The sequence below is a fragment of the Scleropages formosus genome, chromosome 1, assembly GCF_900964775.1.
Source record: "Scleropages formosus chromosome 1, fSclFor1.1, whole genome shotgun sequence".
NCBI classification, from domain to species: domain Eukaryota; kingdom Metazoa; phylum Chordata; class Actinopteri; order Osteoglossiformes; family Osteoglossidae; genus Scleropages; species Scleropages formosus.
This window is the reverse complement of record NC_041806.1, coordinates 43,873,510-43,944,963: the sequence shown is the minus strand read 5'-3', so window position 1 is coordinate 43,944,963 and position 71,454 is coordinate 43,873,510. Positions and strand designations below refer to the sequence as shown.

General features: G+C 43.9%; 8 protein-coding genes across 8 annotated transcripts; all 8 read left to right on the top strand.

Moving 5' to 3' along the window:
• Positions 1-980: 980 nt before the first annotated feature.
• Positions 981-3,500, top strand: LOC114911936 (trace amine-associated receptor 1-like). The gene is made up of 2 exons (XM_029256480.1): positions 981-1,117; positions 2,432-3,500. The coding sequence occupies exon 2, from the start codon at positions 2,463-2,465 to the stop codon at positions 3,498-3,500; it is 1,038 nt and encodes a 345-aa protein (XP_029112313.1). The 5' UTR covers positions 981-1,117; positions 2,432-2,462.
• A 6,206-nt stretch (positions 3,501-9,706) lies between these two features.
• LOC114912028 (trace amine-associated receptor 1-like) lies at positions 9,707-12,316 on the top strand. Its single transcript, XM_029256607.1, has 2 exons — positions 9,707-9,743; positions 11,245-12,316. Exon 2 carries the CDS (start codon positions 11,276-11,278, stop codon positions 12,314-12,316), a length of 1,041 nt encoding a protein of 346 aa, XP_029112440.1. The 5' UTR covers positions 9,707-9,743; positions 11,245-11,275.
• Positions 12,317-18,148: 5,832 nt separating this feature from the next.
• On the top strand, positions 18,149-20,896 carry LOC114911888 (trace amine-associated receptor 1-like). Its single transcript, XM_029256328.1, has 2 exons — positions 18,149-18,225; positions 19,840-20,896. Exon 2 carries the CDS (start codon positions 19,859-19,861, stop codon positions 20,894-20,896), a length of 1,038 nt encoding a protein of 345 aa, XP_029112161.1. The 5' UTR covers positions 18,149-18,225; positions 19,840-19,858.
• Positions 20,897-27,135: 6,239 nt separating this feature from the next.
• LOC114911864 (trace amine-associated receptor 1-like) lies at positions 27,136-29,633 on the top strand. Its single transcript, XM_029256088.1, has 2 exons — positions 27,136-27,272; positions 28,565-29,633. The coding sequence occupies exon 2, from the start codon at positions 28,596-28,598 to the stop codon at positions 29,631-29,633; it is 1,038 nt and encodes a 345-aa protein (XP_029111921.1). The 5' UTR covers positions 27,136-27,272; positions 28,565-28,595.
• An 8,267-nt stretch (positions 29,634-37,900) lies between these two features.
• On the top strand, positions 37,901-38,941 carry LOC114911901 (trace amine-associated receptor 1-like). The gene has a single exon (XM_029256391.1). It carries the CDS (start codon positions 37,901-37,903, stop codon positions 38,939-38,941), a length of 1,041 nt encoding a protein of 346 aa, XP_029112224.1.
• Positions 38,942-51,631: 12,690 nt separating this feature from the next.
• Positions 51,632-54,491, top strand: LOC114911885 (trace amine-associated receptor 1-like). Its single transcript, XM_029256316.1, has 2 exons — positions 51,632-51,679; positions 53,419-54,491. Exon 2 carries the CDS (start codon positions 53,424-53,426, stop codon positions 54,489-54,491), a length of 1,068 nt encoding a protein of 355 aa, XP_029112149.1. The 5' UTR covers positions 51,632-51,679; positions 53,419-53,423.
• Positions 54,492-60,920: 6,429 nt separating this feature from the next.
• Positions 60,921-61,961, top strand: LOC114911946 (trace amine-associated receptor 1-like). Its single transcript, XM_029256561.1, has one exon. The coding sequence runs from the start codon at positions 60,921-60,923 to the stop codon at positions 61,959-61,961; it is 1,041 nt and encodes a 346-aa protein (XP_029112394.1).
• A 7,481-nt stretch (positions 61,962-69,442) lies between these two features.
• On the top strand, positions 69,443-70,477 carry LOC114911877 (trace amine-associated receptor 1-like). The gene has a single exon (XM_029256194.1). It carries the CDS (start codon positions 69,443-69,445, stop codon positions 70,475-70,477), a length of 1,035 nt encoding a protein of 344 aa, XP_029112027.1.
• Positions 70,478-71,454: the final 977 nt, after the last annotated feature.

The following is a 71,454-nucleotide window of genomic DNA, read 5'->3' as shown; positions in this document are numbered from 1 at the left end:
TTCTTATGGATCTGTTCTGATTGGAGTCATGTTGCACTGACTCTGCAACAAACAATTTTTTACATAAATCTGAAGAAAGTACAGTCTAAAAAACTGAAAAATGTTTATATCAAAAAATGTTTCAGAAGTTATTAAATAGTAAATTACTGCTTCGGGTTGATATTGTAACTTTTTGCCCTTGATCCGTATTTACTTGTATCTGTATGTATTTGGATTTTCTTGGTTTACCGATTCAGTCTGTGTTGTTTTGACCCAGTTCTGTTCTGTTGTTAATTAAAATTGTGCAAAAATTTCCATCCATCCATCCATAAATAACTTCTTGTCCCAAGCGGGGTTGTGGTGAGCCGGAGCCATACCCAGCACCACAGGGTGCAAGGCCGAAGGGACACAATGAGGACAGGACACCAATATGTCGTCAGGCACCCCAAGCAGGGCTCGAACCCAATACATGCCACACATGCCACAGATGCCACAAAGGCCATGCCATGCCACTCCACCATCCCCTGCTGGTGCAAAAATGTATTGTATAAATTAAATTTAACACAGGCTCCACATGTACTCCTGCATGATTCAGCACATTTTGCTTAGAAATGATACACTAGGGTGTAAGACATCCTCAGAAATATGAAACCTGCTCTTGTAAGCACAATGCTTTTATTATGATGACTGCCACTGTGTTGGAAGCTGCACATATTTTTGATGTCTGAACTTTCTCTCAGGACAAACTGTTAATATGTGAACACACTGTAAAACAGTAATGTTGCTGCCCTCTTGGATGACTTCATAAGGAACACACCATTTCTTCCACAATGATGGACCATGAACAATGCAGTCATCAAAGAAAGCATACACCCAGCTTCAGCTGTTGTGGCAACTAAGGATGTTAAGAGGAAGAAGGGCAAGAGGGAAATGTCTGCCACTTGAGTGTAATTAAACCTCAATCACTTCTTAGTGGACTAATGGCAGGTCTTGGGGCTTGCTGACCACTGGGAAATCAGTTGGAGTATAAGAAGGAACAATGCAAACTTTGGAGATCGAGGCAGCTGGAAACTGAGTATATAGCAGAACTGTCCTGACTACTGCTGGACATTAGCATCTGACAAGACATCACACCAAGGTAAGAGTTAATGGAGCTTGATCAACCACATTCAACGCAGTTCAATGATTTGTATGATTTGATTCACATGAGCTCTAAACTGTAAATGAAGTAAATGTACCCTGAAGGGATTTTAGCTGTAACGGAAAGCAAAATTAGTTCAGTACTTTAAACGAAAGATGAGGTATGAGCGAAATCCAGTTCAAAGTGCATTCAGTCGCTGTCAGTTTCTGAAACACACAGCAATGACCATATCTTAGGATCTAACAACAGATCTTCCCTGCAATGATGAAGATATTTAATCTATTTGCTATGATTTACAGGACATCAGACAAACATCTGAAATTTGCACTTGGCACAAATTTAGTTGTACTTGCTCGGTGTAAAATTATGTAAAAGCCAGTTTTAACTGATCTCTTGGAGAATCCTTTTAGAAATGTCTGAAAATAGTTAGATGACTATAGACATTATTATTATTAAAAGTATGTCGCACTCTTAGATGTGACAGTTTTTGTCAAATGTGTAATTTTACTTTTTCAACACTGAAAGTTCTTAATATTTCTTCTCAAATAAAACTTGTAAAAGTATGATAATTAAGGTTTTGTAAATATAAACCTTTCTGAAAAGACTTGAGAGTGAACTGCTTTGATAAAGACATTGAAATGATCTAGACTGTGATCTGACTAGTGGTGTTGTACAAGTGTAACACATAGCTACAGATGTGTGACACTTAAGTACTATTGAGTAGCGCTGCTGTCTCACAGCGCCTGGGTAGTGTGAGAGGACGTGGGTTTGATTCCTGCTCAGTCTGTGTGGAGTTGGCATGTTCTTCCCTCGTCTGTGTGGGTGTACTCCGGGTGCTCTGGTTTCGTCCCACAGTCCAAAGACATCCTGTTTAGGTTCCCCATAGTGTATGAGTGACAGAGAGAGTGCGTTCCACTGGTGTATGGATGAGTGACCCATAGTAAGTCGTGTAGCAGTGTAAGTCACCTTGGTGAATAAGGTGTTTGGGCTGGTAACACTACATAGAGTTCTTTGGAAGTTGCTTTGGAGAAAAGCGTCTGCTAAATAAAAAAATGTATATGTATGTACAGTTAGTTTGTTTCTTTCACCAGATCCAACGACATTCATCACACAAGTAGCAGCATAAAACTCTTCCAGAATATCACCAATTTTTAACGATATTCCAAGTTGTTTTTTTTTTTTGTGATAGATGGACATTTTTTTTTTGTGATAGATAGACATTTTCTTAGTCTTTCAAAACAAAATGTTGAGCATCTACTTGCATACTATAATTGATTTAATTTGTGAGATATCTCTTCCTTTTATTTTTAGGTGAAACGGATTTATCTAAAAGAAGCCATTGATGATGAACTACAGCCATCCCGGGACATCTCAAAACTTGCACTTCTGTTATGAATCCTCCAACAAGTCTTGTCCACAGCATATTTATTCCATGGCAGTACGAGTTCCTCTCTACATTTTTTTTGCAGCTGCCATTCTCTTCACAGTCTTTGGAAACCTTCTTGTCATCATCGCAATAGCTCATTTCAAACAGCTCCACACTCCGACTAACTTCCTCGTCCTCTCCCTGGCCATCGCTGACTTCCTTCTTGGAGCGATCATCATGCCACCTAGCATAGTTCGTTCGCTGGAGACCTGCTGGTATTTGGGCAATCTGTTCTGTAAATTCCACAATAGTACATCTGTCACTTTAAGCACAGCATCCATTGTAAACCTTTCCTTCATATCTATTGATCGATATTATGCTGTCTGTCAGCCCCTACAGTATCAGAGAAAAATCACAAACTGTGTCACTTTGGTCATGATCCTGATCGGCTGGAGCCTGTCTGTTCTTACTGGGTTTGGGATGATATTCCTAGAGCTGAATATCTGGGGCATTAAGGACTTTTATTATGAAAACGTTGAATGTGTTGGAGGCTGTTTTTTGTTTCAAAGTTTTGCATCAAGTTTTACATCTACCACTGTCTCATTTTACATCCCGGGATTCATTATGATTGGTATCTACCGGAAAATCTTCCTCATAGCAAAGAGACAGGCTCGGTCTATTCACACCTCAGGCTATCACAATGAAAACTCTGAAAGGAGCAAAACTCAGAGGAAGATGGAACGGAAGTCCACCAAGACCCTTGCAATTGTTATGGGTGTTTTTCTGTCATGCTCGTCCCCCATATTTCTATGCAACATCATTGATCCAGTCATCGGCTATTCCACTCCACCATTACTGCTTGAGACACTGGCTTGGATCGGCTTTTTAAATTCAGCATTTAATCCCCTGATTTATGCATTCTTCTACAGTTGGTTCAGGAAAGCCTTCATAACAATAATATTTTGCAAAATATATCATCCCAATTCTTCAGGAACAAATTTATTTACTAACTAGAACAAAGCCGTTGTTTTATAACCAATCAATAAATTGATGTAGCTGAGGTCTGTAAAAAAAAAAAAAAATCAATGCATAACAATTAAGTAGCTTTAAATGTCACTTTATCCTCAAGCTGCTATACTGAACAAAATCCTGTTTCAGGCGGCAAACTACACGAAACAGGAAAACTGCCTGGGAATGAAACAGTCTATGATAGACAAAAACTGTGCACATGTGTACATATAAAGAGTGAAAACAGCTGGAGTCAGACAGTGAGAACTGGACATAAAATTTCACTAAAAAACATTATAATAAGGCAAAAAATACTATTCATAGATAGTACGTCAGCCTGTGTCATAGTTACCAGAATTGTGATCGGCTGAACTGTGTCGATATTACTTGGATATTTCTGAATATGAACACTTTGGGCACTCAGCATATCTACAGTGAGTATTTCAGTTGTGAGGGCAATTGTCTTCTCTTTCAAATAAGGATAACCGCTTTCACTTAGTCTGTTCTTGCTTTCTTTTCCTCGGCCCTTCTTTTTAAAAGTGAAAAGAGAAACAGTTAAAAGGTTCATAAGCTGGTATTTGTTTTTTCTTAAGTGTACAAGTTTCATAATCAACTGAAAGTTTTTTGCAGATTTATTTCAGCCATGGAACAGAGGTGAGTTGTACCAAAATATGAACCAGTCATGTGTGAGAGCTTTGGAGTTGCCCAGATATAAGGATAGTTAGTCCTAATGCTGTCATGACTGTGAGAGTGACATGGATGGTAATTGTCCTGTTTTCTTCTGCAGACAACTGATAACATTCAGATTTTCCTTGGACCTGCTGAGAAGTACCTCTGTCTTTCTGAGAGAGCTTGGCATCTTGTTTTTAATGCTTTGGATCACGTGAAGAAATATTTTATTAAACACAGCCCATCTTATCTGCAGTGATGCTCTTTTCTGTTTTGGCTTGCTGTCACATTTTTGTTTGGAATAAATAATTTCTTTGTCATGTCTCTCTGTTGTACCACCTTCATTTACTCCACACAGTGTCGAAATACAGTTGAGTCCTTTGCCACTGTTTTCCCTCTGGCGTTTTATTGTTTTTGAGCATACGTGCAAAAAGAAAAGGACTTGATTATTAATTTTCTCTTTTTGTTTAATCATCCAAAGTGTAGAAATAAAAATCTCACAATACCAAATATGATGAATTCTTTTAAGTGCACAATGTTTCCACTCTAACAAGTAGCCTAATCTAGAACAGGAAACAGGGTGAAACATTACATATACATATATGTATCAGCTGTCTGTTGTCAGCGTATGCATTCACTTTCAGAATACAGATTGTCGGTTCTTGCAAAGCATTCCCTTCTCCTGCGTTATTTTTAATGATGTCATCAACATTTTTTTTTTTTTTTTAAATATATATTGCAAGTATTTATCTGACTTGTGTTCTGCTACTGTAACATAATAATTTCCCTTGTGGGATCAATAAAGTATATCTATCTATCTATCTATCTATCTATCTATCTATCTATCTATCAGCGATTAGTCAATGTCGACTCGACTTTCATCACATAACTCTCAACTTTAAAAAATCTGAAATTCGGCAACCCCTATTATGTATTCAGCAGAACTTCTGAGTTGATACATTCGTTGTTAACCACTTGTCATTGCACAGTCATGGTGGTCGATGGCCTATGCATCCCGTACTGGGTGTGTCCCCTCCCCCTCCAGCCTTGCACCCTGTGTTGCTGGGTTAGGCTCCGGCTCGCAGCGACCCGGCTCGGGACAAGCGGTTTCTGACAGCGTGTGTGTGTGTGTGTGTGTGTGTGTGTGTGTGTGTGTGTGTGTATTGCTATTACTTGTAAATATGAAAAACGGAACTGTTAACAGACCAATATTCAAAGAATAAATATATTAATAAATCCCTCTCTAGTTTCTCCCCATGTTTTAATCACACACATGCACTTTCTGAATCGCTTGTCCCATACGGGGTCACAGAGCATAAGGTGGCAACTCAGTGCATGGGGTGGGGGGTGCACCAGTCCCTCGCAAGCACCCCAACCCAGACTTGAACCCCCCACCCACCAAAGAGCAGTACCTGCTCCAACCCACTGCGCCACCACATCCCCTCATGTTTCAGTCATTTCATAGCAAACAACTTCCAAATTCTGTATTCCTGAATGCAAAGAAATGCCATATAAATAAAAATGAGGTTTTAAATAAATCTCTATTTAAAGCTGAATTCTGGTAACTTCAGTCGTTGTCATCTCACCGTATGATTATAATGAATTAAAAATTTGCTGTCAGACTTCATTATTCCATTTTTATCATCCAGTCATCCTATTTAGGTTCTATGTGTTCCAGCAGAACAAAGAGCTTGAGGTTGGGAACACAGTGGATGGGACAACAGTTTGTTGTAAGACTTGAATTTTCTTCTGGGAACTTAAAACATTACAATTACGATATTAAAATTACTGAAAATGTCAATTGCTCACTGTTTCAACATTGTCACCTTGTGACTGGTCATGAAAACTCAGGAAATCCAGACATAAAATGTGAACATTGTAGAAACATTCATTTTAATATCAAACCATATTAACTGCATCCCATTCTTACTCTTGTGAATTGGTTCTAGTTGGAGTCAGGCTGTAGTGACTCTGCAACAAACATGCTTTTTTTAAATACATCCGAAGAAAGTACAATCTAAATAAACTGAAAAATGTTTGTTTCTTTTCTTCAGAAATGTGTCACTTGAATGTTTATAACATGTTTCCTCACCCAGAACCATCTCCTCAATGGATATGAGTCTGGATTCAAAGTTGGTCAGTCCACAAAGAGGGCGCTCCTGACAGTGTCTGATGCTCTCCAGTCGGTCATTGCAGCCTCCTTCTCCTTGGTCCTCATCCTCCTTGACCTGTCTACAGCGTTTTGACCTGTCAATCACCAGATTCTTCACTTCTTTCTTAGTCAGCTTGAGATCAAAGGAACAGCACTAAGATGGTTTGAGTCCTACCTATCTGACAGATCCTATTAAGTGGTCTGGCGGGGCTCCTGTTCTCCGCTGCCCCTCTCAACCGCTGTCCCACAGGGCTTGGTACTGGGTCCTCTGCTCTTCTCAATCTACACCTCCTCCCTCAGCACTGTCATTGCCTCCCATGGATTCAAATACCACTGCTACACTGATGATACCCAGTTCTTCCTTTCTTTTTCACCTGGTGCATCAGACATTTCCGTGTGCATTGTTGCCTGACTGTCGGGCATCTCTGCATGGATGTATGATCAACACCTACAAGTCAACCTCTCCAAAACAAAGGTCCTACACCTCCCAGCTGATCTGTCTTCCTGCCATGATCTCCTGATCAAACTGAACAACTCACTCATTTTGCCTACCACCTCGGCTAAGAGTCTGGGAGTGATTGACTGAAGTTTTGTGTAAGCAGCACAGTGGCACAATCAGTAGTTCTGCTGTTTCATGGTGCAAGAGAATGTGAGTTCAATCTCTGCTTGGTCTGGGTGGAGTTTGCATGTTCTTCCCATGTCTGGGTGGGTTTTCTCTGGGTGCTCTAGATTCCTCCCACAGTCCAAAGACATGCTGCTCATGTTCCTCCATAGTGTGTGGGTGACAGTGAGAGTATGTTCCATTGATGTGTGGATTAGTGACCCAGTGTAAGTAGTGTATCCAGCAGTGTAAGTCACCTTGGTGAATAAGGTGTGTGGGCTGATAACACTACATATTACCCATTGGAAGTTGCCTTGGAGAAATGCATCTAGTAAATATCTATCTTTCTCTCAGCACACTGAAGCCACAACCTGGACCTGCAGATACATCCTGCATAACATCTGCAGGATCTGTCCTAACCTCACAAGAGACTCTGCCCAACTACTTGTCCAGGACATGGTGACATCCCATCTGGACTACTGCAACTATCTCTTGTGTGGCCTTCCTACTACTGCCATCAAACCTCTACAGCTGATACAGAATGCTGCTGCCCAAGTTGTATTTGACTTGCCAAAGTGTTCACATGTATCTCCTGTACTCATTTCTCTGCACTGGCTTCCCATAACTGCCCAGATCAAATTTAAGACCCTAGTTATGGCCTACAAATGCATCAATATAACTGCTTCCAGCTATCTACAAGACTTGATCATTCGCTACACGCCAACCAGACTGTTGTGCTCTACCACTTCTGTCCACTTAGTGGTCCCATGCACAAAAGGTAAAGCGTGGAGATTCTCAGTTCTGGCTCCGCTGTGGTGGAACAACCTACCTCTCTTGCTCAAAACTGCTGAATCTCTGTTTACATTTGAAAGGGGTCTGAAAACTCAACTCTTCCGAACTCGCTTCGTCCATGATCTTTTAAGTTCATGTAACGTATACTTGTTCATGATCATTCTCGGATCAATCCTCTACAGAGCCACTCCTGCAATGTAACTTAAACTTCTAGAAAGGTGATTAGGAATCGATGAAATTCTGGGAAAATTTTATGCAACTACTTGTGAGATGAATGTCGGGACATATAGTGAGAGAAAGAAATTGTACTTCTTTGAGATGTACGTCACTTTGGAGAAAAGTGCCTGCTAAAGGAATGCAATGTGTGTTGTTTTGCAAGTGTTGGGAGCCGTGAACATCAGGAGCGGAAATGAGGGATTGAGGAGAACAAGGGACTTGGAAGGACGGGTACGGTATCATGGGTTCACTCAAAAGCACTGGAGAGACGGGTTTCTGAAATGAGATTCCACAACCAGGGTTTGTAGGTGCAGCATCTTTATACCCTGCTACTCTGATTTCGGGCAGATGTGGACGTTCGGGACGAGGTCTCTGTTCTACCTCGGGCCCACGCGCCCATGAGCCGACGAACCGCTGTAGACGTGCAATGTGTTGATATGGGTTGCAAAGTGCTGCTCGTTTGTTATTACAGACCATTGTCTGTAACAACAATTTTTTTATATAATAGACTTTACGGGGGGTAGTTTGTTACTACGAGTTATACGCAACGTAATGCCTGTATTCTTGCCTGATTCATGAATTTTTGTTTGGAAATGACACAATACAGTGTAACACAACATGGGCAAAATGAAACCTGTGACCTGCGTAAGCAAAATGCTTTGATTAAGATGACTTCTGTTGTGTCAGAGGCTGTACATCAGCTCCTCAATTTGACATAAATGCCACCAGAAGTCTGTTTGTAAATTGATGTGTATGTAACTCTAAAGTCACATTTAACATTGAGACAAAATCAGTTATTTGAAGCAATTGTTTATATTGCTTAAAGATAAGGAACAATTAAGAAGCAATTATACTGCTTACTTCTGTTAGTAAGGATAATGACCTAGACACCCTTTTCCAAAAGGTTACATACAGTTCCCAGAAAGCTACTGCCAGATACCCTTTAATATATGTAGTTTATTCTTTGAAACAATGTCCTGAAAAGTTTAACACAGCATGTTTTTCCATAAATGAATGTCAGTGGAAGGCAGGCACCACTAAAGCACACACAGTTTCAGAACCGCTTGTCCCATAGGGGGTCGCGGAAAACAGGAGCCAACCCGGTAACACAGAGTGTAAGGCCAGAGAGATAAGGGACACACACAGGACGGGAGGGGACGCCAGTCCGTCGCAAGGCACCCCAACCGGGACTCGAACCCCAGACTCACCGGACAGCAGGACTGTGGTTCAACCCACTGTGCCACAACACCCTTGTACCACTAAAGCATTTTATGGAAAAACTTGAAAATGATGACACTGTAGATTAGTGTTGCACCTTCCATATTACAGTCTGAAACCTTCTATAAATGTGATGCAGGATCCAACACACAATACACTGTGAAAAGGTTGCTTCCTCATTTTTCTGATGTCTGAAGTTCCCTTTCAGTTCAAACCATTAAAACGTGAACACACTGTCAAAGGGTAATTTTCCTGCTCTCTTGAATGACCTCACAAGAAACGCACCATTGCTTCCTCTATAATGGACCATGATGACAATGCAGTCATCAGACAAAGCATACGCCCAGCTTCAACTGTTGTAGCAACTAAGGATGTTAAGAGGAAGAAGGACAAGAGGGAAATGTTTGCCACTTGAGTGTAATTAAACCTCGATCACTTCTTAGTGGACTAATGGCTGGTCTTGGGGCTTGCTGACCACTGGGAAATCAGTTGGAGTATAAAAAGGAACGATGCAAACATAGGAGACCAAGGCAGCTGGAAAATGAGCTTATAACAGAACTATCCTGACTACTGCTGGACATTAGCATTCAACAAGACCAAGGTAAGAGTTAATAGAACTTATTCAACCGTATTCAACTCAGTTCAATGATTTATATGATTTGATTCACCATGAGCTCTACACTGTAAATGAACTAAGTGCACCCTGAAGGAACTTTAGCTGAAACAAAAAGTGAAAAATAATGACAGACGAGGTATGAGTGAAATTCAGTTCAAAGTGCAATCAGTTGCTGTCAGTTTCTGAAACACCCAGGAATGACAATGTCTTAGGATAGAAGAAAATTTTACTGCTATGATCAACATCCATCCATCCATCCATCCATCTTCCTCCGCTTTTATCCGGGGCCGGGTCGCGGGGGCAGCAGTCCGAGCAGAGTCCTCCAGACTTCCCTCTCCCCGCACACCTCCTCCAGTTTATGATCAACATACTTATTTTTATTTGTTGTGATTTACAGGACTTCAGACACAGAGCTTATTTGCACTTTCAACAAATGATGGTGTACTTGTTTGGTATAATATTCAAAGGATAGTTTTAAATGATCTGTTAGAGAGTCCTCTCAGAAGTGTTTGAAATGTAATTATATAGTCATTGGCTGTATATTAAAAATAATTCACACTTAGATATGACAGTTCAATTTATTTTTATAGCACGCTCTTCTCATACAGTGACACAGAGCGCTTGAACACAGGCGAGAGTTTGACAGTCCTGGTCAAAGGTGTAATTTTACTTTTGGAACACTGAAAGTTCTTAATATTTCTTCTCAACTTAAACTTGTAAAAGTATGTTTATTAAGGTTTTGTAAATATTCACCTTTAGGAAAAGCCTTGCGTGAACTGCTTTGATAAAGACATTGAAATGATCTAGACTGTGATCTGACTAGTCGTGTCATACAAGTGTAACATAACCTTACTAAAGACTTTGTTTCAGTGATTATTGTGAAGAACTTCTCAGCTGGTGAACTGAACCAGATCACAGTCACTGTCTGTTTTCAGAGGTTGAGATTTGTCAAGTGAATCACTTTTTTAGAAATGTCATCCATGCTGCTATGTTATTGCACACTGCAAGGTCTGAAATACACACTGCTGTTCACCTGATTGCATTTGCAGCCCTGTAGATACATAGCTGGTGTCACTTCCATGGAGGTTGAGAGGACAATAATTTACATTAGGGAATATGGTGCAGTTTGTGCTCCCTTGCCCTCCTCATCAAACTTGATTAGTATGGCAAGGTGGAAATGTAGCAGTTTCCCACACTTCCTGTCTTACATGGTATATTGATTCTCACTTACAGAAATAATCAAACCCTAATACCGTTTAGCCTTTCTTTGTACATATATTACATATATTACCTCAGCTGATGCTTTTCTTCGAAGCAAATAACAACGTTAAGCCTATAACAACTATTTAACCATTTATACAGCTTGACATTTTTTTTTTTCACTTGGGCAATTTAGACTAAGTACCTTACTCTAAGGTAGTAGAGGTAGAGGTACTAGCTACAAATGGATTTAATTTCTAAGTAATCTCTTCCTTTGCCTTTCTAGGTGAAATGGTTTTATCTAAAAGAAGCCATTGATGATGAACTACAGCCATCCCGGGACATCTCAACACTTACACTTTTGTTATGAATCCTCCAACAAGTCTTGTCCACGGTATATTTATTCATTGGCAGTACGGGTTCCTCTCTACATTTTTTTTGCAGCTGCCATTCTTCTCACAGTCTTTGGAAATCTTCTCGTCATCATTGCAATAGTTCATTTCAAACAGCTCCACACTCCAACCAACTACCTCGTTCTCTCCCTGGCCATCACTGATTTCCTTCTTGGAGCAATCATCATGCCACCTAGCATGGTTCGTTCAATGGAGACCTGCTGGTATTTGGGAAATCTGTTCTGTAAATTCTACAATAGTACAGCTGTCACTTTAAGCACCGCATCCATTGTTAATCTTTCCTTCATATCTATTGATCGACATTATGCTGTCTGTCAGCCCCTACAGTATCAGACAAAAATCACAAACTGTGTCACTTTGGTCATGATCCTGATCGGCTGGAGCCTGTCTGTTCTTACTGGGTTTGGGATGATATTCCTAGAGCTGAATATCTGGGGCATTGAGGACTTTTATTATGAAAACATTGATTGTGTTGGAGGCTGCACTCTCTTCCAAAGTTTTGCATCAAGTTTTATATTTTCTGCTATCTCAATTTACATCCCGGGATTCATTATGATTGGTATCTACCGGAAAATCTTCCTCATAGCAAAGAAACAGGCTCGATCTATTCACATGTCAGGTTTTCAAAATGGCAACTTGGAAAGAATGAAAACGTATCAGACCAAAATCGAACGGAAGTCCACCAAGACCCTTGCAATTGTTATGGGTGTTTTTCTGTCATCCTGGACCCCGTTTTTCCTGTGCAACATTATTGATCCAGTCATCAACTATTCCCTTCCACCATTCCTGCTTTATGCACTGGCTTGGGTCGGCTTTTTAAATTCAGCATTTAATCCCCTGATTTATGCATTCTTCTACAGTTGGTTCAGGAAAGCCTTCACAATGATAATATTTTGCAAAATATATAATCCCAATTCTTCAAGAACAAATTTTTTTACAAACTAGAGCACAACTTTTCTTTTATAGGAATGAACTGATGTACTTGAGGTATGTAATAAAATCACTGAATGACAATTAAATAACTTTTAATGAGCAGTTTATCCTGAACATGCTACACTGAACAAAATACCGTTTCAGGCACCAAACAGCACAAAACAAGGAAACTGCCTGGGCATTAAACAGTGTACAGTACACAAAAAATGTGCACACGTACATATAAAGAGTGAAAACAGTTGGACATGGACAGTGAGAACTAGATATGAAATTCCACTAAAAGCATTATACTAATGCAAAAAATACAGTTCATAGATAGTACATACACCTGTGTCGTAGTTACCGTGATTGTGATCAGCTGCACTGTGTTGGTATTACATGGGTCTGTGATGGTATTTTTGAATATGAACATTTCTGGCACTGAGAATATTTACAGTAAGCAAATCAATTCTAAGGGCAATTGTCCGGGATATCCATTTTCGTTTAGTCTGTTCTTGCTTTCTTTACCCCGGCGCTTATTATTAAGAGTGAAAAGAGAAACAGTTAAACGGTTCATAAGCTGGTATTTGATTTACTTAAGTGTACACGTTTTTAATCAATTGAAAGTTTTTTGATGTTTTATTTCAGCCATGGACCACAGGTGAGTGGTACCAAACCAATGAGAACTAGTTGTGTGTGAGAGCTTTTGAGTTTCCCAGATATAAGGACAGTCCTAAAGCTGGCATGACTATGAGAGTGACATAGACGGTAATTGCCCTGTTTTCTTCTGCAGACAACTAATAACATTCAGATTTTCCTCGGGTCTGGTGAGGAGTACCTCTGTCTTTCTAAGAGAGCTTCACATCTTGTTTATAAAATTTAGGATCACTTGAAGAAATAGTTTCTGTTTTGGCTGGCTGTCACATTTTCGTTTGCAATAAATAAATTCTTTGTCATGTCTGTCTGTTTTACCACCTTCATTTACTCCAAACAGCGTCGAAATACAGTTGTGTCCATTGCCACTTTTTCCCTGTGTCCTCTGCTACATCACATACATTGTGCATTCAACAGAACTTCGGAGCTGATACATTTGTTGTTAACCATGTGTCACTGCAGGGTCATGGTGGACCATAGCCTACCCCAGAAGCATCGGGTGTCAGACAGGGCAGCCTGTCACAGGGCCACACGTTAGTGGCAATTCAGAGTCACAAGCTCACCTAAAAGATGTCTTTTTCCTGTGAGAGGAAACTTAGCTGAAGATGGAAGCTCCACACTGTCTGAGACGGATTCAAACCCATGGCTGAATGCAGAGTCCAGGCACTGTAAGACATCAGCACTGCATGCTGAGCCACTGTGTGACTGTGGTGAAACAGAGTTTTGATTTATACATACACGGGATCTTCATCTTAAAAATAGAAATAAGGCTGGTAGTCTGTTACACACACACACACACACACACACACACACACACACACACACACACACACACACACACACACTTTCTGAACCGCTTGTCCCATACAGGGTCGCGGGGAACAGGAGCCTACCTGGCAACACAGGGCGTAAGGCTGGAGGGAGAGGGGACACACCCAGGACGGGACGCCAGTCCGTCACAAGGCACCCCAAGCAGGACTCGAACCCCAGACCCACTGGAGAGCAGGACCCGGTCCAACCCACTGCGCCACCGCACCCCCCTTAGGCTGTTACAATCAATAATAACTTAATAATACAGCAGTCCCTTGATTTACACACAGAGTCTGAAACCACTTGTCCCAAGCAGGGTTATGGCAAACCAGAACCTAACCCAACAACACAGGGTGCGGGGCTGGAGGACACACCCAGGACAGGATCCCAGTCCATTGCAAAGCACCCCAAGCATGACTCAAACCCTAGACCCACCAGAGACCAGCACCCAGTCAAACCCGCTGCGCCACTGTGTCCCCCTCACTTGATTTCTTCACAGGTTAATTTCTGTGGAATTCTTAAGTTATACAGTCTTTTTCCATCTTGTGAAAGTAATATGTTTATGAAAAATGCATTGTGAAGTGATTTCCCATAACTGAAAAACATAATTATCTTTATTTGCAGCAGTAAACATTGTATGTGTTCTAGAGCCTCAAAACTGGTTTGACTGCCTTTTATACTGAAATATCGAAACAATGCCACACTCTTCAGTGTGTACGCCCCAGCTATCCAAACAAACCCTCCAGTAAAGGATAAGATTTACACTGATATGCGGAACCTCGTACAGAACGCCCCTGCAGACGATGAGGTCATCACCCTTGGCGACTTCAATGCCAGAGTAGGCAAAGACTTAGAAGCCTGGAAAGGAGTACTTGGCAAACATGGTGCTGGAAACTGCAATGACAACAGGTGTCTTCTGTTAAACTGCTGCATGTAGCAGCAACTCACTATTACCAACATCATTTGCCAGCAGAAAGACAGTCTGAAGACAACCTGGATGCACCATTGGTCCAAGCACTGGCACCTCAAAGGCTACATCTTGGTGAGCCAGAAAGACCTTCAAGACATCTTACTCACCCAAGTAATGTCCAGCACAGAGTGTCAGACATTGTCATGTGCGCTGCAAACGTTGTCTCCACTTTAAACCCAAGCCAAAGAGAGGAGGGGCTCCAAGGAAGAAGTTTCAAGTTGGCAACCTCCAGTCAGCTGAAGTGAAAGCTGACTTTCAGGCAAATCTTCAATCGAGAGTTGAGGGTCCTGGTTGCCCTGCAGACCCCTCTTCAGAAGCGCTTTGGGAACACCTACAAGCCACCATTCTGCAAACCTCTGAAGAAGTCGTAGGGTTTTCCACAAAGAAGAACAAAGACTGGCTTGATGACAACAGTCAGGAGGTCCAAGAATTGCTGGCGAAGAAGAGACGCGCCCACTAAGCACGCCTTGCTCAGCCATCCTGTCCTGATAAAAAAACAGCCTTCCGCTTTGCATGCAGCAACCTCCAGCGCAAGTGTCGCGAGATTCAGAACAAGTGGTGGACCGACCTGGTAGTGAGAACTCAGCTTTGCGCAGACATCAATGACTACAGAGGGTTTTATGAAGCCCTGAAGGCTATGTATGGCCCGTCACACCAGGTCCAGAGTCCCTTGTGCAATGGAGATGGCCAGATGCTCTTCACAGACAAGATGTCCACCCTGAACCAGTAGTTGGAACATTTCTAGACTCTCTTCGATGCCACCCGCATGGTCCAAGACTCAGCTATCCATCGCATCCCACAACAGCCAGAGAAAACAGAATTGGATGAGACCCCTACCCTAAAAGAGACTGTCAAGGCCATTAAGCAGCTGAAGAGTGGCAAGGCAGCAAGAGTCGATGGAACCCCACCTGAGATTTGGAAGCATGGGGGCCCAGCACTACAAAACAAACTCCACGAGCTCTTTGTCTGCTGCTGGAAACAAGGCAAACTACCTCAGGACCTCCGTGATGCAGTCATCATTCCCCATACAAGAAGAAGGGGGAAAAGTCAGACTGCTCCAATTATTGGGGAATAACTCTGCTTTCCGTCGCAGGGAAAATCCTCACAAGAGTACTCCTGAGCAGACTGGTACCCACCATTGCAGAAGAACTCCTCCCAAAGAGCCAGTGTGGCTTTAGTGTCAACAGGAGCACCACAGACATGGTATTTGTTCTCAGACAGCTCCAAGAGAAATGTAGGGAACAAAACTAGGGACTGTATGTGACGTCTGTCAATCTCACTAAAACGCTCGACACTTTAAGCAGAAAAGGCCTGTGGCAAATCATGGCATGACTACAATGTCCTCCAAAATTCCTCAACATGATTATCCAGCTACATGAAGACCAACGTGGCCAAGTAAGACACAGCAATGACCTCTCAGAGCCCTTCCCAATAGGCAACAGTGTAAAGCAAGGCTGCGTCCTCGCGCTGACTCTCTTCATTATCATCTTCAACAGGATGCTCCAAAGAGCCACAGTAAACCTTGATGATGAGGATGGTCTATATCCAATACCGCACCGATGGCAGCCTGTTCAACTTGAGGTGACTAAAGGCCCACACCAAGACAGTGGAGCATCTTATCCAAGAGCTACTCTTTGTCGACGATGCTGCCCTTGTTTCCCACACAGTGACAGCTCTGCAGCGTACAACTTTGCAGGAGGCAGGTTTCGCAAATGGGGTTCTGCAACCAGGGTGTGCAGGTGCAGCTTCTTCATAGTCAGTTACTCTGATTTCGAGTACATGTGGACGTTCGGGGCGAGGTCATGGACATGAGAGTCTGACTGAAACTAACAAAGTCTTTGTCCTACCTTTGGCCCATGTGCCCACGAGTCGACGAACTGCTGCAGACGCACAATGTTTTGATGCACGTTGCAAAGTAGCGCCCGCTTGTTATTACAAATTATTGTATGTAACTCAAATTTTTAATATAAGATGCTTTACAAGGGGGACACGGTGGGGCAGTGGGTTTGGCCAGGGCCTGTTGTGTGGTGGGTCTGGGGTTCGAGCTCTGCTTGGGGTGCCTTGCGGCGGACTGGCGTCCTGCCTGGGGTGCATCTCCTCCCCCCCAAAGCTTGCGCCTTGTGTTGCCGAGTTAGGCTCCGGTTTGCCCCACCCCCACTCGGGACAAACGGTTGTAGTTGCTGTTGTGTGTGTGTGTGTGTGTGTGTGTGTGTGTGTGTGTGTGTGTGTGTGTGTGTGTGTGTCCATATGGACTTTATGGAGGGTGGTTTGTAACGACAGATGGAACGCAAGTCAACTGTTTGTAACCTGGGGATTTCCTGATTCAAGAAATTTTTCTTGGAAATGACACAATGCAGCATAAGATAATATGGGCAAAATGAAAGCTGAGACCTGTGTAAGGAAAATGTTTTCCTTAAAATGATTTCCGTTGTGTTAGAGGCCGTACATCGACTCCTCAATTGATGACATAAATGCAACCAGAACTCTGTTTGTAAATTGATTTGTATCTAACTCCAAAGTCACCTTTACCATTAAGACAGTCAATTATTTGATGTAATTATTTATATCGTTTATAGTTAAGGAACAACATTGTAACAGCGCTGAGTGGAGCTTAAATAGCTCAGTGTAAATAGTAATTAGAGTTCATGTCTGTACATAGTTCAGTGTTCTGTTATGCTTGGTTGTTTTATTGTTTACGTGTGGTTTGTCACGAGGGGAATTCTGGGAAGTTCTTGGGGTGGCCCCTTAACCGTTGGACATGACGTGGGGCTGGGACTGACTTTGGGGGACTGTCAAGCTTGTGAGTAACTTGAACTGTCTGTAGCATCTCTGTAAAGACTTGAGGACATGCATGCAGTTAATAAAGAACCTGTTCCTTTTACCCTGAACCCGTTTCTTAAAATGTTAACACAGCATGTTTTTTCTATCGATGTCAATGGAAAGCAGGCCCCACTAAAGAATTTTACGTGAAAACACGAATATGATGACACCATAGATCAGTGTTGCACTTTCCAAGTGTTAGTCTGAAACTTTACGTAAATGTGATGCAGGATCCAACACAATACATTCCGAAAATTTCGCTTCTTCATTTTTCTGATGTCTGAAGTTCCCTTTCAGTTGAAACCGTTAAAATATGAAGACACTGTAAAACAGTAATGTCGCTGCTCTCTTGAATGACCTCATAAGAAACGCACCATTACTTCCTCTATTATGGACCACGAACAATGCAGTCATCAAAGAAAGCATACACCCAGCTTCAACTGTTGTAGCAACTAAGGATGTTAAGAGGAAGAAGGACAAGAGGGAAATGTCTGCCACTTGAGTGTAATTAAACCTTGATCGCTTCTTAGTGGACTAATGGCAGGTCTTGGGGCTTGCTGACCACTGGGAAATCGGTTGGAGTATAAAAAGGAGCGATGCAAACATAGGAGACCAAGGCAGCTGGAAAGTGAGCTTATAACAGATCTATCCTGATTACTGCTGGACATTAGCATCTGACAAGAGCAAGGTAAGAGCTAATAGAACCTGTTCAACCATATTCAACTCATTTCAGTGATTTGTATGATTTGATTCACCATGAGCTCTATACTGTAAATTAACTAAATGTACCCTGAAGGAACTTTAGCTGAAACAAAAGGTGAAATTAATATTTCAATATTTTAACAAAATACGAGGTATGAATGAAATTCAGTTCAAAGTGCTATGAATTGCTGTCAGCTTCTGAAACACATAGCAATAACAATGTCTTAGGATATAGCAAAATTTTTCTGCTATGATCAAGATATTTATATTTAAGTTTTGTGATTTACAGGATGTTTGACAGAGATCTTACTTGTACTTTCAACAAATGTTTGATAGTTTGACAGTTTTTCTCAAAGGTGTAATTTTACTTTTGGAACACTGAAAGTTCTTAATATTTCTTCTCAACTTAAACTTGTAAAAGTATGATTATTCAGGTTTTGTAAATTTTCGCCTTCAGAAAAAGCCTTGAGTGAAGTGCTTTGATAAACACATTGAAATGATATAGACTGTGATCTGACTAGTGTAACATAACCTTACCAAAGACTGTGTCTCATTGATTATTGTGAAGAACTTCTCAGCTGGTGAACTGAACCAGATCAGTGTCACTGTCTGTTTCCAAAGCTTGAAATTTGTCAAGTGACTCACTTATTTAGAAATGTCATCCATACTGCTTTGTTATTGCACACTGTGAGGTCTGAAACACACACTGCTGTCCACCTGCAGCCCTGTAGATGGGTAGCTGATGTTGCTCCCATCGAGGTTGAGAGTACAACAATTTACATTAGGGAATATGGTACAGTGGGTGCGGTGGCGCAGTGGGTTGGCCCACAGTCCTGCTGTCCAGTGGATCTGGGGTTTGAGTCCTGCTTGAGGTACTGTATGACGGACTGGTGTCCTGTCCTGGGTGTGTCCTCTCCCCCTCCGGCCCTATGCCCTGTGTTGTCGGGTAGGCTCTGGTTCCCTGGAACCCTGTATGGGACAAGTGGTTCTGAGAATGTGTGTGTGAATATGGTGCAGTTTGTGCTCCCTTGCCCTCCTCACCAAACTTGTTAGATATGGCAAGGTGGAAGTGTAGCAGTTTCCCACACTTCCTGTCTGACATTGTATATTAATTCTTGCTTTTAGAAATAACACATCACACACACATCATCTGAAACTGCATGTCCCATACAGGGTCACAGGGAGCTGGCACCTAACCGGGCAACACCGCAAGGCTGGAGGGGGAGGGGACACACCCAGGACAGGACACCAGTCCATTGCAAGGCACTCCAAGCAGGACTCGAACCCCAGACCCACTGGAGAGCAGGACTCGGTCAAACCCACTGCACCACCGTGCACCCTGCTTTTAGAAATGATCAAACCTTAATGTCGTTCAGTCTTTCTTTGTACATATATTACATTTAGTAAATCAGCTGAGGTTTATCTCCAATGCAACTAACAATATTAAGCTTCAAACAACTATTTAACCTTATATACAACTGGACATTTCTTTTGCTTGAGAAGTTTAGGGTAAGTACCTTGCTCTACGGGAGTACAGATGGAGGTACTAGCTACAAATTGATTTAATTTGTAAGTAACCTCTTCCTTTTTCTTTTTTTAGGAGAAAAAACCAGCCACTTATGATGAACTACAGCCATCCTAGGGCGTCTCAAAACTTAGACTTTTGTTATGAATCCTCTAAGAAGTCTTGTCCACAGCATATTTATTCAATAGCATTACGGGTTCCTCTCTACATTTTTTTTGCAGCTGCCATTCTCCTCACAGTCTTTGGAAACCTTCTCGTCATCATTGCAATAGCTCATTTCAAACAGCTCCACACTCCAACTAACTACCTCGTCCTCTCCCTGGCCATCGCTGACTTCCTTCTTGGAACGATCACCATGCCACCTAGTATGGTTCAGACACTGGAGACCTGCTGGTATTTGGGAAATCTGTTCTGTAAATTCCACAATAGTACAGCTGTCACTCTATGTACAGCATCCATTGTAAACCTTTCCTTCATATCTATTGATCGATATTATGCTGTCTGTCAGCCCCTACAGTATCAGAGAAAAATCACAAACTGTGTCACTTTGGTCATGATCCTGATTGGCTGGAGCCTGTCTGTTGTTACTGGGTTTGGGATGGTATTCCTAGAGCTGAATATCTTGGGCATTGAGGACTTTTATTATGAAAACATTGAATGTGTTGGAGGCTGTTTTTTGTTCCAAAGTTTTGCATCAAGTTTTACATCTTCCACTGTCTCATTTTACATCCCGGGATTCATTATCATTGGTATCTACCGGAAAATCTTCCTCATAGCAAAGAGACAGGCTCGATCTATTCACGCCTCAGGGTGTCACAAGGCCAACTCTGAAAGGCGCAAAACTCAGAGCAAGATGGAGCAGAAGTCCACCAAGACCCTCGCAATTGTTATGGGTGTTTTTCTGTCATGCTGGTCCCCCTTATTTCTATGCAACATCATTGATCCAGTCATCGGCTATTCCACTCCACCATTCCTGCTTGATACACTGGCTTGGATTGGCTATTTAAATTCAGCATTTAATCCCCTGATTTATGCGTTCCTCTACAGCTGGTTCAGGAAAGCCTTCATAACGATAGTATTTTGCAAAATATATCATCCCAATTCTTCAAGAACAAATTTATTTACAAACTAGAAGAAGGAATTTGTTTTATACAATCAATGAATTGATGTACCTGAGGTCTGTAAAAAAAAAAAAAAAAAAAAAAAAAATCAATGCATGACAATTAACTAACTTTAAATGAGCAGTTTATCCTCAAGATGCTATACTGAACCAATTCCTGTTTCCGGTGGCAAACAGCACGACATAGGAAAACTGACTGGCTTTGAAACAATCTACAGTACACAAAAAATGTCCATGTACATACAAAGAGTGAAAACAGCTGAAGACGGACAGTGAGAACTAGACATAAAATTTCACTAAAAAGCATCAAAGTAAGGCAAAAATACAGTTCATAAATAGTACATTCACCTGTGTCAAAGTTACCATGATTGTGATCTGCTGGTCTGTCTTGTTATTACATGGGTATATGATGGTATTTCTGAATCTGGACATTTCTGGCACTGAGCTGGTATACGGTGTGCAATTGAGTTGTGAGGGCAATTGTCTTCTCTTTCAAAGCAGGATATCTGTTTTGACTTAGTCTGTTCTTGCCTTCTCTACCCCGACCCTTATTATTATCCTCTACCTTAAAATCCTTCGTATTGCGAGGAGACGAGCCACTTCTGTTCGAAGCAGAGTCTGTGCAAATGTGAAGTTGAAGAGGAGAACCCTTTTGATCAAGACAGAACCCAAAGCCACAAGGAATCATTGTTAACGCTTACTTCTTCTGTTGGACCCCGCTTTTTGATGTCACTTTATTAACCCATTAACCGTCTTTCCTCTCCTTTCGTTCCCGAGGTTACTTCATGGTTCGCCTCCTTGAACTCTGGGATAAATCCAATTATTTATTCTTTCTCTTTCAGCTGGTTTAGACAGTCTCTCAGAACTACTTCTGGAAAAAAAATAAAGTAAGACTGATTTTGTTTTTTAAACTGTTTCAAATAGATTTTTACATTCACTTTAAACTGTAAGTAGGAATTTTCATATGTTTTGTTCAGTGAAAAGAGAAACACTTAAAAGGTTCATAAGCTGGTATTTGTTTTACTTAAGCGTACACATTTTATAATCGATTGAAAGTTTTTTGCAGATTTATTTCAGTCATGGACCAGAGGTGAGTAGTACTAAACCAACAAGAACCAGTCATGTGTGAGAGCTTGAGTTGCTCAGATATAAGGAGAGCCCTAAAACTGTCATGACTGTGAGAGTGACATGGCATTCAAGATATACAGGACATCATGTTATACTCCATGCGAACATTGCAACGGCTGTACACGAAGACCCAGTCCACCCAACAACATGAAGCCACAGAGAACACCATCTAGCCTAGCCAATATACATCTCCATGACCCGAGACCAAGAAGATTAACTACCTTCTCCATCCCACCAACAAATCAAAGCAACAGGGTACCAACATGAGTATTTCATTGAGGTTCTCAAGTGGGCACCTCCCTTCGTCGGTGTTTCATTGAATTAGGTCCACGACACCTCCAGAAGGCTCAACAGTGCCAAGAAGGCCACACCTTCTTAATCACTGCCAGCTGCTTCCCATTACTAGCCACCTGCCACTAATTTTCCACCATTATACATCTCCCTCCAACCTACAACCCCACCTACGCTGCTCTCTTTTCAACCATAATTACTGACTTGCCTTTTCTGCTGCCTCACACAGCTCCTTCACCACCACCATTAACGAACGGCCTCTAATATCAAATTCCCCCAACAATGATGTAACTGGTTTAGCCACAAACCCTCTAACACCAACCTCCTATCATCGTGGAGCTCTTGGCGGTCGAGGCGGACTCAAGTGCGAGTGGACTGCCAAGGGAACATGGCCGGTTGGTACCCTAGGAGGGAATGTAAAGCTGATGGATACTCCGAGGCATCCCCAAAACGCCTTCCAAACTCGAGAGGTAAACTGGGGACCCCTGTTAGATATAATGTCCTCGTGAAGCCCAAAGCACTGGAACACCTAATGAAATAATACTTCTACGGTTTGAAGTGCGGTTCGGAGTTTTGACGTGGGGATTAACCGACAGGCTTTGGAGAACCGATCAATTAGGGAAAAAATCACCGTCTTACCCTCTGAGGGGCGAAGGTCCACCAGGAAGTCCACCGCAACATGTGACCAAGGACGTGAGGGCACTGCCAGCGGCTCCAACAGTCCGACAAGCCTCTGTGTCGGGGTTTTGGCCTAGGCACAGGTGATGCAGGCCTCCACGTATTTTTGGACATCCTTGCGCATCGAAGACCACCAGAACTGGCCCTGGAGTACGGAGGGAGTATTGCACGCCCCAGGATGGCCAGCCTCCGGGGCGTCATGAGCCCACCGCAGGATCGCTGGCCGAAGCCAGGTCGACACATATTCTTTCCCAGGTGGCCGGTTTGAGGGCCCAGGTTCAGTGGCCTGAGCCTCCTGGAGTTCCTGAAAAAAACCCCACCTCACCGGAGCCACGATGCATTGCTGGGGTAGTATGGTTTCGGAGTACACAGGAGCTAGCTTGGGGTCAGGGATGCGAGACAGAGCATTCGCCTTACCGTTTTTCGAGCCGGGCCTGTGGGACACAGTGAAGTGAAAGCGGGTAAAGAATAGGGCCCTCCTGGCTTGACGCAGGTTCAGTCACCGCGCGGTCCACAGATACTCAAGATTCCTATGGTCAGTGAGGCCCAAAAAGGGGTGCATCACCCCCTCAAGCCAGTGGCGCCACACCTTGAGCGCCAGCTTGATGGCTAGGAGCTCCCGGTTTCCCATGTTGTAATTTTGTTCGGCAAGGCTCAGCATACTACAAAAGAAGGCACAGGGGTGAAGTTTGGCTGGGTCCCCCTGGCGTTGGAACAGGATGGCTCCTACTCCTACAATCGAGGTGTCGACCTCCACCATGAATGATAGCGAGGGGTCTGGGCACCAAAGAATGGGCGTCGAATTGAACCGCGCCTTGAGCTCCTCAAATGCTCGCTGGGCCTCCGTGGCCCATCCCAAGCGTTGTCCTTTGCCCGCCGTGAGCACCATCAGGGGGGTGGTGACAGAACTGTAACCCAGAATGAACCGCCTATAAAAATTTCCTAAACGCAAAAACCTTTGCACCTCCTTCACCGTCCTTGGTCGCGGCCACTCCATAACTGCCCAGACTTTATCCGGGTCCATCTCCATGCCTTGCCTGCTCAGAATGAAGGACTCTGAAGTCTGACGAAAAAGACATTTTTCCCCTTAATGTACCCCTGTAACGCCTCACATGCTGTTATGAGTTAGAGGAAGACACCAGGATATTGTCTAGATACAAATGAAATCCATTCATTAATCATATCCCCTAGCACATGGCTGACGAAAGCCTGAAAGACCGACAGCGCATTGGGAAGACCAAAGGGCATTACGAGATACTCGTAGTGTCTCTGAGTGGTGCTGAAGGCGGTCTTCCACTCATCTCGTTCCCGTATACAGATGAGATTTTATGCACTTTGGAGATCCAATTTTGTGAACCACGAGGAACCATGAACCTGTTCAAGTGCTGCTATGATCAGGGGGAAAGAGTGTGGGTAATAGACTGTAATCGCATTCAACCCCCAGTACTCTATACAGGGATATAACCCTCTCGTCCTTTTTTGCCACAAAAAAAAGAAAAAAAATCCAGCAGAAGCAGATGATGTGGAGGGCTAGATAATGCCAGCACTGAGAGCTTCCTTGATGTATGCCTCCATAGCTTTTTGCTCCAGCTAGTATAAGGGGTATACACAACCAGGTGGCGGCGTTGTGCCCAGCAGGAGGTCTATAGAGCAGTCCCAGCTACGATGTGGAGGAAGTTCCGCTGCGCAGGACTTACCGAAGGCTTCGCTCAGATCATGATACTCAGGGGGAATAGTCACGGGGTTCTTCACCTCCGGACTTTCTATCGAGGTTGGGTGGCAAGGTAATGTCAGACCGGCTGTAGCACACTGGGGTCCCCAGGCCACCAAGTCCCCAGTGCTCCACCAAAAAACGGGGTCATGTCATGCGAGCCAAGGGAAACCCAAAATAACCAGTGTCGGGGGATTAGATGATAAAAAAAAATCATCTCTTTCAGATGGTAAACCCCCACAGTCACCTTTAACAGCTCTGTACGGGAGCTCACCACCTCCGAACTGATAGGTTGTTCATTCAATGCACTGACCTGTAACGTTGTGTCACACTCCTGAACCGGGACCCCGTGGAGTCGCACAAACCTGCGCCCATAAAACTCTCTGCGGCACCTGAATTCACCATTGCAACCATGTGTACTCGCCCCTCCTCCCAAGCAAGTCTCACTGGCAAATCAAGCTGATAGCTGGACCGACGGGCACCACTCACCTAGGAGTCCAGAAGGGAGTCTCGGCCACGCTGTTGTGGACCGTCCGTATGAAAAAGACCCGGTTCCCTGCCGTGGACACACGGTCTCTCCATGTCGGGGCGTCTGCCTTCTGTGACTGAGAACTGGCTTTGAGCGATCTGTTCTGCCTCCGGACAGCCGTAGGCGAATTCTGGACCAGGAGGAGCCGGCCAAAGTCGGGGGAGGTGTTCCGGGGCTAGGTTATCGCTCCTGAAGGTGTTCTCCACGAATTGGTCCAGAGTCCAGTCCTCCCCACAAAACGCTAGTTCCGCTTGAATCCATGGCTGGAGGCCTGCCTGCAAACTCGCCAAGAGCCCCCGTAGCGTCTCTTCTATCTCGTGTAGAGATTGCTCCTGCCAACCCAGCATAACCCCTTTGGCAGAGACGACTCGGCGAAGGTGATCCAGTACTGCTGAATCCGGTATATAGGCAGAACCTTCTATCATGGTGGAACTCATGACAGTTGAGGCAGACTCGAGTGCGAGTGCTTTTCTTTGTGGGGAATACAGGAAGAATGGTCAGGGACAGGTAGGGGTCAGGCGATTCCTATTCATCATTAACAGGGATAGATAAGAGAAAGAGTCAAAACACAAGCAAGAAGTCAGGGAGCCGGGGTGGGATCTCAAACAGGGAACTAGGAGTAAGGAAAAAGGGAAAAAAAGGAGCAGGTTGAGAGCAGGGCACACAGCACAGGGTAGCAGTTGCTCATCGAAGTTCCGCAGTTTGCTTTGGCTCAGCTGGGTCCTTTTATGCTTGCTTTATATATCCTTTGAGAAATAGTTTGTTAAACATAGCCCATCTTATCTGCAGTGATGCTCTTTTCTGTTTTGGCCGGCTGTCTTTTTTGTTTGGAATAAATAAATTCTTTGTCATGTCTGTCTATTGTACCACCTTCATTTACTCCAAGCAGTGTCAAAATACGGTTGTGTCCTTTGCCACTGTTTTCCCTGTGTCTTCTGCTACATCACATACATTATGTATTTAACAGAATTTCTGAGCTAATACATTTGTTGTTAACCACTTGTCATTGCAGGGTCATGGTGGTCCATAGCCTATCCCAGAAGCATCAGTTGTCAGACAGGGCAGTCAGTCACAAGGCCACACACTTTACTGGCAATTCAGAGTCACAAGCTCACCTAAAAGTTGTCTTTTTCCTGTGAGAGGAAACTGAAGATAGAGAGAACATGGAAGCTCCACACTGTCTGAGAATGATTCAAACCCATGGCTGAATGCAGAGTCCAGGCACTGTGAGACACCAGCACTGCATGTTGTGCCACTATGTGGCCCTGGTGAAACGGAGTTTTGATTTATACACACAGGGTCCTCGCCTTAGAAACATACATAAGACTGGTAGTCTGTTACAATCAATAATAACTTAATAATACAGGAGTCTATTGATTTTTTCACAGTACATGCCACGCATGCCACAAAGGCTATGCCATGCCACTCCACCATCCCCTGCTGGTGCAAAAATGTATTGTATAAATTAAATTTAACACAGGCTCCACATGTACTCCTGCATGATTCAGCACATTTTGCTTAGAAATGATACACTAGGGTGTAAGACATCCTCAGAAATATGAAACCTGCTCTTGTAAGCACAATGCTTTTATTATGATGACTGCCACTGCGTTGGAAGCTGCACATATTTTTGATGCCTGAACTTTCTCTCAGGACAAACTGTTAATATGTGAACACACTGTAAAACAGTAATGTTGCTGCTCTCTTGGATGACTTCATAAGGAACACACCATTTCTTCCACAATGATGGACCATGAACAATGCAGTCATCAAAGAAAGCATACACCCAGCTTCAGCTGTTGTGGCAACTAAGGATGTTAAGAGGAAGAAGGGCAAGAGGGAAATGTCTGCCACTTGAGTGTAATTAAACCTCAATCACTTCTTAGTGGACTAATGGCAGGTCTTGGGGCTTGCTGACCACTGGGAAATCAGTTGGAGTATAAGAAGGAACAATGCAAACTTTGGAGATCGAGGCAGCTGGAAACTGAGTATATAGCAGAACTGTCCTGACTACTGCTGGACATTAGCATCTGACAAGACATCACACCAAGGTAAGAGTTAATGGAGCTTGATCAACCACATTCAACGCAGTTCAATGATTTGTATGATTTGATTCACATGAGCTCTAAACTGTAAATGAAGTAAATGTACCCTGAAGGGATTTTAGCTGTAACGGAAAGCAAAATTAGTTCAGTACTTTAAACGAAAGATGAGGTATGAGCGAAATCCAGTTCAAAGTGCATTCAGTCGCTGTCAGTTTCTGAAACACACAGCAATGACCATATCTTAGGATCTAACAACAGATCTTCCCTGCAATGATGAAGATATTTAATCTATTTGCTATGATTTACAGGACATCAGACAAACATCTGAAATTTGCACTTGGCACAAATTTAGTTGTACTTGCTCGGTGTAAAATTATGTAAAAGCCAGTTTTAACTGATCTCTTGGAGAATCCTTTTAGAAATGTCTGAAAATAGTTAGATGAGTATAGACATTATTATTATTAAAAGTATGTCGCACTCTTAGATGTGACAGTTTTTGTCAAATGTGTAATTTTACTTTTTCAACACTGAAAGTTCTTAATATTTCTTCTCAAATAAAACTTGTAAAAGTATGATAATTAAGGTTTTGCAAATATAAACCTTTCTGAAAAGACTTGAGTGAACTGCTTTGATAAAGACATTGAAATGATCTAGACTGTGATCTGACTAGTGGTGTTGTACAAGTGTAACACATAGCTACAGATGTGTGACACTTAAGTACTATTGAGTAGCGCTGCTGTCTCACAGCGCCTGGGTAGTGTGAGAGGACGTGGGTTTGATTCCTGCTCAGTCTGTGTGGAGTTGGCATGTTCTTCCCTCGTCTGTGTGGGTGTACTCCGGGTGCTCTGGTTTCGTCCCACAGTCCAAAGACATCCTGTTTAGGTTCCCCATAGTGTATGAGTGACAGAGAGAGTGCGTTCCACTGGTGTATGGATGAGTGACCCATAGTAAGTCGTGTAGCAGTGTAAGTCACCTTGGTGAATAAGGTGTTTGGGCTGGTAACACTACATAGAGTTCTTTGGAAGTCGCTTTGGAGAAAAGCGTCTGCTAAATGAAAAAATGTAAATGTATGTACAGTTAGTTTGTTTCTTTCACCAGATCCAACGACATTCATCACACAAGTAGCTGCATAAAACTCTTCCAGAATATCACCGATTTTTAACGATATTCCTAGTGGATTTTTTTTTTTGTGATAGATGTAAACATTTTCTTAGTCTTTCAAAACAAAATGTTGAGCATGTACTTGCATACTATAATTGATTTAATTTGTGAGATATCTCTTCCTTTGTTTTTTAAAGGTGAAACGGATTTATCTAAAAGAAGCCATTGATGATGAACTACAGCCATCCCGGGACATCTCAAAACTTGCACTTCTGTTATGAATCCTCCAACAAGTCTTGTCCACAGCATATTTATTCCATGGCAGTACGAGTTCCTCTCTACATTTTTTTTGCAGCTGCCATTCTCCTCACGGTCTTTGGAAACCTTCTCGTCATCATCGCAATAGCTCATTTCAAACAGCTCCACACTCCGACTAACTTCCTCGTCCTCTCCCTGGCCATCGCTGACTTCCTTCTTGGAGCCATCATCATGCCACCTAGCATAGTTCGTTCGCTGGAGACCTGCTGGTATTTGGGCAATCTGTTCTGTAAATTCCACAATAGTACATCTGTCACTTTAAGCACTGCATCCATTGTAAACCTTTCCTTCATATCTATTGATCGATATTATGCTGTCTGTCAGCCCCTACAGTATCAGACAAGAATCACAAACTGTGTCACTTTGGTCATGATCCTGATCTGCTGGAGCCTGTCTGTTCTTACTGGGTTTGGGATGATATTCCTAGAGCTGAATATCTGGGGCATTAAGGACTTTTATTATGAAAACGTTGAATGTGTTGGAGGCTGTATTTTGTTCCAAAGTTTTGCATCAAGTTTTACATCTTCCACTGTCTCATTTTACATCCCGGGATTCATTATGATTGGTATCTACCGGAAAATCTTCCTCATAGCAAAGAGACAGGCTCGATCTATTCACACCTCAGGCTATCACAATGAAAACTCTGAAAGGAGCAAAACTCAGAGCAAGATGGAACGGAAGTCTACCAAGACCCTTGCAATTGTTATGGGTGTTTTTCTGTCATGCTGGTCCCCCTTATTTCTATGCAACATCATTGATCCAGTCATCGGCTATTCTACTCCACCATTCCTGCTTGAAGCAATGGTTTGGATCGGCTTTTTAAATTCAGCATTTAATCCCCTGATTTATGCATTCTTCTACAGTTGGTTCAGGAAAGCCTTCATAACAATAATATTTTGCAAAATATATAATCCCAATTCTTCAGGAACAAATTTATTTACTAACTAGAACAAAGCCTTTGTTTAATAACCAATCAATAAATTGATGTAGCTGAGGTCTGTAAAAAAAAAAAATCAATAAATGACAATTAAGTGACTTTAAATGTCACTTTATCCTCAAGATGCTATACTGAACAAAATCCTGTTTCAGGCGGCAAACTACACGAAACAGGAAAACTGCCTGGGAATGAAACAGTCTATGATAGACAAAAACTGTGCACATGTGTACATATAAAGAGTGAAAACAGCTGGAGTCAGACAGTGAGAACTGGACATAAAATTTCACTAAAAAACATTATAATAAGGCAAAAAGTGCTTTTCATAGATAGTACGTCAGCCTGTGTCATAGTTACCAGAATTGTGATCGGCTGAACTGTGTCGATATTACTTGGATATTTCTGAATATGAACACTTTGGGCACTCAGCATATCTACAGTGAGTATTTCAGTTGTGAGGGCAATTGTCTTCTCTTTCAAATAAGGATAACCGCTTTCACTTAGTCTGTTCTTGCTTTCTTTTCCTCGGCCCTTCTTTTTAAAAGTGAAAAGAGAAACAGTTAAAAGGTTTATAAGCTGCTACTTGTTTTTCCTTAAGTGTACAGGTTTTACAATCAACTGAAAGTTTTTTGCAGATTTATTTCAGCCATGGAACAGAGGTGAGTTGTACCAAAATATGAACCAGTCATGTGTGAGAGCTTTGGAGTTGCCCAGATATAAGGATAGTTAGTCCTAATGCTGTCATGACTGTGAGAGTGACATGGATGGTAATTGTCATGTTTTCTTCTGCAGACAACTGATAACATTCAGATTTTCCTTGGACCTGCTGAGAAGTACCTCTGTCTTTCTGAGAGAGCTTGGCATCTTGTTTTTAATGCTTTGGATCACTTGAAGAAATATTTTATTAAACACAGTCCATCTTATCTGCAGTGATGCTCTTTTCTGTTTTGGCTTGCTGTCACATTTTTGTTTGGAATAAATAATTTCTTTGTCATGTCTCTCTGTTGTACCACCTTCATTTACTCCACACAGTGTCGAAATACAGTTGAGTCCTTTGCCACTGTTTTCCCTCTGGCGTTTTATTGTTTTTGAGCATACGTGCAAGAAGAAAAGGACTTGATTATTAAATTTCTCTTTTTCTTTAATCATACAAAGTGTAGAAATAAAAATCTCACAATACCAAATATGATGAATTCTTTTAAGTGCACAATGTTTCCACTCTAACAGGTAGCCTCATCTAGAACAGGAAACAGGGTGAAACATTACATATACATATATGTATCAGCTGTCTGTTGTCAGCGTATGCATTCACTTTCAGAATGCAGATTGTCGGTTCTTGCAAAGCATTCCCTTCTCCTGCGTTATTTTTAATGATGTCATCAACATTTTTTTTTTTTTTTTTAAATATATATTGCAAGTATTTATCTGACTTGTGTTCTGCTACTGTAACATAATAATTTCCCTTGTGGGATCAATAAAGTATATCTATCTATCTATCTATCTATCTATCTTTCTATCTATCTATCTATCTATCAGCGATTAGTCAATGTCGACTCGACTTTCATCACATAACTCTCAACTTTAAAAAATCTGAAATTCGGCAACCCCTATTATGTATTCAGCAGAACTTCTGAGTTGATACATTCGTTGTTAACCACTTGTCATTGCACAGTCATGGTGGTCGATGGCCCATGCATCCCGTACTGGGTGTGTCCCCTCCCCCTCCAGCCTTGCACCCTGTGTTGCTGGGTTAGGCTCCGGCTCGCAGCGACCCGGCTCGAGACAAGCGGTTTCTGACAATGTGTGTCCGTGTGCGTGTGTCCGTGTGCGTGTGTCCGTGTGTGTGTGTGTGTGTGTGTGTGTGTGTGTGTGTATTGCTATTACTTGTAAATATGAAAAACGGAACTGTTAACAAACCAATATTCAAAGAATAAATATATTAATAAATCCCTCTCTAGTTTCTCCCCATGTTTTAATCACACACACGCACACACTTTCTGAACCACTTGTCCCATACGGGGTTGCAGGGAACCAGAGCCTAACCTGACAACTCAGTGCGTGGGGGTGCACCAGTCCGTCACAAGCACCCCAACCCAGACTTGAACCCCACACCCACCGCAGAGAAGGACCTGCTCCAACCCACCGCGCCACTACAGCCCCTCGTGCTTTAGTTATTTCATAGCAACCAACTTCCAAATTCTGTATTCCTGAATGCAAAGAAATGCCATATAAATAAAGGTGAGGTTTTAAATAAATCTCTATTTAAAGCTGAATTCTGGTAACTTCAATCGTTGTCATCTCACAGTATGATTATAATGAATTAAAAATTTGCTGTCAGACTTCATTATTCCATTTTTATCATCCAGTCATCCGATTTAGGTTCTATGTGTTCCAGCAGAACAAAGAGCTTGAGGTTGGGAACACAGTGGATGGGACAACAGTCTGTTGTAAGACTTGAATTTTCTTCTGGGAACTTAAAACATTACAATTAAGATATTAAAATTACTGAAAATGTCAACTGCTGACTGTTTCAACATTGTCACCTTGTGACTGGTCATGAAAACTCAGGAAATCCAGACATAAAATGTGAACATTGTAGAAACACACACACACATTTTCTGAACCGCTTGTCCCATACGGGGTCACGGGGAACCGGAGCCTGACCCGGCAACTCAGGGCGTAAGGCTGGAGGGGGAGGGGACACACCCAGGACGGGACGCCAGTCCGTCGCAAGGCACCCCAAGCGGGACTCGAACCCCAGACCCACCGGAGAGCAGGACTGTGGTCCAACCCACTGCGCCACCGCACCCCCTCACATTGTAGAAACATTAATTTTAATATTAAACCATATTAACTGCATCCCATTCTTACTCTTGTGAATTGGTTCTAGTTGGAGTCAGGCTGTAGTGACTCTGCAACAAACATGCTTTTTTTAAATACATCCGAAGAAAGTACAATCTAAATAAACTGAAAAATGTTTGTTTCTTTTCTTCAGAAATTTGTCACTTGAATGTTTATAACATGTTTCCTCACCCAGAACCATCTCCTCAATGGATATCAGTCTGGATTCAAAGTTGGTCAGTCCACGAAGAGGGCACTCCTGGCAGTGTCTGATGCTCTCCAGTCGGTCATTGCGGCCTCCTTCTCCTTGGTCCTCATCCTCCTTGACCTGTCTACAGCATTTTGACCTGTCAATCACCAGATTCTTCACTTCTTTCTTAGTCAGCTTGAGATCAAAGGAACCGCACTAAGATGGTTTGAGTCCTACCTATCTGACAGATCCTATTAAGTGGTCTGGCGGGGCTCCTGTTCTCCGCTGCCCCTCTCAACCGCTGTCCCACAGGGCTTGGTACTGGGTCCTCTGCTCTTCTCAATCTACACCTCCTCCCTCAGCACTGTCATTGCCTCCCATGGATTCAAATACCACTGCTACACTGATGATACCCAGTTCTTCCTTTCTTTTTCACGTGGTGCATCAGACATTTTCGTGTGCATTGTTGCCTGACTGTCGGGCATCTCTGCATGGATGTATGATCAATACCTACAAGTCAACCTCTCCAAAACAAAGGTCCTACACCTCCCAGCTGATCTGTCTTCCTGCCATGATCTCCCGATCAAACTGAACAACTCACTCATTTTGCCTACCACCTCGGCTAAGAGTCTGGGAGTGATTGACTGAAGTTTTGTGTAAGCAGCACAGTGGCACAATCAGTAGTTCTGCTGTTTCATGGTGCAAGAGAATGTGAGTTCAATCTCTGCTTGGTCTGGGTGGAGTTTGCATGTTCTTCCCATGTCTGGGTGGGTTTTCTCTGGGTGCTCTAGATTCCTCCCACAGTCCAAAGACATGCTGCTCATGTTCCTCCATAGTGTGTGAGTGACAGTGAGAGTATGTTCCATTGATGTGTGGATTAGTGACCCAGTGTAAGTAGTGTATCCAGCAGTGTAAGTCACCTTGGTGAATAAGGTGTGTGGGCTGATAACACTACATATTACCCATTGGAAGTTGCCTTGGAGAAATGCATCTAGTAAATATCTATCTTTCTCTCAGCACACTGAAGCCACAACCTGGACCTGCAGATACATCCTGCATAACATCTGCAGGATCTGTCCTAACCTCACAAGAGACTCTGCCCAACTACTTGTCCAGGACATGGTGACATCCCATCTGGACTACTGCAACTATCTCTTGTCTGGCCTTCCTGCTACTGCCATCAAACCTCTACAGCTGATACAGAATGCTGCTGCCCGAGTTGTATTTGACTTGCCAAAGTGTTCACATGTATCTCCTGTACTCATTTCTCTGCACTGGCTTCCCATAACTGCCCAGATCAAATTTAAGACCCTAGTTATGACCTACAAATGCATCAATAAAACTGTTTCCAGCTATCTACAAGACTTGATCATTCGCTACACGCCAACCAGACTGTTATGCTCTACCACCTCTGTCCACTTAGTGGTCCCATGCACAAAAGGTAAAGCGTGGAGATTCTCGGTTCTGGCTCCGCTGTGGTGGAACAACCTACCTCTCTTGTTCAGAACTGCTGAATCTCTGTTTACATTTGAAAGGGGTCTGAAAACTCATCTCTTCCGAACTCGCTTCGTCCATGATCTTTTAAGTTCATGTAACGTATACTTGTTCATGATCATTCTCGGATCAATCCTCTACAGAGCCACTCCTGCAATGTAACTTAAACGTCTAGAAAGGTGATTAGGAATCGATGAAATTCTGGGAAAATTTTACACAGCTACTTGTGTGATGAACGTCGGTGCATATGGTGAAGGAAACAAATTGTACTTCTTTGAGATTTACGTCACTTTGGAGAAAAGTGCCTGCTAAAGGAATGCAATGTGTGTTGTTTCGCAAGTGTTGGGAGCCGTGGACATCAGGAGGGGAAATGAGGGATTGAGGAGAACAAGGGACTTGGAAGGACGGGTACGGTATCATGGGTTCACTCAAAAGCACTGGAGAGACGGGTTTCTCAAATGAGATTCCACAACCAGGGTTTGTAGGTGCAGCATCTTTATACCCTGCTGCTCTGATTTCGGGCAGATGTGGACGTTCGGGATGAGGTCTCTGTTCTACCTCGGGCCCACGCGCCCATGAGCCGACGAACCGCTGTAGACGTGCAATGTGTTGATATGTGTTGCAAAGTACTGCTCGTTTGTTATTACAGACCATTGTCTGTAACAACAATTTTTTTTTATATAATAGACTTTACAGGGGGTAGTTCGTTACTACGGGTTATACGCAACGTAATGCCTGTATTCTTGCCTGATTCATGGATTTTTGTTTGGAAATGACACAATACAGTGTAACACAACATGGGCAAAATGAAACCTGTGACCTGCGTAAGCAAAATGCTTTGATTAAGATGACCTCTGCTGTGTCAGAGGGTGTACATCAGCTCCTCAATTTGACATGAATGCCACCAGAAGTCTGTTTGTAAATTGATTTGTATGTAACTCTGAAGTCACATTTAACATTGAGACAAAATCAGTTATTTGAAGCAATTGTTTATATTGCTTAAAGATAAGGAACAATTAAGAAGCAATTTTACTGCTTACTGCTTTTAGTAAGGATAATGACCTAGACACCCTTTTCCAAAAGGTTACATACAGTTCCCAGAAAGCTACTGCCAGATACCCTTTAATATATGTAGTTTATTCTTTAAAACTGCCACGCCCACACCTCCGGGCCGACACGGAACACCTGGGACGCAACGCAGACTACAGCATAAAAGGCTGCGTCAGACCAGCAACTGATGCGGAACCTTGATCTGCCTCCTCGTTAGCGACCTTCTCTAGACATTTCCTGTTCCCGAACGCCTTCCCCGAACCCGTCCCTTCTTCCCCCGATCTCCTGCCTCTTTCTGGTCAACGACCTCTTGCCTGTGTACTGACCTCGCCTTTTGGATCCTCCCTGTTACGACGTTCGCACCTCGAAGACCCTTTGCCCGCTCTCTGACCTCCTCTCTTGGATTTCCCCGAAGACACCACGATTACTGCTCTGCACTTGGGTCCGCCGCTTCCTTCAAGACCCGACCATGACAAAAACACTGTCCTTAAAAGTTTAACACAGCATGTTTTTCCATAAATCAATGTCAGTGAAAGGCAGGCACCACTAAAGCATTTTATGGAAAAACTTGAAAATGATGACACTGTAGATTAGTGTTGCACCTTCCATATTACAGTCTGAAACCTTCTATAAATGTGATGCAGGATCCAACACACAATAGACTCTGAAAAGGTTGCTTCCTCATTTTTCTGATGTCTGAAGTTCCCTTTCAGTTCAAACCACACACACACACACACACACACATTTTCAGAACCGCTTGTTCCATACAGGGTCACGGGGAACCGGAGCCTACCCGGTAACACAGGGCGTAAGGCCAGAAGGGGAGGGGACACACCCAGGACGGGACGCCAGTCCGTCACAGGGCACCCCAAGCGGGACTCGAACCCCAGACCCACCGGAGAGCAGGACTGTGGTCCAACCCACTGCGCCACCGCACCCCCACTCAGTTCAAACCATTAAAATGTAAACACACTGTCAAAGGGTAATTTTCCTGCTCTCTTGAATGACCTCATAAGAAACGCACCATTGCTTCCTCTATAATGGACCATGAACAATGCAGTCATCAGACAAAACATACACCCAGCTTCAACTGTTGTAGCAACTAAGGATGTTAAGAGGAAGAAGGGCAAGAGGGAAATGTCTGCCACTTGAGTGTAATTAAACCTCGATCACTTCTTAGTGGACTAATGGCAGGTCTTGGGGCTTGCTGACCACTGGGAAATCAGTTGGAGTATAAAAAGGAACGATGCAAACTTAGGAGACCAAGGCAGCTGGAAAGTGAGCTTATAACAGAACTATCCTGACTACTGCTGGACATTAGCATTCGACAAGACCAAGGTAAGAGTTAATAGAACTTATACAACGGTATTCAACTCAGTTCAATGATTTATATGATTTGATTCACCATGAGCTCTACACTGTAAATGAACTAAGTGCACCCTGAAGGAACTTCAGCTGAAACAAAAAGCAAAAAATAATGACAGACGAGGTATGAGTGAAATTCAGTTCAAAGTGCAATCAGTTGCTGTCAGTTTCTGAAACACCCAGGAATGACAATGTCTTAGGATAGAAGAAAATTTTACTGCTATGATCAACATCCATCCATCCATCCATCTTCCTCCGCTTTTATCCGGGGCCGGGTCGCGGGGGCAGCAGTCCGAGCAGAGTCCTCCAGACTTCCCTCTCCCCGCACACCTCCTCCAGTTTATGATCAACATACTTATTTTTATTTGTTGTGGTTTACAGGACTTCAGACACAGAGCTTATTTGCACTTTCAACAAATGATGGTGTACTTGTTTGGTATAATATTCAAAGGATAGTTTTAAATGATCTGTTAGAGAGTCCTCTCAGAAGTGTTTGAAATTTAATTATATAGTCATTGGCTGTATATTAAAAATAATTCACACTTAGATATGACAGTTCAATTTATTTTTATAGCACGCTCTTCTCATACAGTGACACAGAGCGCTTGAACACAGGCGAGAGTTTGACAGTTCTGGTCAAAGGTGTAATTTTACTTTTGGAACACTGAAAGTTCTTAATATTTCTTCTCAACTTAAACTTGCAAAAGTATGATTATTAAGGCTTTGTAAATTTTCACCTTTAGAAAAAGCCTTGAGTGAACTGCTTTGATAAAGACACTGAAATGATCTAGACTGTGATCTGACTAGTGGTGTTGTACAAGTGTAACATAACCTTACCAAAGACTTTGTTTCAGTGATTATTGTGAAGAACTTCTCGGCCCGTGTTTAAACCAACTCACTCCGGATTACCAGCCTTTTGCCTGTTTTTGTCTCGACTTTGATTCCTGTCTCATCCTCTCAATAACATTCGCCGATCGTCTGACCTTTGCCTGTCCCTTGACCATTCTCTTGCCTGCTTCCTGTTTTCCAAATAAAAGGAAAACTCAATCTGCGCTTGAGTCCGTCACCTTCCTGAGTCCCGTCGCCATGACAGTACATATATTACATTTATTATTAACTCAGGTGATACTTTTCTCCAAAGCAACTAACAAGGTTAAGCCTATAACAACTATTTATCCATTTATACAGCTCAACATCTTTTTTTACTTGGGCAATTTAGACTAAGTACCTTGCTCTAAGGTAGTAGAGGTGGAGGTACTAGCTACAAATGCATTTAATTTGTAAGTAATCTCTTCCTTTGCCTTTTTTAGGTGAAATGGTTTTATCTAAAAGAAGCCATTGATGATGAACTACAGCCATCCCGGGACATCTCAACACTTGCACTTCTGTTATGAATCCTCCAACAAGTCTTGTCCACAGTATATTTATTCATTGGCAGTACGGGTTCCCCTGTACATTTTGTTTGCAGCTGCCATTCTCCTCACAGTCTTTGGAAATCTTCTCGTCATCATTGCAATAGCTCATTTCAAACAGCTCCACACTCCAACTAACTACCTCGTCCTCTCCCTGGCCATCGCTGACTTCCTTCTTGGAGCAATCATCATGCCACCTAACATGGTTCGTTCACTGGAGACCTGCTGGTATTTGGGAAATCTGTTCTGTAAATTCCACAATAGTACAGCTGTCACTTTATGCACAGCATCCATTGTTAATCTTTCCTTCATATCTATTGATCGATATTATGCTGTCTGTCAGCCCCTACAGTATCAGACAAAAATCACAAACTGTGTCGCAATGGTCATGGTCCTGATCTGCTGGAGCCTGTCTGTTCTTACTGGGTTTGGGATGATATTCCTAGAGCTGAATATCTGGGGCATTGAGGACTTTTATTATGAAAACATTGATTGTGTTGGAGGCTGCACTCTGTTCCAAAGTTTTGCATCAAGTTTTATATCTTCTACTATCTCATTTTACATCCCTGGATTCATTATGATTGGTATCTACAGGAAAATCTTCCTCATAGCAAAGAGACAGGCTCGATCTATTCACAACTCAGCTTTTCAAAATGGCAACTTGGAAAGAATGAAAACGTATCAGACCAAAATGGAACGGAAGTCCACCAAGACCCTTGCAATTGTTATGGGTGTTTTTCTGTCATGCTGGACCCCATTTTTCCTGTGCAACATTATTGATCCAATCATCAACTATTCCCTTCCACCATTCCTGCTTGACGCACTGGCTTGGGTCGGCATTTTAAATTCAGTGTTTAATCCCCTGATTTATGCATTTTTCTACAGTTGGTTCAGGAAAGCCTTCATAATGATAATATTTTGCAAAATATATAATCCCAATTCTTCAAGAACAAATTTATTTGCAAACTAGAACAAAGTCTTTCTTTTTAACCAGTCAATAAATTGATGTTCTTGAGGTCTGTAAAAAAAATCAATGCATGACAACTGACAATGTAACTTTAAATGTCACTTTATCCTCAAGATGCTACACTGAACAAAATCCTGTCTCAGGCAGCAAACTACAGGAAAACTGCCTGGGAATGAAACAGTCTACGATACACAAAACATGTGCACATGTGTACATATAAAGAGTGACAACAGTTGCAGTCAGACAAGGAGAACTGGACATAAAATTTCACTAAAAAACATTATAATAAAGCAAAAAATACTGTTCATAGATAGTACATCCACCTGTCTTGTAGTTACCAGAATTGTGATCAGCTGGACTGTTTCGATATTACTTGGGTATCTGATGGTATTTCTGAATCTGAACACTTCGGGAACTGAGAAAATCTACAGTAAATATTTCAGTTGTCAGTGCAATTGTCTTCTCTTTCAAATAAGGATAACCAGTTTCACTTAGTCTGTTCTTGCTTTCTTTTCCTCGGCCATACCTATTAAAAGTGAAATTATAAACAGTTAAAAAGTTCATAAGCTGGTACTTGTTTTTTCTTAACTGTACAAGTTTCATGATCAACTGAGAGTTTTTTGCAGATTTATTTTAGACATGGAATAGAGGTGAGTAGTACCTGTAGCCCTGTAGCGCTACTAGATTGCGTGTTTAATTTTGAAGGTTTAAATAAAGCTTCATTAATCGGAGTCCTAGTTTGGTTGAAGCCCTACCACCATTTTTTGGGACAGGTGCAACCTACCCGTTGTGTTAGTTCTGCCTGCACTGTGAGTTGATTGGGGGGTTCAGTTTGGTGCCGAACCAATGAGAGAACAGGGGGGATGGAACGAATGGGAAAAGTTTCGAGACTTTTCTAGAAGGGTCGAGAAAGGGGGGAGCGTGCGAGACGGGTGTGTTCGAAAGAGCGCTCCAGAGTGTCAGGAGGGGATATTTTTTTGGTTGCTGGACGAGTAACCAGAGAGAAAATATCGCTTCTCTGCAGTTGGATTGTGTTGGCGAGTTTAGTTTCTGTGGGGTCCTCATGGTCCGACGAGACAGTTAAGACGACAAGCTTTCAGGCTCAGCCCGTCTCGTCGAACTGCTACGCCGGTGTGACGGAGGAGGACTGAGGAGAACCCGATAGCGCTTCGTGCTACCGGTAACGCGCGAAGTTCCTCGGGCATCGCTGGAGTTTTCACCTGCCCCGAACGCGAGTGGACGGGGATAAGGTAAACTGCGGGTTTTTTTTCCCTTTGCTCGCAAGAGTGAAGCGACCCATAATTTGGGTCTCAACGCACACGAGTTGCGTCCAGGCCTGCAACGAGGGGTTTTTACGTGTGTTAAATACTCCGGAGTATTTAAAAGTGTGTAGCACCAAGTTTATTCGTGCTTGTAAGATATTGAGTGTACGTGCGTTTTCTGTTCGGTTGTTTTATGTTTGTATTTGTTTTGAGGGGATTTCCAATTTGGGGTTAATAACAGTTTGAATATTTCTATGCCATGGGGGTTTGGAGAATTTATTAAATTTGTTGTTGAAATACCTGAGTTTGGGTTTTTCTATTGGAATAGAACCCAGGGCACCACCCTCATAATTAGGCGAAATGGAGGGTGGCGCTACATACCAAAATATGAACCAGTCATGTGTGAGAGCTTTGGAGTTGCCCAGATATAAGGATAGTCCTAATGCTGTCATGACTGTGAGAGTGACATGGATGGTAATTGTCATGTTTTCTTCTGCAGACAACTGATAACATTCAGATTTTCCTTGGACCTGCTGAGAAGTACCTCTGTCTTTCTGAGAGAGCTTGGCATCTTGTTTTTAATGCTTTGGATCACTTGAAGAAATATTTTATTAAACACAGCTTATCTTATCTGCGGTGATGCTCTTTTCTGTTTTGGCTTGCTGTCACATTTTTGTTTGGAATAAATAATTTCTTTGTCATGTCTCTCTGTTGTACCACCTTCATTTACTTCACACAGTGTCGAAATACAGTTGAGTCCTTTGCCACTGTTTTCCCTCTGTCCTCTGCTACATCACATACTTTACGTATTAGGGGTTGCACAGACTAGCCGACTAGTCAATTTGTACACTTTACTGCTCTGCGATGACGCTTTAATCTTGACATTGACTAGTTGCTGATCATGTGATTATGGCACTAACAACATGGATCCCTCCAAGAAGACAACAGGTGAGGAGCTTGGTGGGTCATTGCAGCAAACCAACAGCAGTGGTTCATCAAGTGTATGGAAATACTTTACTAAAGATGAAGCCGGTGCTACTGTCACTTGCAAAATATGCAAGTCCATCCTGAAGTACAACAAAAGGAGAAGTGCAATGCATGTTCATCTGAAAAGGCATTATGCTAAGACTAGCAGAGGAACGATCCAAATCCTCTCGACAGCAGTCAGCGACTTCACCAAATGCCCTGCTGTAACAAAGACAGCTGCAAGGTACCAATCTGCTGTTGAATTTCGTTGTCAAAGATACTAGACCTTTTGCTGCATTACGTAGATCGTGCATGAGTTTTGTTTTCCTCCCCAAGTTGGTCCATGTATGATGCCTTCATTCATTTTTTGCTTTAATACTGAAGACAGAAAAATGAAAAAAAATGGCGTTTTATTGTTTTTGAGCATACATGCAAAAAGAAAAGGACTTGATTATTAATTTTCTCTTTTTGTTTAATCATACAAAGTGTAGAAATAAAAATCTCACAATACCAAATATGATGAATTCTTCTAAGTGCACAATATTTCCACTCTAACAAGTAGCCTAATCTAGAGCAGGCAGCAGGGTGGCACAGCAAGTAGTGCTGCTGCCTCACAGCACCTGGGTGGTGCGAGAGCATGTGGATTTGATCCCTGCCTGTCTGCATGTTCTCCTCATGTCTACGTTTGTTTCCTCTTACTATCCAAAGATATACTGTTCAGGTGGATTCGTGACTCTAAGTCACCCATTTTGTGTGTGTGTGTGTGTGTGTGTGTGTGTGACAGAGAGAGTGTGTTCTACTGATGTATGGATGAGTGACCCATTGTAAGTAGTGTATCTAGCAGTGTAAGTCACGTTGGCGAATAAGGTGTGTGGGCTCATAACAGTACATAGTATTTGGTGGAAGTCAGTTTGGAGAAAAGCATTTGCTAAATAAATAAATGTAAAAGAGGAACTTCATGGTGCCTTTAACACCTGCACTTAATTTTTAATAAGATTCTTAAGAAGAGAAATATTGTTGATTTTCTCAGTGGACATGTTATCCTCCCTTACTATCACTCTCTTGCTACTTTAGAAAAGCACCCAGTGATCCATATGAACTTATGAATAACTCTGAGCGAAGCCAGCATGTTCGATTGTCATGGCGGCAGACGGACTGGAGAGAGACAGGTAGGTCGAGGACCCAATCGCGGGTTGGTTTTATTCTTGCAACCGGGTTTGAAGGACAAGACAAGATCAAGGTCAGGAACAGGCGAAGGTCTTCCTGGACGTGAACGTCACAATGCAGGCAATCCAAACTTGGTAGTCTTAGAGAACAGGCAAGGGTCAAAACAGGAGAACCGGCAAGGCACAAAGAGCAAAGACGCTGAGACTACAAAGGCAATTGCAAGAATCCGCATTGTGTCGCTGTCGTGGAGATCCTTATATCCTGGGTCTCATTGTTTAGACACAGGTGTTGCCAAGCTGCTCGTTCCCGGGGGCATGACAGTACCCCCCCCCTTACGGACGGCTTCTGCCGCCTGGTGAGACCGTGGTGCTGGGCGACCTGGGTGGTCGTGGTAGAAAGCTGCTATCAGGTTGGGTCTAAGATGTCTCTCATCGGTACCCAGCTGCGCTCCTCCGGACTGTACCTCTCCCAGTCAACTAAATATTGCAAGCAGCTGCGACACCGATGGGAATCCAGAAGCTCTTTAACCAGGTATGCCAGAGCCCCCTCGACCTGTACCGGCGGAGGCAGCTGCGCAGCCTGTGGGACCTGGAGGTGCGACACTTTGTATGGTTTGAGAAGGGAGACATGGAACGTTGAATCGACTGGAGGGACGGAGGCAGATGCAAGCGAAGGTCACCGCGGTAATCTGGCAAATGATCTGATAACGGCCTAAAAAGCGGGGGCTTAATTTGCGGGATGGGAGATGCACCTTCAGGTTCTTCGTGGACAGCCAGACCCACTGGCCGGGGCGAAAGGAGACGGCGCAGCAGTGGCGGTCGGCCTGGTGTTTGTATTGACGCACGCTGTGACGTAGTCCGGCTGTGACTGTTCTCCAGGTCTCCTCGCTGTTCTGGTACCAATCGTTGACAGCCGGGATCTCTGTGCGCTCTAAGTGCCAGGGGAAGAAGGGGGGCTGATACCCTAGGACACACTAAAAAGGCATGAGCCCGGTGGAGGAGTGACACATGGAGTTGTGGGTGTGTTCTGCCCGAGGTAGGTATCGGGACCACTGATGCTGTCTCTGGCTGCAGAAGGATTGCAGGAACCGTCCTAGGTCTTGGTGAAGTCGCTCGACCTGCCCGTTAGCTTGCGGATGATACCCTGACATTAAGCTTACCACAGCTCCCAGCTTCTGCCAGAAGGCCTTCCAGAGCTGTGAGGTGAACTGGGGGCTGCGATCAGAGACAATGTCCTCAGGAAAGCCATACAGGTGAAAGACATGGTGGAACAAGGCCTTGGCGTTTTCCAATGCAGATAGGCGTTGCGGCAGAGGTGTCAAGCGACAGGACTTCAAGAATTGGTCAAGGACTGTTTGAATGATGGTATTACCTTCTGACAGCAAGAGATCCAGCAAAAAGTCTATAGATACGTGGGACCAGGGCCGTACTGGGACTGGGAAAGGTCCAAGTAGACCTGCTGGCTTCTGGGTCGGGGTACGGGCTTGGGCACATGTCTCACAGACCTCGACGTACTCCTGGACATCATCCCTCATGGAAGACCACTAGTAGCGGCCTTCGAGGAGGCAGAGGGTCCGCCGATGGCCTGGGTGCCCTGCCGCTGGGGAGTCATGTGCCCACTGTAGGAGGGAAGGTTGGAGTCAGACGGGAACATATTCTTTACCTTCTGGTCGCTCTGGTGGTCCGGGTTCCTTTTCTTGAGCAGCCCAGAGGGCTTAATGCAAGCGCCATTTGACTGGAGCCACTATCCATTGTTCCGGCAGGATTTGGGCAGGCTTGGCTGGGTCCGGGTCCCTGCCATGCACCCGCGACAGAGGGTCGGCCTTGGTGTTCTTCGACCCCGGCCAGTAGGTCACCATGAATCTGAAGCAGGTAAAGAACAAAGCCCAGCACGCCTGCCACGGGCTCAGACGCCGCGCTTTCTGTAGATACTCAAGATTACGGTGATCAGTCAAAACCAGGAATGGGTGCACCACCACTCTTGCAGGGCCAGCTTGACTGCTAAGAGCTTGCGATTGCCAATGTCGTAATTTCTCTCAGCTGGTGTCAGCTTACATGAGAAGTATGAGCATGGGTAGAGTTTAGGAGGGGTGCCCTGTCTTTGGGACAGGACTACCCCGACTCTGACCTCTGAGGTGTCCACTTCCTCCACAAATGGGAGTGTGGGATCAGGGTGCTTCAGGACTGGGGCTGTGGTGAACCTCTCCTTTAGGTTCTGGAAGGCTATCTGGGCCTCTGCGGTCCACTCGAGTTTCCTCCCCTCACCCTACAAGAGGGCAGTAAGGGGGGCAGCCGGGGAGGTGGACGGTTGAATAATTCCGGAGGCTAAGGCCTCCTTGACGTACTCCTGGAGTGCCTGCTGCTCAGGTTGAGAGAGGGGATAGATCCTACCCTGGGGCGGCGACGTGCCCGGCAGTAGATCTATGGCACAGTCCCAAGGCCTGTGGGGCAGCAGGTTGGCCACCTTACTCTTGCTAAACACCTCAGCAAGCTCTTGGTTCTCTTTGGGGATGACAAAGCCCTGCAGCGTGTCTGGGCTCTCCACCGAGGTGGCCCGACAGGGTAAGGCCAAAGAAGTGGTAGCGTACTGCGACTCCCATGCCACTAACTCCCCCTTGCTCCATGAAAAAACAGGGTCGCGCATAGTCAGCCAGGTAAACCCTAATATCACCGGTGTCTCTGGGAACCTGATGAGATAGAACACGAGGTCCTCTGTGTGGCACACCCCGACCCGGACCCACAATGGCACTGACTGTTTCTTCACTATCCCCGTGCCCAGCAGCTGCCAGTCCAGGGCCTTAATCTGATGCGTGACCTCACAGTCCCGCATCGGGATTTCATGGTGCTGGGCAAAGGTCACGTCCATGAAGCAACTAGCGGCCCCTGAGTCAATCAGTGCGCTCGTCTGAACCCGGGAGGCCCCCCAGCATGCCTCAAGTGGAACCGTCAACTGTGACTCGATACGGAGGGCAGCACTCACCTCGGTTCCGCATCGGGGCTTGCTAGCGGGTGGGTTTGCAGTGCCGTCCACTCAGTAATGCCCCCTTCCCAGTTGCAGGGGCAACCCTGGACAGGGTAGATGCTCCCGGGCGAGGGTGTCGATGACAATCGTGGTCTGAATGAAACGGTCCAGGGTCCAGTCCTCCCTCCAGTATGCCAATTCAGCTTGGATCCGGAGATGTAGTCCGCAGCAGAAAGAGGACAATAGGGCTGTCTGGCTCCAGCAGCTCTTCTCAGCCAGGATCCAGAATTCAAGAGAGTATGTGGCCACGGACTGATTCCCCTGCTGGATCCCCATCAAGCGGTCACTGGCCATGCGCACCGACAGCGGGTGATCAAACACTGCCTGAAACTGCTTAAGGAAACACTCATAGGTGGTTGTTTCCCTTTTGTGCCAGACAGCCGTAGCCTAGTCTAATGTGGGTCCGGTTAGGAAGGCGATTAAGTAGGTTATTTTTCTGGCATCAGAGCAATACATGTCGGGCTGACTAGCAAACACCAGTTCACACTGTAAGATAAAGCCCCAGCATTTCTCGGGTGAGCTGTCATACCTTTCCGGCGGGGCCAGCCGGGGGTCTGTCGCTGCCAGACACGGGGCGCCGTCTGATTACGTAGGAGGTGTGGCGGAAGCGGCCCGCAGTGCACTCCTGACGACCGGTTCGGGCATTGTGGCAGGACTGAGGACCGGCGATTTATGCGCCAGATTAGATTACGGATCTTTTTCAGGATCTCCCGCAGGATCTGCTCGTGTGAGCCCAACAGGGCTCCCTGCGCAGATACCGCCTCCTGCAAATGCTCCAACACCACTGGGTCCATGGTGCGGGCAGATTCTTCTGTCATGGAGGCAGACGGACCGAAGACAGACACAGGTGTTGCTGATTTGCTCATTCCCAGGGGTGTGACATCGATGAAGCCACTGATGAATTATGCGCGGTTTCAATTAGTTTACATGTGGGTTGTTCAAGAATACCATAAAAACAAAATCAAAAAATAAGACGGAAAGAAACTATAAACGAGGCATATTTTAAATATTTTACACACACACACACACACATATTTTCAGAGCCGCTTGTTCCACATGGGGTCGCGGGGACCACATTTTGAGGAAAAAATGGTTTTTAAACATAGTTAATTCATGGTTTGTTTTTAATTTTTTAAACAAAAAACAAATGAAGGCATCATAATTTGCGTTTTGTTTTTCAATTTCGAATCAAAAAACTAATGAATGCAACACACATGGACTCAAGTTTTATAGTGTTATTTATTTTGCATCAGTCATTTTTTCTTTTGTGCTTAAATGGAAGTTGTACCGGGGGGTGCGGTGGTGCAGTGGGTTGGACCGCAGTCCTGCTCTCCGGTGGGTCTGGGGTTCGATTCCCGCTTGGGGTGCCTTGCAATGGACTGGCGTCCCGTCCTGGGTGTGTCCCCTCCCCCTCCGGCCTTACGCCCTGTGTTACCGGGTAGGCTCCGGCTCCCCGTGACCCCGTATGGGATGAGCGGTTCTGAAAATGTGTGTGTGTGTGTGGGAGTTGTACCATAAGCATACAAGTGTTATTGTTGCTGCTGAGTTGCAACCTGTTTTATATATATTATATATGTTGGGGGGTGCGGTGGTGCAGTGGGTTGGACCGCAGTCCTGCTCTCCGGTGGGTCTGGGGTTCGAGTCCTGCTTGGGGTGCCTTGCGACGGACTGGCGTCCCGTCCTGGGTGTGTCCCTTCCCCCTCCGGCCTTACGCCCTGTGTTGCCGGGTAGGCTCCGGTTCCCCGTGACCCTGTATGGGTCAAGCGGTTCTGAAAATGTGTGTGTGTGTGTATTTGTATATGTATATATATATATGTGTGTGTGTATATGTATGTAGCCTATGTATCAGCTGTCTGTTGTCAGCATATGCATTCAGTTTCAGAATACAGATGGTGCGTTCTTGTAAAGCATTCCCTTCTCCTGTGTTATTTTTAATGACATCATCAGCGATTAGTCAATGTCGACTCGACTTTCATCACATAACTCTCGACTTTAAAAAATCTGAAATCGGGCAACCCCTATTATGTATTCAACAGAACTTCTGAGCTGATACATTCGTTGTTAACCACTTGTCATTGCAGGATCATGGTGGTCCATAGCCTATGCCAGGAGCATCGGGTGTCAGACAGGGCAGCCAGTCACAGGGACATACACTTTCCTGGCAATTCAGAGTCACAAGCTTACCTATAAGATGTCTTTTTCTTGTGAGAAGAAATTTAGCTGAAGATGGAGAGAACTTGGAAGCGCCACACTGTTTAAGAAGGATTCAAATTCATGGTTGAATGCAGAGTCCAGGCACTGTGAGACACCAGCACTGCATGCTGTGCCACTCTGGTGAAACAGAGTTTTGATTATACACACACAGGGTCCTCACCTTAGAAACACAAATAAGACTGGTAGTCTGTTACAATCAATATAAGTTAATAATACAGGAGTCCTTTCATTTATTCACATGTTAATTTCTGTAGAATTCCAAAGTTATTGTCTTCCCCTTCTTGTGAAAGGAATATTTTTATGAAAAATGCGTTGAGAGGTGAATTTCCCGTAACTAGAAGACAGAATAACCTTTATTTTCAAAACTAAGCATTTCATGTGTTCTTGAGCCCCAGGATTGATTAGATTGCCTTTAATAGTGAAGTATTACCAAATCCCATTTAAATAAACACCACTAGTTCAATAGTTAACATTCATTATTATAACACAGCATAACAATGCATACATACACACACACACACACACGTAAAATGTGTACAACTGCTGGTCCTGAGCGGGGTCGCACCCAACTGGAGCCCAACCCAGCAACACAGGGAGCAAGTCCGGAGAGGGAGGGGGCACATCCCGGACAGGACTCCAGTCCACCGCAAGGCACCCCAAGCAGGACTCGAACCAACCCCCCCCCCCCCAAAACTGGGGAGTGCGGTGGCGCAGTGAGTTGGACCAGGTCCTGCTCTCTAGTGGGTCTGGGGGGTGCCTTGGGGCGGACTGGCGTCCCATCCTGGGTGTGTCCCCTCCCCCTCTGGCCTTACACCCTGTGCTACCGGGTAGGCTCCGTGACCCCGTATGAGACAAGCGGTTCTGAGAGTGTGTGTGTGTGTATTACTGTGCAATACTTTGTGGTCGTGTACCTATGCCCCTTTAGCTCTTTTGTAAGCTTCTTCTTTGGCATCCATCAGTCTAGAAAGACCAGGGAATTGCACCTTGGTTTTGTAAGCATTATAAATCAAACAAGATATGGGTTTTTTCCAGGTGCCCTGTTTTTCCTGTAGTCCAAAAACATAATTGGCAGTAAAGCCAGTGACTCTTTGTTGTGCGGAATATGTGAATCTGTGTGTGTGTGTGTGTGTGTGTGTGTGTGTGTGTGTGTGTGTGTGTGTGTGTGTGTGAGGAGGGGTCATGTTCCTCTTCTGATAAAACTCTATGTAAAGCCAAAAACCATGTGTGTGTCCCAGTGTAAATGTTATGGGATGCGCTTCAATAAATTTGTGCTTTCACAAAAATGATTAAAACATGATTTAATAAACATGTTTTAAAAAGGTATGGGCTGGGCCAGGTTCCGCACTCTGGCAGGTCAGGGGTTCGAGCCCCACTTGGGGTGCCCTGTGGAGGAGTGGTGTCCCGTCCTGGGTGTGTCCCCTCCCCCTCCAGTCTTGCGCCCTGTGTTGCTGGGTTAGGCTCCGGCTCGCAGCAGCCCAGCTCGGAAAAAGCGGTTTTTGACAATGTGTGTGCATGTGTGTGAGTGATCCATTGTAAGTAGTGTATCCAGCAGTGTAAGTCACCTTGGTAAATAAGGTGTGTGGGCTGATAACACTACATATTACCCATTGGAAGTTGCCTTGGAGAAATGCATCTAGTAAATATCTATCTTTCTCTCAGCACACTGAAGCCACAACCTGGACCTGCAGATACATCCTGCATAACATCTGCAGGATCTGTCCTAACCTCACAAGAGACTCTGCCCAACTACTTGTCCAGGACATGGTGACATCCCATCTGGACTACTGCAACTATCTCTTGTGTGGCCTTCCTACTACTGCCATCAAACCTCTACAGCTGATACAGAATGCTGCTGCCCGAGTTGTATTTGACTTGCCAAAGTGTTCACATGTATCTCCTGTACTCATTTCTCTGCACTGGCTTCCCATAACTGCCCAGATCAAATTTAAGACCCTAGTTATGGCCTACAAATGCATCAATAAAACTGCTTCCAGCTATCTACAAGACTTGATCATTCGCTACACGCCAACCAGACTGTTATGCTCTACCACTTCTGTCCACTTAGTGGTCCCATGCACAAAAGGTAAAGCGTGGAGATTCTCGGTTCTGGCTCCGCTGTGGTGGAACAACCTACCTCTCTTGTTCAGAACTGCTGAATCTCTGTTTACATTTGAAAGGGGTCTGAAAACTCATCTCTTCCGAACTCGCTTCGTCCATGATCTTTTAAGTTCATGTAACGTATACTTGTTCATGATCATTCTCGGATCAATCCTCTACAGAGCCACTCCTGCAATGTAACTTAAACGTCTAGAAAGGTGATTAGGAATGGATGATATTATGGTAAAGTTTTACACAGCTACTTGTGCGATGAACGTCGGTGCATATGGTGAAGGAAACAAATTGTACTTCTATGAGATTTACGTCACTTTGGAGAAAAGTGCCTGCTAAAGGAATGCAATGTGTGTTGTTTTGCAAGTGTTGGGAGCCGTGGACATCAGGAGGGGAAATGAGGGATTGAGGAGAACAAGGGACTTGGAAGGACGGGTACGGTATCATGGGTTCACTCAAAAGCACTGGAGAGACGGGTTTCTCAAATGAGATTCCACAACCAGGGTTTGTAGGTGCAGCATCTTTATACCCTGCTGCTCTGATTTCGGGCAGATGTGGACGTTCGGGACGAGGTCTCTGTTCTACCTCGGGCCCACGCGCCCATGAGCCGACGAACCGCTGTAGACGTGCAATGTGTTGATATGGGTTGCAAAGTACTGCTCGTTTGTTATCAACAATTTTTTTATATAATAGACTTTACAGGGGGTAGTTCGTTACTACGGGTTATACGCAACGTAATGCCTGTATTCTTGCCTGATTCATGGATTTTTGTTTGGAAATGACACAATACAGTGTAACACAACATGGGCAAAATGAAACCTGTGACCTGCGTAAGCAAAATGCTTTGATTAAGATGACCTCTGCTGTGTCAGAGGGTGTACATCAGCTCCTCAATTTGACATGAATGCCACCAGAAGTCTGTTTGTAAATTGATTTATATGTAACTCTGAAGTCACATTTAACATTGAGACAAAATCAGTTATTTGAAGCAATTGTTTATATTGCTTAAAGATAAGGAACAATTAAGAAGCAATTTTACTGCTTACTGCTTTTAGTAAGGATAATGACCTAGACACCCTTTTCCAAAAGGTTACATACAGTTCCCAGAAAGCTACTGCCAGATACCCTTTAATATATGTAGTTGATTCTTTAAAATAATGTCCTTAAAAGTTTAACACAGCATGTTTTTCCATAAATTAATGTCAGTGGAAGGCAGGCACCACTAAAGCACACACAGTTTCAGAACCGCTTGTCCCATACGGGGTCGCAGAAAACCGGAGCCAACCCGGTAACACAGAGTGTAAGGCCCAAGAGGTAAGGGACACACACAGGACGGGAAGGGACATCAGTCCATCGCAAGGCACCCCAACCAGGACTCAAACCCCAGACTCACCGGACAGCAGGACTGTGGGCCAACCCACTGTGCCACCACATCCTTGTACCACTAAACCATTTTATGGAAAAACTTGAAAATGATGACGCTGTAGATTAGTGTTGCACCTTCCGTATTACAGTCTGAAACCTTCTATAAATGTGATGCAGGATCCAACACACAATACACTGTGAAAAGGTTGCTTCCTCATTTTTCTGATGTCTGAAGTTCCCTTTCAGTTCAAACCATTAAAACGTGAACACACTGTCAAAGGGTAATTTTCCTGCTCTCTTGAATGACCTCACAAGAAACGCACCATTGCTTCCTCTATAATGGACCATGAACAATGCAGTCATCAGACAAAGCATACGCCCAGCTTCAACTGTTGTAGCAACTAAGGATGTTAAGAGGAAGAAGGACAAGAGGGAAATGTTTGCCACTTGAGTGTAATTAAACCTCAATCACTTCTTAGTGGACTAATGGCAGGTCTTGGGGCTTGCTGACCACTGGGAAATCACTTGGAGTATAAAAAGGAACGATGCAAACATAGGAGACCAAGGCAGCTGGAAAATGAGCTTATAACAGAACTATCCTGACTACTGCTGGACATTAGCATTCGACAAGACCAAGGTAAGAGTTAATAGAACTTATACAACGGTATTCAACTCAGTTCAATGATTTATATGATTTGATTCACCATGAGCTCTACACTGTAAATGAACTAAGTGCACCCTGAAGGAACTTCAGCTGAAACAAAAAGCAAAAAATAATGACAGACGAGGTATGAGTGAAATTCAGTTCAAAGTGCAATCAGTTGCTGTCAGTTTCTGAAACACACAGCAATGACAATGTCTTAGGATAGAAGAAAATTTTACTGCTATGATCAACATCCATCCATCCATCCATCTTCCTCCGCTTTTATCTGGGGCCGGGTCGCGGGGGCAGCAGTCCGAGCAGAGTCCTCCAGACTTCCCTCTCCCCGCACACCTCCTCCAGTTTATGATCAACATACTTATTTTTATTTGTTGTCATTTACAGGACTTCAGACACAGAGCTTATTTGCACTTTCAACAAATGATGGTGTACTTGTTTGGTATAATATTCAAAGGATAGTTTTAAATGATCTGTTTGAAATGTAATTATATAGTCATTGGCTGTATATTAAAAATAATTCACACTTAGATATGACAGTTCAATTTATTTTTATAGCACGCTCTTCTCATACAGTGACACAGAGCGCTTGAACACAGGCGAGAGTTTGACAGTTCTTGTCAAAGGTGTAATTTTACTTTTGGAACACTGAAAGTTCTTAATATTTCTTCTCAACTTAAACTTGTAAAAGTATGATTATTAAGGTTTTGTAAATATTCACCTTTAGGAAAAGCCTTGCGTGAACTGCTTTGATAAAGACATTGAAATGATCTAGACTGTGATCTGACTAGTCGTGTTATACAAATGTAACATAACCTTACCAAAGACTTTGTTTCAGTGATTATTGTGAAGAACTTCTCAGCTGGTGAACTGAACCAGATCACAGTCACTGTCTGTTTTCAGAGGTTGAGATTTGTCAAGTGAATCACTTTTTTAGAAATGTCATCCATGCTGCTGTGTTATTGCACACTGCAAGGTCTGAAATACACACTGCTGTTCACCTGATTGCATTTGCAGCCCTGTAGATACATAGCTGGTGTCACTTCCATGGAGGTTGAGAGGACAATAATTTACATCAGGGAATATGGTACAGTTTGTGCTCCCTTGCTCTCCTCATCAAATTTGATTAGTATGGCAAGGTGGAAATGTAGCAGTTTCCCACACTTCCTGTCTTACATGGTATATTGATTCTCACTTATAGAAATACACACATATACACACACACACACACACACACACACACACACACACTTTCAGAACCGCTCATACCATACAGGGTCACGAGGAACCAGAGCCTATCCGGCAACACAGGGCGCAAGGCCGGAGGGGGAGGGGACACACCCAGGACAGGACGCCAGTCCGTCGCAAGGCACCCCAAGCGGGACTTGAACCCCAGACCCACCGGAGAATAGGACCGTGGTCCAACCCACTGCACCACTGCACCACCGTACCCCTTACTTAGAGAAATAATCAAACCCTAATACCGTTTAGCCTTTCTTTGTACATATATTACATATATTACCTCAGCTGATGCTTTTCTTCGAAGCAAATAACAACGTTAAGCCTATAACAACTATTTAACCATTTATACAGCTTGACATTGTTTTTTTTTCACTTGGGCAATTTAGACTAAGTACCTTGCTCTAAGGTAGTAGAGGTAGAGGTACTAGCTACAAATGGATTTAATTTCTAAGTAATCTCTTCCTTTGCCTTTTTAGGTGAAATGGTTTTATCTAAAAGAAGCCCATTGATGATGAACTACAGCCATCCCGGGACATCTCAACACTTACACTTTTGTTATGAATCCTCAAAGAAGTCTTGTCCACGGTATATTTATTCATTGGCAGTACGGGTTCCTCTCTACATTTTTTTTGCAGCTGCCATTCTTCTCACAGTCTTTGGAAATCTTCTCGTCATCATTGCAATAGTTCATTTCAAACAGCTCCACACTCCAACCAACTACCTCGTTCTCTCCCTGGCCATCACTGATTTCCTTCTTGGAGCAATCATCATGCCACCTAGCATGGTTCGTTCAATGGAGACCTGCTGGTATTTGGGAAATCTGTTCTGTAAATTCTACAATAGTACAGCTGTCACTTTATGCACCGCATCCATTGTTAATCTTTCCTTCATATCTATTGATCGACATTATGCTGTCTGTCAGCCCCTACAGTATCAGACAAAAATCACAAACTGTGTCACTTTGGTCATGATCCTGATCGGCTGGAGCCTGTCTGTTCTTACTGGGTTTGGGATGATATTCCTAGAGCTGAATATCTGGGGCATTGAGGACTTTTATTATGAAAACATTGAATGTGTTGGAGGCTGTTTTTTGTTCCAAAGTTTTACATCAAGTTTTATATCTTCTACTATCTCATTTTACATCCCTGGATTCATTATGATTGGTATCTACCGGAAAATCTTCCTCATAGCAAGGAAACAGGCTCGATCTATTCACAACTCAGATTTTCAAAATGGCAACTTGGAAAGAATGAAAACGTATCAGACCAAAATCGAACGGAAGTCCACCAAGACCCTTGCAATTGTTATGGGTGTTTTTCTGTCATGCTGGTCCCCCTTCTTTCTATGCAACATCATTGATCCAGTCATCAACTATTCCCTTCCACCATTCCTGCTTGACGCACTGGCTTGGGTCGGCTTTTTAAATTCTGCATTTAATCCCCTGATTTATGCATTCTTCTACAGTTGGTTCAGGAAAGCCTTCACAATGATAATATTTTGCAAAATATATAATCCCAATTCTTCAAGAACAAATTTATTTACAAACTAGAGCACAACTTTTCTTTTATAGGAATAAATTGATGTACTTGAGGTATGTAATAAAATTACTGAATGACAATTAAATAACTTTTAATGAGCAGTTTATCCTGAACATGCTACACTGAACAAAATCCTGTTTCCAGGCAGCAAGCAGCAAACATGGTTGGGCATGACACAGTCTACAGTACACAAAAAATATGCACACATACATAAGAGAATGAAAGAATTGGGGGGGGGGGGGGGGGGGTGAGACAATTGGGGCAGCACAGTGAAGGGGTTGCCCCGCGACGGACTGGCTTCCCGTCCTGGGTGTATCCCCTCTCCCTCCAGCCTTGCGCCCTGTGTTGCCGGGTTAGCCTCCAGTTCGCCGCAACCCCGCTTGGGACAATCAGTTTCAGACAATGTGTGTGTGTGTGTGTGTGTGTGTGTGTGTGGGTGTGGGTGGGTGGGTAGGTGGGTGGGTGTATTTCAGTCATGGACCAGAAGTGAGTAGTACCAAAAGGAGAACCAGTCATGCGTGATAGCTTTGAAGTTGCCCAGATTTAAGGACAGTCCGAAAGCTGTCATGACTGTGGGAGTGACATGGACGGTAATTGTTCTGTTTTCTTCTGCAGACAAACGGATAACATTCAGTTTTTTCTTTGGTCTAGTAAGGAGTACCTCTGTCTTTCTGAGGGAGCTTGGCATCTTGTTTATAAAATTTAGGCTCACTCGAAGAAATAGTTTATTAAACATAGCCCATCTTTCCTGCAGTGATGCTCTTTTCTGTTTTGGTTGGCTGTGTCCTCTGCTACATCACATACATTATGTGTTCAACAGAACTTCGGAGCTGATACATTCGTTGTTAACCACCTGTCACTGCAGTGTCATGGTGGTCCACAGCCTATCCCAGAAGCATCGGGTGTCAGACAGGGTAGCCAGTCACAGGGCCACATATTAAACTGGCAATTCAGAGTCACAAACTCACTTAAAAGATGTCTTCTTGCTGTGGGAGGAAACTTACAGTAGCTGAAGATGGAGAGAACATGGAATCTCCGCACTGTCTGAGAGGGATTTAAACCCATGGCTGAATGCAGAGTCCAGGCACTGTGAGACACCAGCACCGCATGTTGTACCACTCTGGTAAAACAGAGATTTGATGTATACACACATGGGTCCTCACCTTAGAAACACAAATAAGACTGGTAGTCTGTTACAATCAATAATAACTTAATAATGCATGTGTGTGTATGGCATAAATGCAGGAGTCTGTTTGTATCTCGATTTGTTTGTAATGCTAAAGTGTCCTTTACCATTAAAACAAATATTTGAACCTCCTCGAGGATGTTAAATTCAACTCCCCGAAAGCTAGAGCTGTCACGCAGAACACAGGGAGCCGGGATGGCTGAACCCAAGTGCAGCGTTGTTTGTCCGGAGACGAGGGATGAGGCAAGTTTCCGGTATCGGGGACAGGTGAAGGGTCGGTCGATCGGCGATCAGGGTCAGAGCGAAGATCCATGGACGAGGTCGGGAGACGTAGCGAAGGGTTGGTCGAACGGCGAACAGGACAGGAACGAAGATCCGTGAACATGGTCGGGAAATGAAACACACACACACACACATTTTCAGAACTGCTTGTCCCATACAGGGTCACGGGGAACCGGAGCCTACCGGGTAACACAGGGCGTAAGGCCGGAGGGGGAGGGGACACACCCAGGATGGGACACCAGTCCGTCGCAAGGCACCCCAAGCGGGACTTGAACCCCAGACCCACTGGAGAGCAGGACTGTGGTCCAACCCACTGCGCCACCGCACCCCCCGGGAAATGAAACAAGAGTCAAAAACCGGAGGCCGTGAAACGAAGCGATGCCTGTGCAAGAAGTGTCATGGGAAAGGACGGTTGTCCCTGACGAGATTCCCCAGGGGTACGGGAGCTGAAGAGGATCTTTATACGGTGAGTGATTACGTGTAAGTTAGTGCGGAGTCAGGTGCTTGTGCTGTGGGCGTGGACGTGACAAGAGCCAGTCATTGTTAAATTTATGCAGTTTATTCTTTAAAAAGTTGTTGTCACACCTACAACATTGGATTGGACAAGCACACCTGCAATGCATCAGGGAGATGAAGCATAAAAGGGCTGCTCGGATGGACCGGATCACAGAACCTCACTCGAGCCACCACAATCCCAGCAAATACTCACCATGCTCCTGAACTCCCTGTCCTCCATTTCCTGTCTCTTTGTTCCTCTCTTGTACCCCTCGGATCGATATCTCTGTGGCTCCCTGTCTTTCGGTACTGTTTAACCGACTTTGTCTCTGGTTTGCCCTTGTTACTACCGCTGCGCCTCGGTGACCTCTGCCTGTCTTGACTTCGACTTTGCCTGTCCCTTGGATTTCAGCATTGCAATAGACACCTGCAATTGGGTCTGACTACTCCACTCTATGTGTTCAACCGTGACAGAAAGTTTTGCCTCACCATCAGAGCCAACAGTGTGGGATCGACTGCAATGCGCTGTCGCCGACCAAGGTTTTGCTACTGGAAACACATAACCAGACCCTGAACCAGCTTGCGGAATCATTCCAGGGTCTCATCCAGATGCTCCAAGGGTGTTTCACGCATCTGATGACGATGTTGCACATGGAGAGGCTTCGGCATCCCCCATCACCGCCCCGTGGGTTCCCGTCCAGAATCCCCACCTAACAACACCAGAATAGTATGACGGCACTCACCCATACATGTCAAGGTTTCATAATGTAGTGCGACCTTGTTTTCGCCAGCCTGCCTGATGTACATAATACGGAGGAGAGCAAGATCACCTACCTCATTGTACTGCTGATGGGGCTTGATCTGAAATGGGCCACGGATGGAAGACCCACACAAGCACCACATATGAGGAATTTGAACAATGACTCAAAGTGGTTTTCGACCACTTGCTTTCGACCTGTGCTGCCAGTGACAGGCTGACGTGGATCCAGCAGGGAAATCTTTCGGTGGCCGATTACGCCCTTGAGTTCTGGACGCTGGCTAAGCAGAGGGGGTGGAACAATGTATCTCTCCTGGCCAGCTTCTGGCATGGGCTGAGTCCGTGCATCCAAACCAAGCTGGCTTACAGAGGTGAGAAGTGGACCTTCGTCAAGTTTGTTGAGACAGCTATTACTATCGACAACCAGGCTCGAGAACAAACCCTGCAAACCCGCCTCACTCCAACACCCGTCATTGTCACAGAGGAGCCCATGCAGATCGAGCATGGCTGCCTGACGCCGGAGCAGAGGCGGCAGCGCCTTTGGGAAGGATTGTGCCTCTACTGTGAGGACCTCGGGCACTTCCGTGCAACCTGTTCTGTCCAGCCTGGACCAGAGGGAGCTCATTCCACACAAAAGGTTAGTGAACCCCGCCGTCTTGAGACACAACTGATGGTACCTGTAGTTCTGTCCTGGGGTGGGGAGCAAGCCAGCAAGTGTGCTTTGGTGGACTCGGTGGGTTGTTTCAAGGACATTGCCATCACGGAGGAACATAATATCCCACCAGGAGGTGCTAATGTTCTTTTCAATCCAGAATTCCAGATTCCCCGGTTATTCTGGGCTTCCCCTGGCTGGCCAGACATGACCCTGTGTTCACATGGAGCCAGGGAGAGCTTGTGTCCTGGGAATCCCAGTGCATCGAGTCGTGTTTATCCTTTCCCTGTAGTGCCACCTCAGTAAACAGCCCCAAAGTCGCTGAACCAATATTGATCCCTGTAGAATTACATGACCTCCATGAGGCAAAAAGCGGCCTCCCTGCCGCCCCATAGACCCTGGGACTGTGTCACAGATCTCCTTCCCAGGTCTACATCCCCCTGGGGGCGAGTAGATCCCTTGTCATTGCCAGAACAAAAAACCATGCACCAGTATATTTCTGAAGCTCTAACAGCCGAGATTATCAGGCCTTCGACCTCTCTGGTCTCCACGAAATTCTTTTCTATCGATAAGAAGGATGGGGCTCTATGTCCTTGCATTGACTGCCAGTGTTTGAATAGTATCACAGTGAAATATCCCCATCCATTGTTCTTGATCAACGCTGAATTAAAGCAGGTTCATGGTTTCTGCCATCCAAGAAACTCAGCCCCAGGTACATAGGCCCCTTCAAGGTCCTTCGTGCTGCTCTCTTGGATAACTTCATAAGGAGCGCACCACTGCTTCCTCTATGACGGACCATGAACAATGCAGTCATCAAAGAAAGCATACACCCAGCTTCAGCTGTTGTGGCAACTAAGGGTGTTAAGAGGAAGAAGGACAAGAGGGAAATGTCTGCCACTTGAGTGTAATTAAACCTCGATCACTTCTTAGTGGACTAATGGCAGGTCTTGGGGCTTGCTGACCACTGGGAAATCACTTGGAGTATAAGAAGGAACGATGCAAACATAGGAGACCAAGGCAGCTGGAAACTGAGTATATAGCAGAACTGTCCTGACTACTGCTGGGCAATAGCATCTGACAAGACATCGCACCAAGGTAGGCGCTAATGGAGCTTGATCAACCACATTCAGCGCAGTTCAGTGATTTGTATGATTTGAGTCACATGAGCTCTAAACTGTAAATTAAGTAAATGTACCCTGAAGGGATTTTAGCTGTAACGGAAAGGAAAATTAGCTCAATATTTTTAACAAAAGATGAGGTATCAGCGAAATTCAGTTCAAAGTGCATTCAGTCATTCTCGGTTTCTGAATCACACAGCAATGACAGTGTTTTAGGACGTAACAAATCATCCCTGGTATGATGAAGATGTTTAATCTATGTGTTATGATTTACAGGACATCAAACAAACATCTGAAACTCGCACTTTGAATAAATTTTGTTGTACTTGCTCGGTGTAAAATCATGTAAAAGTTGATTTAACTGATCTGTAGGAGAATCCTTTTAGAAATGTCTGAAAATAGTTAGATGAGTATAGTCATTATTATTAAAACTAATTCACACACTTAGATGTGACAGTTTCTGTCAAATGTGTAATTTTACTTTTTAAACATTGAAAGTTCTTAATATTTCTTCTCAACTTAAACTTGTAAAAGTATGATTATTAAGATTTTGTAAATATACATCTTTAGGAAAAGCCTTGCGTGAACTGCTTTGATAAAGACATTGAAATGATCTAGACTGTGATCTGATTAGTGGTGTTATACAACTGTAACATAACCTTACCAAAGACTTTGTTTCAGTGAGTACTGCGTCTCAGCTGGTGAAGTGAGCCAGATCAGTCACTTGCTTTCAGAGCTTGAAATTTTTCAAGTGACTCACTTGTTCAAAAATTTCATCTATACTGGTACATTATTACACACTGTGTGGTTTCGAAAATGCACTGCTGTTCACCTGATTCCATCAACAGTCCTGTAGATACATAGCTGGTGTAACTCCCTTGGAAGCTGAGTACAAAAGTTTACATTAGGACATATTAGGCCAGTTTCATGGCCAGGCTAGTGTGTGCTCTCACAGGCTCCCCACCACACTTGATTAGTATGGCAAGGTGGAAGTGCACCAATTTCCCACACTTCCTGTCTGCCATGGTCTTTTAATTCTTACTTTTTCACAATAACCAAATTCTAATTTAGTCTTTCTTAGTACATACAGTACCTTCATTCATTCAAGTGGTGCTTTTCTCCAATGCAACTAACAATGTTAAGTTTCTAACAACTATTTAACGATTGATGCAGCTGAACATTTTTTTACTGGACAAATTTGGGGTAAGTTCCTTGCTCAAAGGTAGCATAGCGGGAGGCTGAGATTAGAACCTGAACCTTTGGGTCCAAAGGCAGCTGCTCTTATCACTACAGTACCAGCTGTCCCTGTCAGCAGCTTGTTTATTTCAGGTTGACATTTATGTTCACAGATACATTTATTCATTTAGCAGACACTTTTCTCCAAAGCGATGTACATCTGATAGAAAATAGAATTTGTGCATTACCTTACGAGAAAAAGACATAGCTGCAGATGTGTGACTCTTAAGAACAGTTCATTTGTTTCCTTCACCATATGCACCAACATTCATCACACAAGTAGCTGTATTTAGATCCAAAGGCAGCTGTTGGTACACTACCAGCTGCCCCTGCCAGTAGCTTGCTTATTACAGGTGCAGCGCACACACACACACACACACACACACACACACACACACACACACACACACACACACACACACACACTGTCCGAAGCCACTTGCCCCAATCAGGGTCGCGCTGAACCAGAACCTTACCCGGCAACACGGGGGCAAGGCTGGAGGGGGAGGGGACACTCCCTGGACGGGATGCCAGTCCGTCGCAAGACACACCAAGCAAGACTTGAACCCCAGACTCCCCCAGAGAGCAGGACCCAGCCAAGCCCACTGCACCACCGCACCCAGGTGGAGCATGTTCTTGCATATGAACAAATTTGTAAACATTGTTGTGCTGTGTTTTTATAGGTGAAACTGTTTCATCTAAAAGAGCCCATTGATGATGAACTACAGCCATCCCGGGACATCTCAACACTTGCACTTCTGTTATGAATCCTCCAATAAGTCTTGTCCACAGTATATTTATTCATTGGCAGTACGGGTTCCTCTCTACATTTTTTTTGCAGCTGCTATTCTTCTCACAGTCTTTGGAAATCTTCTCGTCATCATTGCAATAGCTCATTTCAAACAGCTCCACACTCCAACTAACTACCTCGTCCTCTCCCTGGCCATCGCTGACTTCCTTCTTGGAGCAATCATCATGCCACCTAGGATGGTTCATTCACTGGAAACCTGCTGGTATTTGGGAAATCTGTTCTGTAAATTCCACAATAGTTCAGCTGTCACATTATGCACAGCATCCATTGTAAACCTTTCCTTCATATCTATTGATCGATATTATGCTGTCTGTCAGCCCCTACAGTATCAGACAAAAATCACAAACTGTGTCACAGTGGTCATGATCCTGATCTGCTGGAGCCTGTCTGTTGTTATTGGGTTTGGGATGGTATTCCTAGAGCTGAATATCTTGGACATTAAGGACTTTTATTATGAAAACATTGATTGTGTTGGAGGCTGTTTTTTGTTCCAAAGTTTTGCATCAAGTTTTATATCTTCTACTATCTCATTTTACATCCCGGGATTCATTATGATTGGTATCTACTGGAAAATCTTTTTCATAGCAAAGAGACAGGCTCGATCTATTCACACCTCAGCTTTTCAAAATGGCAATTTACAAAGAATCAAAACATCTCAGACGAAGATGGAACGGAAGTCCACCAAGACCCTCGCAATTGTTATGGGTGTTTTTCTGTCATGCTGGACCCCCTTCTTTCTGTGCAACATCATTGATCCAGTTACCAACTATTCCATTCCGCAATTACCGCTTGAGACACTGGTTTGGATCGGCTATTTAAATTCAGCATTTAATCCCCTGATTTATGCATTCTTCTACAGTTGGTTCAGGAAAGCCTTCATAATGATAATATTTTGCAAAATATATAATCCCAATTCTTCAAGAACCAATTTAGTTGCAAACTAGAAGAAAGCCTTTCTTTTACAGACAATCAATAAATGTATGTATCTGAGATCTGTAAAAAAATCTATGCATGAAAATTAAGTAACTTTTACTTAGCAGTATATCCTCAAGATGCTACACTGAACAAAATCCTATTTCAGGCACCAAACAGCACAAAACAAGGAAACTGCCTGGGCATTAAACAGTGTACAGTACACAAAAAATGTGCACACGTACATATAAAGAGTGAAAACAGTTGGACATGGACAGTGAGAACTAGACATGAAATTGCACTAAAAGCATTATACTAATGCAAAAAATACAGTTCATAGATAGTACATACACCTGTGTCGTAGTTACCTTGATTGTGATCAGCCGCACTGTGTTGGTATTACATGGGTCTGTGATGGTATTTTTGAATTTGAACACTTCTGGCACTGAGAATATTTACAGTAAGCAAATCAATTGTAAGGGCAATTGTCCGGGATATGCATTTTCGCTTAGTCTGTTCTTGCTTTCTTTACCCCGGCGCTTATTATTAAGAGTGAAAAGAGAAACAGTTAAACGGTTCATAAGCTGGTATTTGATTTACTTAAGTGTACACGTTTTTAATCAATTGAAAGTTTTTTGATGTTTTGTTTCAGCCATGGACCACAGGTGAGTGGTACCAAACCAATGAGAACTAGTCGTGTGTGAGAGCTTTTGAGTTTCCCAGATATAAGGACAGTCCTAAAGCTGGCATGACTATGAGAGTGACATAGACGGTAATTGCCCTGTTTTCTTCTGCAGACAACTAATAACATTCAGATTTTCCTCGGGTCTGGTGAGGAGTACCTCTGTCTTTCTAAGAGAGCTTCACATCTTGTTTATAAAATTTAGGATCACTTGCAGAAATAGTTTCTGTTTTGTCTGGCTGTCACATTTTTGTTTGCAATAAATAAATTCTTTGTCATGTCTGTCTGTTTTACCACCTTCATTTACTCCAAACAGTGTCGAAATACAGTTGTGTCCATTGCCACTTTTTTCCTGTGTCCTCTGCTACATCGCATACATTGTGCATTCAACAGAACTTTGGAGCTGATACATTCGTTGTTAACCATGTGTCATTGCAGGGTCATGGTGGACCATAGCCTACCCCAGAAGCATCGGGTGTCAGACAGGGCAGCCTGTCACAGGGCCACACGTTAGTGGCAATTCAGAGTCACAAGCTCACCTAAAAGATGTCTTTTTCCTGTGAGAGGAAAATTAGCTGAAGATGGAAGTTCCACACTGTCTGAGAGGGATTCAAACCCATGGCTGAATGCAGAGTCCAGGCATTGTGAGACACCAGCACTGCATGCTGAGCCACTGTGTGGCCGTAGTGAAACAGAGTTTTGATTTATACACACACGGGATCTTCACCTGAAAAATAGAAATAAGGCTGGTAGTCTGTCACACACACACACACACACACTTTCTGAACCGCTTGTCCCATACAGGGTCGCGGGGAACAGGAGCCTACCTGGCAACACAGGGCGTAAGGCCGGAGGGGGAAGGGGACACACCCAGGACGGGACGCCAGTCCGTCACAAGGCACCCCAAGCGGGACTCGAACCCCAGACCCACCGGAGAGCAGGACCCGGTCCAACCCACTGCACCACCGCACCCCCCTTAGGCTGTTACAATCAATAACTTAATAATACAGCAGTCCCTTGATTTACACCCAGAGTCTGAAACCACTTGTCCCAAGCAGGGTTATGGCAAACCAGAACCTAACCCAACAACACAGGGTGCGGGGCTGGAGGACACACCCAGGACGGGATGCCAGTCCATTGCAAAGCACCCCAAGCATGACTCAAACCCTAGACCCACCAGAGACCAGCACCCAGTCAAACCCGCTGCGCCACCGTGTCCCCCTCACTTGATTTCTTCACAGGTTAATTTCTGTGGAATTCTTAAGTTATACAGTCTTTTTCCATCTTGTGAAAGTAATATGTTTATGAAAAATGCATTGTGAAGTGATTTCCCATAACTGAAAAACATAATTATCTTTATTTGCAGCAGTAAACATTGTATGTGTTCTAGAGCCCCAAAACTGGTTTGACTGCCTTTTATACTGAAATATCGAAACAATGCCACACTCTTCAGTGTGTACACCCCAACTATCCAAACAAACCCTCCGGTAAAGGATAAGATTTACACTGATATGCGGAACCTAGTACAGAACGCCCGTGCAGACGATGAGGTCATCACCCTTGGCGACTTCAATGCCAGAGTAGGCAAAGACTTAGAAGCCTGGAAAGGAGTACTTGGCAAACATGGTGCTGGAAACTGCAATGACAACAGGTGTCTTCTGTTAAAGTGCTGCGTGTAGCAGCAACTCGCTATTACCAACATCATTTGCCAGCAGAAAGACAGTCTGAAGACAACCTGGATGCACCATTGGTCCAAGCACTGGCACCTCATAGGCTACATCTTGGTGAGCCAGAAAGACCTTCAAGACATCTTACTCACCCAAGTAATGTCCAGCACAGAGTGTCAGACATTGTCATGTGCGCTGCAAACGTTGTCTCCACTTTAAACCCAAGCCAAAGAGGGGAGGGGCTCCAAGGAAGAAGTTTCAAGTTGGCAACCTCCAGTCAGCTGAAGTGAAAGCTGACTTTCAGGCAAATCTTCAATCGAGAGTTGAGGGTCCTGGTTGCCCCGCAGACCCCTCTTCAGAAGCGCTTTGGGAACACTTACAAGCCACCATTCTGCAGACCTCTGAAGAAGTCCTAGGGTTTTCCACAAAGAAGAACAAAGACTGGTTTGATGACAACAGTCAGGAGATCCAAGAATTGCTGGCGAAGAAGAGACGCGCCCACTAAGCACGCCTTGCTCAGCCGTCCTGTCCTGATAAAAAAACAGCCTTCCGCTTTGCATGCAGCAACCTCCAGCGCAAGTGTCGCGAGATTCAGAACAAGTGGTGGACCGACCTGGTAGTGAGAACTCAGCTTTGCGCAGACATCAATGACTACAGAGGGTTTTATGAAGCCCTGAAGGCTATGTATGGCCCGTCACACCAGGTCCAGAGTCCCTTGTGCAGTGGAGATGGCCAGATGCTCTTCACAGACAAGATGTCCATCCTGAACCAGTAGTTGGAACATTTCTAGACTCTCTTCGATGCCAATCGCATGGTCCAAGACTCAGCTATCCATCGCATCCCACAACAGCCAGAGAAAACAGAATTGGATGAGACTCCTACCCTAAAAGAGACTGTCAAGGCCATTAAGCAGCTGAAGAGTGGCAAGGCAGCAAGAGTCGATGGAACCCCACCTGAGATTTGGAAGCATGGGGGCCCAGCACTACACAACAAACTCCACGAGCTCTTTGTCTGCTGCTGGAAACAAGGCAAACTACCTCAGGACCTCCGTGATGCAGTCATCATTCCCCATACAAGAAGAAGGGGGAAAAGTCAGACTGCTCCAATTATTGGGGAATAACTCTGCCCTCCGTCGCAGGGAAAATCCTCACAAGAGTACTCCTGAGCAGACTGGTACCCACCATTGCAGAAGAACTCCTCCCAAAGAGCCAGTGTGGCTTTAGTGTCAACAGGAGCACCACAGACATGGTATTTGTTCTCAGACAGCTCCAAGAGAAATGTAGGGAGCAAAACTAGGGACTGTATGTGACGTCTGTCAATCTCACTAAAACGCTCGACACTTTAAGCAGAAAAGGCCTGTGGCAAATCATGGCATGACTACAATGTCCTCCAAAATTCCTCAACATGATTATCCAGCTACATGAAGACCAGCGTGGCCAAGTAAGACACAGCAATGACCTCTCAGAGCCCTTCCCAATAGGCAACAGTGTAAAGCAAGGCTGCGTCCTCGCGCTGACTCTCTTCATTATCATCTTCAACAGGATGCTCCAGAGAACCACAGTAAACCTTGATGATGAGGATGGTCTATATCCAATACCGCACCGATGGCAGCCTGTTCAACTTGAGGTGGCTAAAGGCCCACACCAAGACAGTGGAGCATCTTATCCAAGAGCTACTCTTTGTCGACGATGCTGCCCTTGTTTCTCACACAGTGACAGCTCTGCAGCATACAACTTTGCAGGAAGCGGGTTTCGCAAATGGGGTTCTGCAACCAGGGTGTGCAGGTGCAGCTTCTTCATACTCACTTGCTCTGATTTCGAGTGCATGTGGATGTTCGGGGCGAGGTCGTGGACATGAGAGTCTGACTGAAACTAACAAAGTCTTTCTCCTACCTTTGGCCCATGTGCCCACGAGTCGACGAACTGCTGCAGACGCACAATGTTTTGATGCGTGTTGCAAAGTAGCGCCCGCTTGTTATTACAAATTATTGTATGTAACTCAAATTTTTAATATAAGAGGCTTTACAAGGGGGACATGGTGGAGCAGTGGGTTTGGCCAGGGCCTGTTGTGTGGTGGGTCTGGGGTTCGAGCTGTGCTTGGGGTGCCTTGCGGCGGACTGGCGTCCTGCCTGGGGTGCATCTCTTCCCCCCCAAAGCTTGCGCCTTGTGTTGCCGAGTTAGGCTCCGGTTTGCCCCACCCCCGCTCAGGACAAACGGTTGTAGTTGCTGTTGTGTGTATGTGTGTGTGTGTGTGTCCATATGGACTTTATGGAGGGTGGTTTGTAACGACAGATGGAACGCAAGTCAACTATTTGTAACCTGGGGATTTCCTGATTCAAGAAATTTTTCTTGGAAATGACACAATGCAGCATAAGATAATATGGGCAAAATGAAAGCTGAGACCTGTGTAACGAAAATGTTTTCCTTAAAATGATTTCCGTTGTGTTAGAGGCCGTACATCGACTCCTCAATTGATGACATAAATGCAACCAGAACTCTGTTTGTAAATTGATTTGTATCTAACTCCAAAGTTACCTTTACCATTAAGACAGTCAATTATTTGATGTAATTATTTATATTGTTTTTAGTTAAGGAATAATATTGTAACGGCGCTGAGTGGAGCTTAAATGGATCAGTGTAAATAGTAATTAGAGTTCATGTCTGTACATAGTTCAGTGTTCTGTTATGCTTGGTTGTTTTATTGTTTACGTGTGGTTTGTCACGAGGGGAATTCTGGGGAGTTCTTGGGGTGGCCTGTTAACCGTTGGACATGACAGGGGGCTGGGACTGATTTCGGGGGACTCTCCAGTTCGTGAGTAACTTGAACTGTCTGTAGCATCTCTGTAAAGACTTGAGGATATGCATGCAGTTAATAAAGAACCTGTTCCTTTTACCCTGAACCCGTTTCTTAAAATGTTAACACAGCATGTTTTTTCTATCGATGTCAATGGAAAGCAGGCCCCACTAAAGAATTTTACGTGAAAACACGAATATGATGACACCATAGATCAGTGTTGCACTTTCCAGTGTTACAGTCTGAAACTTCACATAAATGTGATGCAGGATCCAACACAATACATTTCGAAAATGTCGCTTTTTCATTTTTCTGATGTCTGAAGTTCCCTTTCAGTTCAAACCGTTAAAATATGAAGACACTGTAAAACAGTAATGTCGCTGCTCTCTTGAATGACCTCATAAGAAACGCACCATTACTTCCTCTATTATGGACCATGAACAATGCAGTCATCAGACAAAGCATACGCCCAGCTTCAACTGTTGTAGCAACTAAGGATGTTAAGAGGAAGAAGGACAAGAGGGAAATGTCTGCCACTTGAGTGTAATTAAACCTTGATCGCTTCTTAGTGGACTAATGGCTGGTCTTGGGGCTTGCTGACCACTGGGAAATCAGTTGGAGTATAAGAAGGAATGATCCAAACATAGGAGACCAAGGCAGCTGGATAGTGAGCTTATAACAGAGCTATCCTGATTACTGCTGGACATTAGCATCTGACAAGAGCAAGGTAAGAGCTAATAGAACCCGTTCAACCATATTCAACTCATTTCAGTGATTTGTATGATTTGATTCACCATGAGCTCTATATTGTAAATTAACTAAATGTACCCTGAAGGAACTTTAGCTGAAACAAAAGGTGAAATTAATATTTCAACATTTTAACAAAATACGAGGTATGAATGAAATTCAGTTCAAAGTGCTATGAATTGCTGTCAGCTTCTGAAACACACAGCAATAACAATGTCTTAGGATATAGCAAAATTTTATTGCTATGATCAAGATATTTATATTTAAGTTTTGTGATTTACATGATATTTGACAGAGATCTTACTTGTACTTTCAACAAATGTTTGATATTTTGACAGTTTTTCTCAAAGGTGTAATTTTACTTTTGGAACACTGAAAGTTCTTAATATTTCTTCTCAACTTAAACTTGTAAAAGTATGATTATTAAGGTTTTGTAAATTTTCACCTTCAGAAAAAGCCTTGAGTGAAGTGCTTTGATAAACACATTGAAATGATCTAGACTGTGATCTGACTAGTGTAACATAACCTTACAAACGACTTTGTCTCATTGATTATTGTGAAGAACTTCTCAGCTGGTGAACTGAACCAGATCAGTGTCACTGTCTGTTTCCAAAGCTTGAGATTTGTCAAGTGACTCACTTATTTAGAAATGTCATCCATACTGCTTTGTTATTGCACACTGTGACGTCTGAAACACACACTGCTGTCCACCTGCAGCCCTGTAGATAGGTAGCTGGTGTTGCGCCCATCAAGGTTGAGAGTACAACAATTTACATTAGGGAATATGGTACAGTGGGTGTGGTGGCGCAGTGGGTTGGATCACAGTTCTCCTGTCCAGTGGGTCTGGGGTTTGAGTCCTGCTTGGGGTACCGTGTGACGGACTGGCGTCCTGTCCTGGGTGTGTCCTCTCCCCCTCCGGCCCTACGCCTTGTGTTGTCGGGTAGGCTCCTGTTCCCCGCAACCCTGTATGGGACAAGCGGTTCTGAAAATGTGTGTGTGAATATGGTACAGTTTGTGCTTCCTTGCCCTCCTCACCAAACTTGATTAGTATGGCAAGGTGGAAGTGTAGCAGTTTCCCACACCTCCTGTCTTATATGGTATATTGATTCTTGCTTTTAGAAATAACACATCACACACACACACATCATCTGAAACTGCGTGTCCCATACAGGGTCGCAGGGAGCTGGCACCTAACCGGGCAACACAGGGCGCAAGGCTGGAGGGGGAGGGGACACACTCAAGACAGGACACCAGTCCATTGCAAGGCACTCCAAGCAGGACTCAAACCCCAGACCCACTGGAGAGCAGGACCCGGTCAAACCCACTGCACCACCATGCACCCTGCTTTTCGAAATGATCAAACCTTAATGTCGTTCAGTCTTTCTTTGTACATATATTACATTTAGTAAATCAGCTGAGGTTTATCTCCAATGCAACTAACAATATTAAGCTTCAAACAACTATTTAACCTTATATACAACTGGACATTTCTTTTGCTTAAGACATTTAGGGTAAGTACCTTGCTCTACGGGAGTACAGATGGAGGTACAAGCTACAAATTGATTTAATTTGTAAGTAACCTCTTCCTTTTTCTTTTTTAGGAGAAAAAAACCAGCCACTTCTGATGAACTACAGCCATCCTGGGACGTCTCAGAACTTACACTTCTGTTATGAATCCTCCAATAAGTCTTGTCCACAGTATATTTATTCATTGGCAGTACGGGTTCCTCTGTACATTTTTTTTTCAGCTGCCATTCTCCTCACAGTCTTTGGAAACCTTCTCGTCATCATTGCAATAGTTCATTTCAAACAGCTCCACACTCCAACTAACATCCTCATCCTCTCCCTGGCCATCGCTGACTTCCTTCTTGGAGCGATCGTCATGCCACCTAGCATGGTTCGTTCGCTGGAAACCTGCTGGTATTTGGGAAATCTGTTCTGTAAATTCCACAGTAGTTCAGCTGTCACATTATGCACCGCATCCATTGTAAACCTTTCCTTCATATCTATTGATCGATATTATGCTGTCTGTCAGCCCCTACAGTATCAGACAAAAATCACAAACTGTGTCACTTTGGTCATGATCCTGATCTGCTGGAGCCTGTCTGTTGTTACTGGGTTTGGGATGATATTCCTAGAGCTGAATATCTGGGGCATTGAGGACTTTTATTACGAAAACATTGATTGTGTTGGAGGCTGCACTATGTTCCAAAGTTTTGCATCAAGTTTTACATCTTCCACTGTCTCATTTTACATCCCGGGATTCATTATGATTGGTATCTACCGGAAAATCTTCCTCATAGCAAAGAGACAGGCTCGATCTATTCAGGCCTCAGGGTGTCACAAGGCCAACTCTGAAAGGCGCAAAACTCAGAGCAAGATGGAGCAGAAGTCCACCAAGACCCTCGCAATTGTTATGGGTGTTTTCCTGTCATGCTGGTGCCCCTTCTTTCTATGCAACATCATTGATCCAGTTATTGGCTATTCCATTCCACCATTACTGCTTGATACACTGGCTTGGGTCGGCTTTTTAAATTCAGCTTTTAATCCCCTGATTTATGCATTCTTCTACAGCTGGTTCAGGAAAGCCTTCATAACGATAATTTTTTGCGAAATATATCATCCCAATTCTTCAAGAACAAATTTATTTACAAACTAGAAGAAGGAATTTGTTTTATACAATCAATGAATTGATGTACCTGAGGTCTGTAAAAAAAAAAAAAAAAAAAAAAATCAATGCATGACAATTAACTAACTTTAAATGAGCAGTTTATCCTCAAGATGCTATACTGAACCAATTCCTGTTTCCAGTGGCAAACAGCACGACATTGGAAAAGTGACTGACTTTGAAACGGTCTACAGTACACAAAAAATGTCCACGTACATACAAAGAGTGAAAACAGTTGAAGATGGACAGTGAGAACTAGACATAAAATTTCACTAAAAAGCATCAAAGTAAGGCAAAAATATAGCTCATAAATAGTACATCCACCTGTGTCAAAGTTACCATGATTGTGATCTGCTGGTCTGTCTTGTTATTACATGGGTATATGATGGTATTTCTGAATCTGAACACTTCTGGCACTGAGCTTATCTACGGTGTGCAATTGAGTTGTGAGGGCAATTGTCTTCTCTTTCAAAGCAGGATATCTGTTTTGACTTAGTCTGTTCTTGCCTTCTCTACCCCGACCCTTATTATTATCCTCTACCTTAAAATCCTTCGTATTGCGAGGAGACGAGCCACTTCTGTTCGAAGCAGAGTCTGTGCAAATGTGAAGTTGAAGAGGAGAACCCTTTTGATCAAGACAGAACCCAAAGCCACAAGGAATCATTGTTAACGCTTACCTCTTCTGTTGGACCCCGCTTTTTGATGTCACTTTATTAACCCATTAACCGTCTTTCCTCTCCTTTCGTTCCCGAGGTTACTTCATGGTTCGCCTCCTTGAACTCTGGGATAAATCCAATTATTTATTCTTTCTCTTTCAGCTGGTTTAGACAGTCTCTCAGAACTACTTCTGGAAAAACAAAATAAAGTAAGACTGATTTTGTTTTTTAAACTGTTTCAAATAGATTTTTACATTCACTTTAAACTGTAAATAGGAATTTTCATATGTTTTGTTCAGTGAAAAGAGAAAC

Bases quoted from the DNA above. Each gene is read 5' to 3' on its own strand.
- LOC114911888 (XM_029256328.1), top strand. From the start codon at position 19,859: ATGATGAACTACAGCCATCCTAGGGCGTCTCAAAACTTAGACTTTTGT.
- LOC114912028 (XM_029256607.1), top strand. From the start codon at position 11,276: ATGATGAACTACAGCCATCCCGGGACATCTCAACACTTACACTTTTGT.
- LOC114911864 (XM_029256088.1), top strand. From the start codon at position 28,596: ATGATGAACTACAGCCATCCCGGGACATCTCAAAACTTGCACTTCTGT.
- LOC114911877 (XM_029256194.1), top strand. From the start codon at position 69,443: ATGAACTACAGCCATCCTGGGACGTCTCAGAACTTACACTTCTGTTAT.
- LOC114911936 (XM_029256480.1), top strand. From the start codon at position 2,463: ATGATGAACTACAGCCATCCCGGGACATCTCAAAACTTGCACTTCTGT.
- LOC114911885 (XM_029256316.1), top strand. From the start codon at position 53,424: ATGGTTTTATCTAAAAGAAGCCCATTGATGATGAACTACAGCCATCCC.
- LOC114911946 (XM_029256561.1), top strand. From the start codon at position 60,921: ATGATGAACTACAGCCATCCCGGGACATCTCAACACTTGCACTTCTGT.
- LOC114911901 (XM_029256391.1), top strand. From the start codon at position 37,901: ATGATGAACTACAGCCATCCCGGGACATCTCAACACTTGCACTTCTGT.